The 71,668-nt window shown below is 35.4% G+C and overlaps 5 protein-coding genes and 1 long non-coding RNA gene across 6 annotated transcripts; all 6 read left to right on the forward strand.

Annotated features, from left to right (window-relative positions):
- The first annotated feature begins 32,488 nt into the window (after window positions 1-32,488).
- Window positions 32,489-33,446, forward strand: LOC136829538 (cuticle protein CP14.6-like). The gene is made up of 3 exons (XM_067088377.1): window positions 32,489-32,515; window positions 32,819-33,048; window positions 33,183-33,446. Exons 1-3 carry the CDS (start codon window positions 32,507-32,509, stop codon window positions 33,406-33,408), a joined length of 465 nt encoding a protein of 154 aa, XP_066944478.1. The 5' UTR covers window positions 32,489-32,506; the 3' UTR covers window positions 33,409-33,446.
- Window positions 33,447-37,564: 4,118 nt separating this feature from the next.
- LOC136829164 (cuticle protein CP14.6-like) lies at window positions 37,565-38,889 on the forward strand. The gene is made up of 3 exons (XM_067087483.1): window positions 37,565-37,594; window positions 38,192-38,421; window positions 38,587-38,889. Exons 1-3 carry the CDS (start codon window positions 37,586-37,588, stop codon window positions 38,807-38,809), a joined length of 462 nt encoding a protein of 153 aa, XP_066943584.1. The 5' UTR covers window positions 37,565-37,585; the 3' UTR covers window positions 38,810-38,889.
- A 5,177-nt stretch (window positions 38,890-44,066) lies between these two features.
- On the forward strand, window positions 44,067-45,227 carry LOC136829165 (cuticle protein CP14.6-like). The gene is made up of 3 exons (XM_067087484.1): window positions 44,067-44,083; window positions 44,558-44,787; window positions 44,931-45,227. Exons 1-3 carry the CDS (start codon window positions 44,075-44,077, stop codon window positions 45,202-45,204), a joined length of 513 nt encoding a protein of 170 aa, XP_066943585.1. The 5' UTR covers window positions 44,067-44,074; the 3' UTR covers window positions 45,205-45,227.
- Window positions 45,228-50,883: 5,656 nt separating this feature from the next.
- Window positions 50,884-52,408, forward strand: LOC136829166 (cuticle protein CP14.6-like). Its single transcript, XM_067087485.1, has 3 exons — window positions 50,884-50,985; window positions 51,456-51,685; window positions 51,851-52,408. The coding sequence occupies exons 1-3, from the start codon at window positions 50,977-50,979 to the stop codon at window positions 52,071-52,073; spliced, it is 462 nt and encodes a 153-aa protein (XP_066943586.1). The 5' UTR covers window positions 50,884-50,976; the 3' UTR covers window positions 52,074-52,408.
- Window positions 52,409-57,858: 5,450 nt separating this feature from the next.
- LOC136829168 (uncharacterized) lies at window positions 57,859-58,363 on the forward strand. The gene is made up of 2 exons (XR_010850325.1): window positions 57,859-57,903; window positions 58,061-58,363. It is a non-coding gene; the product is annotated as an uncharacterized lncRNA (long non-coding RNA).
- Window positions 58,364-67,132: 8,769 nt separating this feature from the next.
- LOC136829169 (cuticle protein AMP1A-like) lies at window positions 67,133-69,016 on the forward strand. Its single transcript, XM_067087486.1, has 3 exons — window positions 67,133-67,210; window positions 68,221-68,444; window positions 68,737-69,016. Exons 1-3 carry the CDS (start codon window positions 67,202-67,204, stop codon window positions 68,936-68,938), a joined length of 435 nt encoding a protein of 144 aa, XP_066943587.1. The 5' UTR covers window positions 67,133-67,201; the 3' UTR covers window positions 68,939-69,016.
- The last annotated feature ends 2,652 nt before the right edge of the window (window positions 69,017-71,668 follow it).

Here is a 71,668-nt window from a genome sequence, read left to right on the forward strand (position 1 = left end):
TTTTGTTTAAAGAACATGCTGCCCAGATTAACCCTGGGATCCCTTCTGTTTTTGTATATAAATCTCTGTCAACTTCTTTTGTATTCAGTGTGAACTTGAAAATGTAGAATAAACTACGAAAGTTCTTGTTCAAAGTCTCGATTTTCACTCACCTTCTTACATGGACTTTTTGATATATGTATATATATGTATATGTATGTACAGTATATATAGTATATATATATATATATATATATATATATATATATATATATATATATATATATATGTGTGTGTGTGTGTGTGTGTGTGTGTGTGTGTGTGTGTGTGTGAAGCTAATGCATATGGCCCTAAGGTATCGCATCATAAGGTAGAAGAATGCATAATGGGGTATTGTTGGCTCGGGGGAACAAATGGTGGATGAACATCCTTCCTGTTAAGGTTAACTGTAGCTACATGTCAGGGCAGTCTGTTTTGCCATAGTGTTACTGAATTAGTAGTAATAAGCTGTACAAGCTGTACAAGCTGGACACTATTATAATGCATTCTGTGGGAGAGGAATAACAAATGAAGACTTATGGACAATTTGGTAGTAGGAAATGCCATTGACTGTATATGAGACTTTTCCTGAGACCAATGGTAACAAAGATTTTACTTTGGAATGTCTGAAACCACAAAGAATAGAATCCTCATTACTCTGCATGGTGGGTAAGCCACCAAATAGTTGGAGGCATGCAACTTATAACCTGTACTGATACGAGAGAGTCCTCAAAAAAAAAAAAAAGGCAATTAGATACTAAGTATCAGGGGTTTGAAAATCAAAGGTAAGTGACTAACAAAGAAATGCCATTTTTGGAGTTGTGGAGTTCCTGGGGTAAATGGGAATAGAGTGATTCCTGTAGAAATTCATTTGAAAAACACAGTTTCTAAAAAAAAGATTCATAAGTACACATGAGAATGAGAAAATGGGCAGTAGTTTGTTAGATTATGCGTTTGAGAGTAACTGAAAGTGTTCGTTGATGTATGTAAAAATTGAGAAGAGAGTGACTAGATGCATATCAGATTCTCATTTGGTTGCAGCAGTAGGTAAGATAAATAGAACTTTAATCTTGAGAAGAATTGGTGACATTTTGGCTGTAAATGTAATGAAAAAGCTGAGTTTGAAATGAAGGCAGTGAGGTGAGCGTGTAAGGAACAGTGGATGAAAAAATGTGTGAGGGTTAAAGAGACAGAGGTAGAAGGAGTAAATGAGGAGTGTGTGCATTTCAAGTCTATGGTCGTACAATCAGCAGTGTTTGTGATTACAGAATGGTAGGGAGAGGGTATCAATTGGTGGAACAAGATGATGGATAGTATGGTCAAGAAAAAGTGAGAATGACATAGAGGAAAGGAATTGATATAGAGCAAGAGATTTAGGAACAAAAAGAAGTTACTCTCCTGCGATGCAAGCTCGGCGAGGGGGTTAATTAGCAAATACTTCTCAGAATAATAGATGCTAATAGACAAACGGTGTCTGAACTGGTGCAATTAGGGGTTGATGGTTGATTCTATTTATGAAAGCTCGGCTATAAAGCCAAGCACTGGGGTCACATTCAGTCACTGAGCACTTAAGACTGAAAAGAGGGAGTGGACTGGTTGGACAGTGAGATGGAAGCAAGCAGGCAGGAATGGATGATGATTTATGGGGTGAGTATTTTGAAGATTTGTTTAATGCGGAGACTAGAGGATAGGTAAAGGTGACTTGTGCAGGAATGGATGGAATATTATAATTTGAGAAAGGTTGTGGTTACGACTGCTGAGGATCTAATGAATGCATTTGAAAGGTTGAAGAACGATAAATGGTTGATGGCATTACACGTGAGATACTGCCTTATTGTTGTGGTAGCGTGATTTAATGACTGACCATGGTGTATGAGGTATGACTGGATGAAGGAAATAATCCAAAGGAATGTTTGAGAGAATTAGATGTTCCTTTTAATGAATAAAATTTATAGAGGCATAACATAACTTAGTGTGCCAGGGAAGGGTTGTATTCGGATTCTGACTGAGAAAGCAAGAGAGATGACAAGGAGAATGCTCAGGAAAGAGTAAGGATTTAGACTAGGAAGAGAGTTTGTGTTTATATAAGGATGCTGAGAGTAAGAGGAAAGAGCTGTAGGCTATATGGCAAACATGGAACAAGAAAAAGCTTATGAGAGTATTAAAAGAGGGGCAATGCAGAGAAAATCGATGAGATTTGATTTAGAAGACAGTTTGAAAGAGATTTAAAGTTTTACACTGGAAGTGAAGCGACAGTTATATCATGTAGATGGGAAAGTGACTAGTTTAGTATAGAAAGTTTTCTAAACTATGGTGTTGAATATCTTTAATGATGAATTAATGCGAAAAGTTAGGGAAGGATGTTTGATGTGGGTGCAAATCTGTAAGATAAGAATATGAACCATAAACTGGAATGTGGGATGACTGACGTGCACAGACACTAAAACAAATGTACAATGCGGAAGAGTTAGGAGGAATGTCGGACAGACAGAGCAGAAGGGGTATTGAATAGAAAGCGTCTTAACATGCAATGGGCACACGGATACACTCGATATGGAGTGAACAAGAGACAAGCTATGGCATAGCATGATAATGATTTGCTCTAAGCTTATTTTTCCACACTTTTAAGTGCTATGTTAATGAATCATCGACCTAATTTGAAATGATATAAAAAAGTTTGATTTTAGGCAGCTCTAGAGAACTGATGAAGATCAGGAAATCAGAGATATAGATACAGTAAAGAAGGAAATTATATTGTCCGTTCTCTGTCATTACTGATCTTATTCTCCCTCTGACATCTTTCTTTTAGTTATATCTAAACGAAAAAAGCCTCTTTATGTTTTTGGTTTGTAAACAATGCAATGGTAATGGTAACTACCTAGCCACAAAATGAACTTTTCATATTTTGTTTAACTAAGGAATAAGATATTTATAATATGGAGTTATAGAATTAATATGTGATGCATGGAGAGACCTGCGATCAGCAGTGGGATAAACGTTGAGCTGCTCGTCACCGAATGCAAATTCAGAAACATTCATATCTTCCCGTTGCGTGGCATGCATATTCGATTCATATCCTGAGCCTATAATGAAGAAGCCCGATGTTTAAATTAAATTCAACAAAACAAGTTGCGAATTATTTATAAAAAGCATGTTATGAAATAAGTTTAACTGGCATAAGAGTAGAACTTAGTTCCCATTTACTGTAAAAAAACGGGAGTTAAAACAAAGAAGAACCAACTCTTATCTTCTGAAGTAATATGTAGCATCAACAAAGGCCCAACCAGCAGAATCCGGTAATCAGCTTCTTAAAGTTAGATTTACAGTGGATAAACAAATACTGATTTTAAATGGAAACGAGTGTGAGAAAATGATCGTTTTCTTTGGCCACGGGAAAGTATAAATTCTTTAAAAAAAAAAAATACTGAGAATTCTTTTCATACAATATCAACGAAGAGAGATGCAATCATTGCAGATCTGTTTCCCCTAATTTTGAATGACTTATAATTGATGAAGTTAGCCATTGCTACGGTAAGAGTTGCAGACGCGAACAAAATTGCAACGAAAAGTAGGTGGCAAAGACCCTTAGCGTTAAGCTCAGTATTTCATACCGAGCCTAATTTTTACTCAAAATCTTCGTCTGCCTTCAGGACAGGGCAAAGATGACACATGATAAAATTAAAGTATGGTATGCTTAGTCTCTCCGCAATTGCACCAAACACATCAATATTGTAATATCTTTGATTTTCGTACCACCTCGTTTTATAGACATCTTTAATCTAGTGAAAATATTGTAAATATTTACTATACCGGTTTACAGAACACAAAAAATAGTACAGTGTAGGAATATTAAGTGACGTGATATAAGTTTGCAACCAATTAATGTGTCACTTACTACACAAGCGTTTTTGTAAGTAGTCAAAATACTTAATGAAATCTTGTTGGACCGGAGTGCATAGGTCACGTGGAACAAAATTAAACGTAAACAACAATCAAAACACTAAGAGCTGTCATCAATCCATGTGCTGTTTAGATACAAGGACAATTTCCTAAGCTATCATCAAGTGATAATGGGGGAAGCTGGGATATAGGGAAGGGGATATGAAAAGAAGGATTTTTCGCAACTGTGACAACATTCACGCACTTGTTCATTCATTCTTGGGATTACTTTTAAACATAGTAAAGGTAAAGTTATGACAATAAGTAAATGTATTTTCCAGGCAGCCTGTTGGACGGTTTCTCGAATGCTTGTCATGTAATATATATATATTACATTACAAAAATATCTGACGATAATTAAATTTTTAGACCTCTCGCTTGAAGAATATATTACAATATATACACACACACACACACACATATATACATATATATATATATATATATATATATATATATATATATATATATATATATATATATATATATATATATATATATATATATATATATACAGTATATATTGTATATATATTTTTCGAGCGAGAGGCTAAAAAAATTTAATTATCGTCAGATTTTTTCGTTATTTATCTAACCTTGAACTGAAAATATGAATTACTAAAAAAAAGAAAATCAAAGTTACCGTATTAAGACTGTCAAATGAAAGAAATGCTTCAGTACAAAACCTTCGAAATAGGCATTGTCCACTCAACCGTTAAATGAAGGGCAACGCACTAAGTGGAAAGTTATTTGACAATAAATCCATGTAAAATTACAGACAGTTTGTTGGGCGTGTCCTGAATATTTGTAAAGCAAGGAACTATATATATATATATATATATATATATATATATATATATATATATATATATATACATACACATACATATATATATATATATATATATATATATATATATATATATATATATATATATATATATATTTGCATATGTATACATATATATACATATACTGTATGTATGTACATATGTATATATACATATATACGTAAATAAACAACACACATATACATATATATATATATATATGTATATATATATATATATATATATATATATATATATATATATATATATATATATATATATATATATATACATATATATATATATATATTCTTCGAGGGCAAGACAATAAAAGTCATTGAAAGATCTTTCTTCTATCTCTAAATCCTAACTGGAATTGTGGGTGATGAAAAAGGGTTAGGTGTTACTATATTTGAGATATGTTATCAATGCATATTCAGTACAACAAAGCGGGCTGTCTCAGTACTAAGCATATAACTTGTTCTGACAGTTACGCATTAAAGGACTTAATGGTTAGGTCTTAAATATTCTAAACTAGCACAGACGTTCGAAACTTCATCAAAGTTAAAGCCTTATCTCAAAAGTAAAGTACTGCAATTCACTTTCAATAGGAACAAATCAACAAGAGAAATTCAATCAATAATACAGATACCTCTCAGGTGAATATTCTAATGTACCCTCTCCTTTACTATCAAATGAGCCTTATGGAAGGTTAAAATTTGTATAAAGTTACCTTCTTTACTTGGGAAGGCAAATATATATCGATGGAGTCATGCATAACAAATTTCTTATTTCATTAACTTTATGTTTACTCTTCTGAAAGTATAATTGGAAATCGACTTAGGGAAAGGTGGGAAGATGTAGACTGAACAAAAATAAATACACTTAAATTAACTATATACAAACAAAGTAAAGGAGGGCACTCGCAGAGTCGAAGTTGATCTGCAAGCCCTAGCATTTTTGAACTCGATTCGCAGCTGCTGAGCGCTGCTAAACTTGAGGTAGCCAACTCGCTGAAATTATTTAATAGCGCAATAGGCTATTCAAAAGTCTCAACCAGTCAGGCCTTCCAATACTGGATCAAATACAAGGTTTTTACATGTAGTTTATAAAAAATTTAAAAGATGCATCGATGATAAACGTCAGTATCTTAATGTTAATCATTTGTTATAATGTGAGTTTTAGTTAGGGCTATAGGGTTGGCTGCCGCTTTGATTCATTTCAGTTTAAGGACAGGTTGTTTAAGGGTGCCAGACTTGGAACAACATTCATCTCATCTGAAGGTGAATCTACTAAAGGGTCATTTCTTACTTTTCTAATGAAGACAACTGGCATTGTCACCCAACCAAACCAGCTAGTGAAAACATGAGAGTCTTGATGTTCCCTAGGCTGAAAGTCCACACATGTTGAGATTAGTGATGTTATCTTTGGTGGGGAAACATTAAAGTTCTATCACATGCCTCTTCATGTACTTGTCGACCTCGATGGGATGATTGATTACAAAAGTATTTTCATTATGCTGGGAAAAAACCCAGTGGGGTACCCCCTGGGAACCAAATCAATAGTCATGGTGGTCAACTATCAACAGGGCACTCTGAAGATGGGGTCAGGTGCCACTTAGGAATTAATCACGGGTAATTGTCCCTTATTACCTGGGCAAGCCAAGTATGAACATACTCCATGAGTTTGGAAGTACAGAAGTGCAGGAAGGCTATATCCTCCAGCTGCAGAGTCTTTTGGAGGACTGCTTATTTATATATAATCTCGTCTACAAATAGTCTTCCATAGCCAGATGGGATTAAAATAGTGGTTGCAATAATGTCACTTTTTGATTTTAGTTGTGGGTCAATTGCCCTTTGTTTAGTTGAGGTCTAGATAGCTGGTTACCTGCTGTGGGAGCTGGACTCTCAAAGTATTCTTCTCATCTTCATTTGATACCCTTATCAGTTTTACATTACACAGGAGATAATCTGATGTTGCTCATTGAGCAAGCAACATTGCTTCTTATTACCTAAGGGCATATCAGTATCATTCAAGATAGCTTCAACTCTAGAACTTCTTTGGAGTTATAGACATTTGGGATGTGGTCCCTATAAAAATAATTCTTGGTGATCCTGCAAATGGGTCTGGGGGCTGATCTAGGTATCACATCAAGAGCCAAAAGAACTGGGAAAATTTTCCAGAAATATTACTGATTTGAAACTCATTGTGAATGACATTTTATTATAGGATACATACTGGATTGTTTGGCTGAGCAGATATGGGGAGCAGGTGGCTAAAAATAGGGCAACCTTAGGTCAGAAAGACTTCATTCCCTACAGTTGTAGGGAGGAAACTGCAAAAAAAAAAAAGGTTGATACATTATGTTTCTCATGAATACCAGTCAGTAGAGAGGCATTGTGCAGAATTTTAAGCCATATGACACAGCTTAGACGTGAGAATTGACTCTAAGAAACTTACTGTCCTAGCACTCATGGCTGTTGGTATTGAAAACTATTTACTGATGTTGTCAGTGAATCCTTAATCACAGTGTGATAAGCCAGGTGGGGATGTAGACTCAGTGAAGCCAAGGGTGATACAGAAGTAGCCCCAGATACCACATTCCTATAACTTAATACCAATTTAATCACTGAAACCAATAATAGCAAGTCAGTAATTAAGAAAAGCAATTCAGGAGACAAGCCAATTCAGGAAAGTTAAGACAATTACAATATACAAGTGGGTAAGTGAATTTCTTCAGTATAGACTATTTGAAGATGAAAAGCTTGGCTACTGCCATACAGTAGCCAGCAGAAGAGTATTTCAATGTTCTGAAAAAGGAGGGTACTGAATTTAACCCTTCGCTAATTATTGAGTTGTTAAAATGTTCTAGATTGCTCATCGATTACCTCTCCAGCCTGATGATGATGGGATGTAAGGGCTATAATCATATGGCATTGGTCACCTTTAAGGGGTTTTGGGAAGGGGAGAATTGATACCTTTGCTCTAATACGTATGATGGAATGCGTGTGGCTCGTATCCGGAACATTCGCCGTAAACATTTTTGCCGTAGGAAAACTCGCCTCAGGAGTTTTCGCCGTAGGAAACTTTGTCGTATAGGATTTTTTGCCGTAAGACAATTTCGCCGCATTTGTTATCAAGTATATATGGCTCACATGTTGTTACTTCGATTTAAACATTTTAATAAGCGAAGTGCCTTGTTATCTGGAACCTATTACCGTTACATTTTGATTGACGAAGTACCTTGTTATTTAATCAAAATACGAAATTGAATACCTAATTTGAACACTCAAAGAAGGAGTAAGAGTTAAACTCTAAATTTTCTTTATTCATTCGACAATATTTTTTTGTGCAGCCAACCCATAACAATGGTCTATCAAGTGGAAAGTACCGGGGCGGTGTGAAATTAGTTGACGATCTTAACTTTGTTTACAAAATAGATAGGAAAATACGGTGAAAAAACATATTGGAAATGTGAAAATAAAGAATGTAAAGCTAGAATGCATACCGTGCTGGAAAATTATAATTTATCTGTATGTAAAACATTTGGCGAGCATTGCCATCCATCTCATCCATCAAAACCAAAAATGTATGAAGTAAAAACAAAATTGAAATCACTAGCCACTAATTCACAAACTTCTGCACCGTCGTTAATTGCAGAAATTTCATCTAGCTTAGATGATAATGCATTGTCTTTGCTACCGACTTCATCGCATGTCTCGCAGTATTAGAGGTTGGAGGCAGGAGAAAAGGCAAGCTCCCCCGATCCCAGCCGGAAAAAGTGGATATACAATACCTGCAGAATATACTGTAGGTTTATTGAAAATGGTGAGAACTTTTTATTGTACGATAGTGGTGAAGATGGATGATCCGGATAGAATTTTAGTGTTTGGCATTCAAACTGGGTTAGAGGACCTTGCTAATAATAAAGATTGGGCTTGTGATGGCACTTTTAAATGAAGCCCAGATATATATTATCAGTTATTCACGTTACATATTATCAGAGGACATATTAGCGTATCACGTCTTTTTGTTTTGCTACCTAGTAAATCACAAGTAACCTACAGCAGACTTTTTAGCGCCTTGAACGACTTAACACCCATCGTTAGAGCCCGAAACCTTAATGGTTGATTTCGAGAAAACAACTAACAATACTTTCTGTGATATATTTCCAACAACAAATATAACAGGTTGTTTATATCATATGGCTAAGAACATCTATCGCCACATTGTGGATACAGGTTTAAAGTCACGCTATCTTACGGACGCAGAATTTAACAACAAAATCAAATGCTTCACTGCATTAACATTTCTGCCAATGTGTGATATTATTGATGGTTTTCTTGAATTGACTGACGATTATGATTTGCCCCAAGAATTTGTATTATATTTTGAAACTCACTATATCGGAGGAGAACGGGGTCGAGGTGAACGAAGACGAAGAATGCTGACAACTTTTCCTATTGAATTGCGGAATGTCTTCGAACGAACCCAGAATGGTATGAACAGAACCAACAACAGCGTAGAAGGCTTCCACAATGCAGTACAGAGCTCCATGACTAACATCCACCCAAATTTGTGGAAACTAATTGCGTATTTGAAAAAGGAAGAGACATTAGCAAAATAAGAAAAAGTGTGATTTAGATCGAGGAGATGCAGTACAAATGAAGAAAATATAATTGATATCAATGCAAGACTTCAGCGGAAAACGCTTCACTACAGTCCAACACATTATTTACGAAGCATTGCTTGGAATTTGCACACATTTTAAATTGTTTCTTTGTTAATTTGATATATTTTTAGTCTTTTATTTTTTAAATAAATGTTTACTTTTTCATTTCTTTTCTGATGTTTGACCCTGTAAAAAAAGACATGTTAAGTAGGCTAATACATATAAAAATAAAGTCCTGTATATACAAAGTTTTTTTCTTTCTGTCCTTACCAAAATAAATCAATGTTTGGAACACAATCAAATAATTCACAAATTATAACAAATTATGATAACATTTACAAGACAAAAAAAAAAAAAAAAATGGTACTTCGTTAATCAAAATGTAAAAATCAGATATACTTGATAACAAGGTCCTTCGCTTATTAAAATGTTAAAATCGAAGGAACAACAGTGAGTCATATATACTTGATAACAAGGTGCTTCGCATATTAAATTGGACATTACTCCAAAGGGGACAGAAAAAAAAAATACGACGAAATTGTCTTACGGCAAAAATCCTATACGACAAAGTTTCCTACGGCGAAAATTCCTGAGGCGAGCTTTCCTACGGCAAAAATGTTTACGGCGAACGTTCCTAGAACCGCGTGTGGCTATGGAACCTCTCATGGTTGGCTTGGCTGATGTGGCACTGGGCCAACTGGGGAATGGGTCCAGCATCATCCTGCTGTAGGGTTATACCCTCACACAATTCCTAGAAGTATATGAATACATTAAAATAACTGGCCCAATTAAGTTCCCAACATTACTCTTAGTTTCTCGTGAGACATTCTATTCTGCCAGAGGAATCCCTTCCTCCTTCAGACAAGCATACTGGTTAAGCACACGAAGAGTGTAAGTCACCTTCTCAGTGTGAATTACACTTATTTCGGTGTGAAATGCTGGCAACTTCTTGTACCCAGAACTTACCAGATTGTAGCTCTTTGGTGCATTATTAGAATTGAAGGTGACGAGTACTATATGTACGTGCTACAAAAGGGCATAATCACAGTAGTTGTATTGATCGAAGGTGTACAAACATCTCTTGGAATCTGTTGTCAAGGGTGACATGAGTCTCTATTTGTTTTTTGTTCTTCTCAGCTAGAATGTCACTGTGGAAAGGGCAGCGGAGTTAAACTGGCTGTAAGGGAAGTCACGAGCTAACTGTTAAAAACTAGTCTGCCTGTGGCATCCCTCTGCCTCTATGGTCTGATAGTGGTTCTCAGAGGCACAATGATCTTGTTAATACTAGATTCTTGATACGAAAAATAGTGTTTTCTGTTGCAGTTGTAACCTGGATATTTTCAGGACTTTCTGAAAAGGGAGGCAGACTGCAGACAGTCTTTATCTACATGACAGCTGACAGCTGCTGAGGGCTACTTAAGCTGTTATCCAGTACTTTAAAATATTTCAATGCCCTAATTAACTATCTGCAAATCTTTCTAGAAATATTTTTCAATAGGTGAACTAACATTAAATTTTTACCTGGGGGTTGCCAAAACTTGACATGGCGCATAGATGATAAACTTCAATATACTGACATTCTTGCAGTAAACTGATTAGCCGACAATACAACGGCAGTTATTGGCCCAGTTGTGGGTGGGCCCTATTTTGTAGTTGACAATGGACATAGAGGAATACAGTGTTACAGGGCCACCTACCAGAATTAGTAACAGTGATGCCTGATCCAAGGTGTCTATATCTGCTATGTCTGTAGAATGAGACACGCTGTTAATCCTCGGAGAGAAAGGCCAACTTCTCCGGCCCAAATGAACAGTATGAAAATTCCACAGACTTACAGACGAACTGGTAAGGACAAATATACGTTCCAAATATTTTATCATTGTAGAATATAAGGGGAAAATCTTTTGTTTGCCTCGTTGATAAATCATTAACCAACGACTGCATAATTTTTATTACTAATAATAAACAAAAAACTATCAAAACTGTCACATTTAATAGAGTTGCAAATACATATCCATATATATATATATGTATATACATATATATATATATACATATATATATATATATATATATATATATATATATATATATATATGTATATATATGTATATATATGTATATATATACATACACACACACACACACACACATATATATATATATATTATATATATATATAGATACATATATATATATATATAGTTATGAGGAGATCTTGAGAGTTAGCCCAGAACAGAATGTGATTAATTGAGTTCATATATATATATATATGCATATATATATATACCACAGGGAATGATTGATTAATTATATATATATATATATATATATATATATATATATATATATATATATATATATATATATATATATATATATATATATACATATAGCTGTTGTTCACAAACATTTATACGGTATATGACTTTATTAACGTATAGTCAAATGTGTACCAGCACGCTTTGCAATAAACAACTAATTAAGCAGATAGAATTGCCTATGCAGAACTTGCTAAAGTGTGGGCTTTCCGTCTTTCAAAAATAACTATAGTTCTGAAAGAAAAACTTATTTCACGAAGGTAGGATCATACCATAAAAAGTTTATTAAAAGGTTTTGTGATATTCTTCTGCATATTTGCTTCTAAAATTAATTTCACATGAAATATTATATATCGTTGCAATTGTCATTCTGTTTATTAGTATAAAATGCGATAACATGTTGTTATTTGGCAAATATTCTATTAACGAGGTGATCTTAATGTGTTCCGCTTTAAATAATATTCAAGACTTGACATCCCGAGAGGAAAATCTTGTGAATATTTGCTTTCATTGTCGGTGATACTAAACATGCTCTTAATAGTCATACCAAGACGATTATGCCATTCCTTTAGGGTCTTAAATGTTCAAAAATGGCAATAAACTTGTGTCAATAAAACGATGCCTTCGTGCCGTTTTGTGGCCACTTTGATCATGTCGTAAACTTGACCTCCTCTCTTGATAGTGATGTCGAATGATGAAATTTTTACTAGATTTATAAGATTTGTCTATCTTATAACTTTAAAAAGAAACAAAATAGAGGAAAAAATCTAGGTCAGCTTTACTAGGCTAACAGTTACTTCTCGGAGAAATATATTGTACGATGTCTTTCTCCTCAGCAGTCTAAGAGAAATATACTATCATAAAGAGAAACATACTGCATAATACAATGTTTTTTAAATATTTGCTAGAATTTCCAATCGAAATTGTTGATGATTAACGAGGGAAAACTTTATAAAGAGACGATACTCGAAAACTCCACAGTAGAAATCCATTGAAGTTACGAAATCAAGTACCACAAAGTTTGGAACTCCTGAAGGAGAGGCAATAATGGCTTCGGCTCAGAAATAACAAAAAACTCTCACGCCAACTTTACGATCATTTGGCTGTTTTATTTTATACAGTAATCCAGATACTCTTTTTCCTTGTGCGGAGACAATTCATTTCACATTGTAGATTCAAGAGTTTTATCCTCCAGATATTAGTTCATTTGAACAAGCGGTACTTTACAAGTTTTGTCAGTGTCACATATATGTATCTGTTACTGATTAACTCGTTCTTCTTTGCCATGGTTATTGCTTGCTGGCTCTTTGTCTAAATTCTTACCGATATATACAATCAAGGTCTGCTAGAGACACACAAGACCTGTTCCCATTCAATGCTCCAAGACTCGGATGTAACTCTTTCTTTGGTATTTATATAACGTCAGCAGAATACGCCAAACATTCTTCTACTAATGCGTCAGGACCTCGCTCTTATTTCGCTAAATACGTTTAACCGGAAAACTGAATAATCATTAAAGAACAGTCATTGATTCTGAGCACAGATTAACTAAAAATCATATAGCATACCACAAGACAGCCATCACAAAAAAAACTGAAACGTTTGCACCCAGTAATATTACCTTTTCATTCACTATTTAGCAGGAATGATTAAGACGAGAGATCTTAGAGTGATGATTTACTTAGAAACGACAGTGGTATTTATATGAATTGCTGATCAATCAATGGCCAGGAAAATTTACATAGTAACTAGTAGACCAATAATGCACATGCATTTGATTTTAGACTTTATATCTTCTGAATATATGAAAACCAGGCGTGTCGGGGAAATGTTGCTATCCTACTGGATTGATTTGTTGCTAAGGAGCAAGGCATGGGAAATCGCGGTCGGCGACCCAGGTGCGATGCAGGTGGTGACCGACTGTCAGCGAAGCCTGGGAAACTTCCATGACATAATTACCCCCTCCCCCCACCGTTAAAGTTGACCAGGGCGATGCAGAGGGCGTCCCGCCCTTGAAAACTGGACTGGAGGATTAATGTCGTCAGGCAAGTACGTTGGTTTCAGGCAGTCAATGGCCACCCAATCTGTAGTACCATGGAAGTCGATGAGGAAGGTTTTCTGCTTGCAGTCGATGACCCGGTAGTGGCCCGTGTAGGGCTGGGTTAAAGGCGGTCGAACGGCATCGGTTTTGATGAACACATGTGTTGCAGTATGCAGATCCTTGGGAATAGAGGTCTTGTTGGTTGGCTTATAGGATGGGCTGTCAGGGGCGAATTTCCGACGATGGTCCTGAGTCAGATGATGTCGGGTGAGGGGTTATTGTCAGGGAAAAACTCACCAGGTGTCATGAGCGGATCGCCATACACCATCTCAGCTGCTGACAGGTCAAGGCCCTCTTTGAGTGTGGTCCGAAGGCCGAGTAGGACCCATGGAAGCTGCGAGTACCAGGTTGAGGAGTTGCAGCGAGATGTCAAGGCTGCTTTCAAGGTGCAGTGGAACCTCTTGGCCATGCCATTGGATTCGGGGTGATAGGTGGCTGTGTGATGTAACTGGGTGACAAGGAGGCAGTTTAGGGACGTCCAGAGCTCTGTCGGAGGTGATGTGATTGGGTACACCGAATCTGGACACCAGTAAATAGAGGAAAGTACTGGCACATGCTGCTGCTGATGCCTCTATCATAGGGGCGGCTTCACCATCTTGTCAAGGGGTCGACCATTGTGAGGAGGTACCGAAGTCCTTTGGAACTCGGGAGGAGTCCTACAATGTAGATGTGGACATGGACGAAATGGCGTTGCGGTTGATGAAAGGAGCCCACACCTGAATTTGTGTGATGCTGGATTTTGGAGAGCTGGCAGGAAGAACATTCATGGGCCCACGACTTTGCATCTTTCGATATGCTTTGCCAGATGTACTTCTTCAGGAGGGTAGCTGTGGATTGTCCTGAAAGATGTGCCAGACCATGGACGATGTCAAAGACGTGATGTCTGAGTGTCTGTGGGATCCATGGGCATGGGCGGCTGGTGCTGATATCACAGAGGATGGAGGTAGGGCTATCGTCGTTGAGGGGGACGCCGTGCCATTGCAAAGATGTTAAGGAGGCCTTGCAGGCATTGAGCTCTGGGACCTGCTGTGCTTAACTGCCAGCTGCTTGTAATCGAGGCAGAGGTGTACTGCATTAATGGAGATTCTGGAGAGGGTGTTGGCGATGGGGTTGTGTTTCCCAGGAACATGGCAAAGGGTGCAGTTGAATTCAGTGATGTCTGGCAAGTGATGGCACTGACGGGGTGACCAGGCATCGGGTGTGTCTTTGATGTCGGTCAGTGCTGCCCTTACTGACATTGGCAGGCGCTGCAGTCAGAGTGCCTTGAGTGTGTCAATGGATCTGGGAGAACTGTCTGCTGCAAGAAGAAGCTGGGCCAGGGCTCTCATCTCGAAAAGGGCGGCAGATGAGTGTTGATCACCCAAGGTTACTGTGCCGTGTCGAAGATCTGTTGCACATGAATGGCTGGGGACGGCATGAATCTGTCCAGTAGGACCTTCTTCAAATCTTCATAGCGCATGACGTCGGTGCCCCTAGTGTCCAGCCACTCCGTCAGCTGGGGAAAGAGATGGTCCGGCAGGGCAGAGAAGATGTAATCTGCCTTGGACGATGAGGACCATACGCCCTCAATTTGAAGCATGACTTCGGCCCGACGGAACCAAGTGTAGGTGCTAGTTGATGGGAAAGTTGGAAGCTTGACTTGATGGTGTCAGAAGGAGCGGCAGAAAGGGAGGGTGATGTGTCTTCGTCAGACATCTATGCTGGGTGTTGGTGCAGAAGGGTCACCACTTTAGCAGGAATGATTAAGACAAGAGATCTTAGAGTAATGATTTATTAACAAACGACATTGGTATTTATATGAACTGTTGACCAATCAGATATAAATACAACTGGACTATGCATCTGGTCAGTGTACGGATACTTGATAATGTGGACTGTTTGTCCAAGAAAGCTTGTAACTTTTTCTGAATAAATACTCCATTAGATGCCATGCACTTTGAATGAGGTCCTTTTAGTAATATATATATATATATATATATATATATATATATATATATATATATATATATATATATATATATATGTATATAAATTATACACACACACACATATATATATATATATGAAATTTTTTATCACACCGTGATTTATATACAATCATGAAGCTAAAAATGTTGCTTAATCTCAAATTCACGCTACCTCGGGAATATCTCCAATGGAGAATTGTTGCCGAAGGGGAATTTATATAAGTGATAAATGAATTGGTATCGTCGGGACACGAACCCTTGACACGAAACCTATTCAGCGACTCCAGTAGACGCTACCCACTGAAAGACAATTCTCCATCGGAGACATTCGAGGTAGCGTGAATTTTATATTAAGCGACATTTGTAGCTTCATGATTATATATATATATATATATATATATATATATATATATATATATATACATATATATATATATATATATATATATATATATATATACTATATATATATATATATATATATATATATATATATATATATATATATATATATATATATATATATATATATATATATATATATATATATATATATATATATATATATATATATATATATATATATATATATATATATATATATATATATATATATATATATATATATATATATATATATATATATATATATTTTTATATATATATATATATATATATATATATATATACATATATGTAATTCTAATACACAATGCCCTCTTAACTTCTCAATTCTTCTCATGCTTTTTGGATAGTGTAACTCCAAAAATCCAAACGAAAGAAATTGAAGAGCCGTAGCCAGGTCGGCAAGGTGACCTCCCTGTGAATATGGAATTCGGGTTCGCTTCCCGCGACCGGCGTTCACTGGCTCTTCAATTTCTTTCGTTTGGATACACTCGGCTTTGTAGTTACAAGCATATCCAAAAAGCGAAGAATCGAGAAGTTAAGAGGGCATTGTGGCTATTAGAATTACATATGTGTCTGGTAAAAGTGACCAGTAGATTCTACATATATATATATATATATATATATATATATATATATATATATATATATATATATATATATATATATATATATATTTATTTATTGTGAGTTTAGCTAATCACAGTTCAAAGTACAGAACCTGCATTTGACAGGAATGGGAATCTATAAACTAGAACAGTTCTTCTCTTGCTTAGTAGCTGAGTGGATTAGTTGCTGGCACCACATATATCTGCCCAAAAAGGCGTATGTTCAAATCTGATTCAGGGCAGATGTGCATATGACTTAATTTGGGTATAAATCTTTCTCAACTTTAAGTGAACTTCATATTGACAGGCTTTTATGGTGTATATACTAGCTGACAACCAAGCGCTGCTCGTGAAAACTCTGAATGACAACCGATAAGCTCTCTCTCTCTCTCTGTCTGTCTCTCTGTCTCTCTCTCTCTCTCTCTCTCTCTCTCTCTCTCTCTCTCCCTAGCACCCCCTCTACTCTCTCTCTCACTTCCTCTCCCTCTAACTCTCTCTCTCTCTCTCTCTCTCTCTCTCTCTCTCTCTCTCTCTCTCTCTCTCCCTTTCCTGTAAAGATAGTTGCCTCTGTTACATTTTTGACATTTTATATTTCACCCCTTCTCACACCCAATTCCTATCATGGCTGAACTTGGACTAAAAGGGCATCGGGAGTATTACTAATCATCTTAGCGACCCGGAAAACTATGGATTAGACACTAATATCTGTCATTTTTGACATTTTATTTTTTACCCCTTCCTAACCCGGCCCCCTTGCTGTCGGGGCTGACCTTGGACTCAAAGGGCATCGGGGGTGTCACCATTCATCTGAGCAACCCCCAAAACTATGGATTAGATACTAATATCTGTCGTTTTCAGTTATTTTTACATACAACCCCATTTCCACCCCCAACCCCTTTAGTGCTAATGATGTCCTCCCCCCCACAGTATTCTTTCCCAGATAGTAAGTCATATGTATACCGAAATGAGGTGTGATAAATTCGTAGAGTTTATTTAGTTACTAAGTTTACCGGCAGAATCAGCCTCGTTTCAGGGAAGCCTTTCCCACCTCTATCCCCTTTGGTGCCCTTTGGCGCAAGTGCTGTCTTACCCCCACAGTATTCTTTTCTAGATAGTAAGTCATATGTATACTAAGTTTGGCTAAAATTGCTCAATGTGTTTCAGAGTTACGCTGGAACATACATACACACACATACATACATTCATTTATATGTATATATATATATATATATATATATATATATATATATATATATATATATATATATATATATATATATATATATACATATATATATATATATATATATATATATATATATATACTGTATATATATATATATGTATATATATATATATATATATATATATATATATATATATATATATATATATATACACACATATATATATATATATATATATATATATATATATATATATATATATATATATATATATATATATATATATATATATATATATATATATATATATATATATATATATATATATATATATATATATATACATATACTGTATATATATATATATGGCCATGACCATAAACGATGCTAGAAGAATTATTATAAAGCACAGATTGTGCATAGAGAAGCCTGGGTCCACAGATTGCAAATAGCAGAAGCTGCGAGTATAAATCAACAACGGCCTGCATTGAATATGCAGAGGAACACGGACCTCATCCTCCCTTCTTCAGGGAAACCACAGGACATCTGTGAGAATCCGAAGGGAGACATGAGCGACAGAACACCTCTGGACACGACTACCGACAACAAAGTAAATAAAAACTATTGGCCAGTTACAGGAATCACGCCCTTGCCCACGCCCTTGCCTGCAAGCCGTGGCATAAGACGCATCTTACCGAGCACCAGGAATGTCCATGCAGCTGCCCAGAGCACCAGTGAGAAAGTGAGACCCGCCGACCAGTAGAAATTCAGCACCTCTACGATGTCATGTTTGAAATTTAAAGGTTTGCATGCAGTAATAAAAACATTTTATATCAGTTTGTAATCCATTCCTGATGATGCCGCCGAGAGGTGGGGAAATGGTCCATCAACTAGAAAAAGAAAAGGAAAATGGAAACAATCGTGAAAAATTTTCCCTTATTCCTGAGAAGCTTGCCAGAAGAAAAAAGAATTATAGACTGATTCACAGTCTTGATAAGAAGATAGTGTCTGCGGATAATGCCATTGACTTCAACAGAAATTGCCAAAGAGAGAAAATATGTTAAGTAGCATATATATATATATATATATATATATATATATATATATATATATATATATATATATATACATATAAAATCACGGGTACAGTTGCAAGACAGGGGGTATAATCGTGTACAGAAACAGAGAACAATGAAAAAAATATTAAAAGGAAGATGAGGGAGGGTAGGCAAAAACTTTTTTTGAATATAAGCTGTTCCATAAAGACTTCCATACACAATAAAAATTAGTGAGCAGATGAATCTAAGAAAAATAGATATAGATGGAGAAATGCAGTTCTAGTTAACAGAGTGATTATTTTGAGGGCTAGTGGGAGGCATTAGTGTACACCAAGGAATACTTGTGGAAGTAACTGGGGAAGATGTTAAGAAAACAAATAAGATGTTGAAGAATGGAAAGTCACAAGGAAGTGAAGGGATTAAAACTGAAATGCTGGTTTGTATGTGCTTGGAAGCTGACCAGAAAAGGATTCTAAAATAATGGGTGAGTGTATTACTTTTTCCTTTGTATAGGGGTAAAGATGACAGAGAAGAGTAAGAATTACACGGGACATCATAACAGTATGCCTGGAAGTTTTATGGTAGGACTGACTGAAAGAGCATTCCATGATAGAAGGACTGATAAGGGAAGGACAGTTATCAGGGGTAGGCATGTGGATCGAGTGAGTATTATGAAACAGTTATGTGCGAAGTTTGAAAGAAAAAGGACATTGCTGTGTGCAGAATATATAGACCCAGAGCAAGATTATGTCAGAATCAGTAGTGATATTATGTGAAGAGTGCTTGCGATGTATGGTAAAAAAAGACAAGATGTTGCAGGTAATAAAAAAATTTTTGATGGACACAAAGTTTGTATTAGATTTTGTAGATGGGAGAATGATGGTTTGGCGTAAAAACTTTGCTAAGACAGGGTGCGTTCTGCCTATCTGGTTCCTTAACGTCTTGTGGATGTAGTGATTCAAGAAACCAGAAAATATGCAGTAGATTTAGGTGCATAAGACAATGAGACTTAAATGGAGTGTGTAATACCTGGTGTTTGCTGAAGACACATTGCTGTTTTGGGATAGTGAAGAGAAATTGCAAAGGAGAGAAAGTTCAGATCAAACAGGAAAGAGTAAAGTTGAGGCTAAATGGAAACCAGAAAGACAGAGCAATGATGGTTGGTATTGACGAATGAAGCAGCAGACTCCACAATCTCTTGGAGTAAAAGTATTGGATGATAGTAGGATGAGTTACAGAACAGTTGAACCAGGGAAAACAGCAGGATGTGTGGAAATGATTGGGCGAATATTGGAGTTTCTGAGGAAGCCAAGGTGAAGATGTATGAAGGGATTGTTGAGCCAACTCTCCCTCATGCAAGTGAAGTGTCAATGTTGAATGCAAATGAAAGTAGCTTTAGATATGAATTATTTCCTTGCGGTATGTGTGGCATAAAATCTATTCAGAGGGTGACAAAATGTGAAGGCATGCAGAGGAGTTATGCCGAAAAAATTGTAAAATGGTTAGCATAAGGTCAAAAGATGGGTCAAAGTGTTTTGAGATGGTTTGGTCATATAGAAATAATGATGGAGGATAAGCTGGTGAAAGATCGTACTTTTCGGAGGTTTTGGGAGAGAGGGGAAGAGGAGATTTGGGAAAGGGTTTTCCATGGTGTGAAAATGGTACTGAAAAGGAAGAACCTCGAAATTATCGTAAAAGTGAATAATCCAGTGTGTGATGCACTGCTGCTTTGTACGTGTATGACGGCCTTATTAACAGGGCAGTTTATCATACCGTAAATTTATCCATAATTCAGCAGTCACAGTATGAATATGGTAGTGATCGTTGTCTTGTCTCTTGTCCGACAACCTACTGCTGTTAAAGAAAAAGTAGCATTGTTTAAGAAAGCTCATTTATGTATATATATATATATATATATATATATTATATATATATATATATATATATATATATATATATATATATATATATATATATATATGTATGTATGTATGTATATAAATACACACACACATATATATATACACATATATATATATATATATATATATATATATATATATATATATATATATATATATATATATATATATATATAAACACACCCATGCACACACATCTATATATATATATATTTTCACGCATTTTCATTCATCCCTCTTAGTCCGCCAGATAAGGAATCCAAATTTCCAAACAAAAGTGCTTCTCAGTTAACTCCAAGGCTAGCTTTAGTGGGGAAGGAAGATGTTTGCCCAGAATTTGAACTCATGTAGGCCTGAGAAACCCCCACGTGACCTGACCTGGGGTACCACAGTGACACACCTTAGCTTTCCCCCTTTGCCCCCCATCACGTGATTTGTAGCTGCAGTTAGTCCTTTAGCGCCAAGGGACGAAAACAGGCTGTAGGTAGACTAGGAGCTTAACCCTTAAGTCTCTAACCATAAGACCTATTTTCCATATCCCCTTTTTGCTGGCTGTGTGACTTTTTGTAGATGACTGATGCCAGCAAAACAAGGGAGCGCTTTCGACTCGAAAACAACACTCTGTACCTAGCTAGCAACGTGTGCAGTCACACCTTTCTTCTTTCACTGGTGGTGGCTAATGAATCCTGATGGCCAAGCCCCACATGTTCAGAGCTCAAAACATCAAAAAGGTACGTCAGAAGCAATTAGTCTCAAGCCAGTTCTGTTTCTCCCCATGAAATTTTCTCTTAACTTTTCTTTCTCCTAAACAGAGACCCTTTTGTTAAGCCAAACTCTACCAACAAAAGCAGCCCGTAACTAGCCCCATGACTTGTCCTAAATGCAATTTAATTCAATTCAGTGATCAGCATTAGATTATTCCCACCATAGTGTTAACCAAGGGTAAATAACTTAATCTGATCCATTGCCTCCATAGTGCATAATATTTTCATGTGAGAGAAATTCTTTGTACTAGAACGCTAATCCTGGATTCATTTTCCAGGAGTCCTGCTACTCTCCCGCTCAGTCGACCCCACCTTGTGCATCAAATCATCTTAGGAGTACTGCCATTTTGATAATCAAGAAAGTCTGGATAGCATTTCCCCCATTGTGCACAAGAGCCAGGTAACCGAGATTAATTCAAGCCTTATTAGGCTTTCTAATTAGAGACGCGCTGCTCACGTCCTCGTCATTTCCATTTTTAATTTTGATTGCCTGCTGGATCCTCAGTTCCAGATTCATTTTTGATTGCTTCATGTGTAAATAAGTTCATTGTAACGTAACCAGTGGCTCATTTCCCATGGTGACCTTCCATTCTCTAATTCAAGCGTTGAAAATAAGGTTAAGTCAACACCCATCCCTTCATTTTTTGTTACATTTTGCTGTCCTCTGTTGGCCCCTTTGGCAGCGCGTGGATTAAAAAAAACCCTTGCATTCCTCCAACGAGACCCAATCTGTAAGAATATATATATATCTATATCAGCACAGGATTTCGTAATATTTCCTTATTACATCTTCAGGGAATCTGATAAATAAATAATAAAAAACTCTAAAACATACTCTAAAATAATTTTAAAAATTACGAAATGATATAAATCATAAAACACATACAGAAAAAACAATACAACTAAAGACTGATAACCAACCTTATATGACGAAAGCGAAACACTGAGCGTCCAAAGAAAAAGTTAACTAAAATAAAGTTGTATGGAGTTAGTTTGGGCATTGATCTAGGCGACTAGGTGTTTAATAAATAGCGACTCAAGGAAATCATCCCTTTCATTATAAGTTTTAAAATTTTTGGAATGGTTCCTAATGTTAGAATGTTCGGGACTGGAGAGCCTACACCCAGTACGAAAACTTAAAAGTGGGCTTAATCAATCCTTTTATTTGAAAAAGGAACCTTTTGTTCGTGGATTTTTAGGAATTACTTTTAGACTGATAGCACCGTAATGATTGTAGACAATTCGTATAAACCGTTTTCTACCGGAATCATCTTGTAAGAGAGTAAATTTGGTATATTAAGATAATATCGGTACTGTGGAAGGTTTGCTGATGCCAGTGAATTGTTTATTAAGAAAAATACGAATTTTTCTAAAAAATAAAACCTGCGGGAAACAGTTGTTCATAAAATATTCTGAAAGAAAATGAATTTCTTGATGGAATTTCTTGATGTAATCTAAAAATACCTTGTGGAGGATAGTAAGTATGGAGTTATGTTTAAAACTAAAAGAAAGGACTACAGCAACTGGATCCTAAAACTAGAACCATTTTGTCTAGTGACAAGAACGTCTATAAAAAGAAACTGATTGTTCACCGCTTTTTTCCACAGTAAATTTAATGTCATCATGGTTAGCATTAGCATATGGTAAAAAGAGTATATAAAATAATTTCTAAACAAGCTCTCTTCCAGCGAGCACATAAAGATATTGGCAAAGGTTGAACCCAGTAGAGAGCCCATGGCTACACCGTCAGTTTGTTTAAAAAGTTTGCCATAAAAAATGAAGGTAGTGCCTCGCACTGCCAGTTCTGAAAATGTTTTAAAAAACGTGCGATTAAAATAGTTAAGAGTATATATAATCTGGGGGGGAAAAAGTTTATTTAAGATAATCTCGATAGTTTCTTACACAGGGACATTAGTACATCTCAAGTGGCCATTTTAAGAGCAGCATCGTGTAATAAAATTTTATCTTGAAAATTGTAAGAATTGGTAAGAGGAAAATTGTTTTCAGTCAACGGTTCTAAAAGGGGTAGAGGATATTTAGCTTACTTGCAATCAGGCATATTATAGGGTGCCAAAATTATGCTCATAGGTGTATTGTATATATTTTTGGGAGACAAATAAAACTCTAAAAGGTGATCAGATGAATCTTGATATGTATTATCCCCAATATTTTTTCCTTTTTAATTGCGTAAAAATCTGAATAATTTCCATAAATTCCCTTTGGCCTCTTAAGGTCAGTTTTATCTAATGAAGCAGTTTCTTCCCTTTGCTGGGTCTAGTAATGACAGTCTTCTTGCCACCTGCTTAAAGTTGTTATGAACTTTTTTTAAAAACGAGTTCAGCGTGCTTTGAGTTTTGCACCCTTGGACCGCTAAAAGAATTTTTTTTTTCTGAAGATTGCTTTTCTTTACCTTAAACGGTAATGCAGTTAACCTGTCCAAAATCCACTCTATGGGGAAGAAAACTCGATATAATTTAGTTTAAAATTAGGTAGGAAGGAATCCAACCCAAGAGATAATAAGAACTCATCGAGTCTCGGTAACACATGTTGTGAGAAACTGAATACAGTCACTTTCTTTGGCAAATTTTGGAATAACAATATCTAAACCTTTCAACATCCTGCAATGCCTTTCTTGTATGAGTGGAGTAAAATCATTTAGAGTTTTGTTAAAAAGCTTCTTGAAAATAACACTCTCTATAAAAGTAAGAGAATTGAACAATTATCAGTTTTTTTTTATATTTATTGCCTATTTCCATATTAAGCAGAGAGATGGTAGGTTCTTTGTAAAAATGTGATTAGTATAAATATGATTTATACAATTTAAATTTGAGAAATCCATTCATTAACATTACGGTAACACATCTACATCAAGTTTCGCTTTGTCTGATTTCTTTTAGTGTTTCTCGAGGATCTGACATTTGACTAGTAGTAGATCTGCTCTGTATCTATCTATCTATCTATCTCTGTATGTATCTATATATATATGTATATATAAATATATAAATATATACATATGTATATATATATATATATATATATATATATATATATATATATATATATATATATATATATATATATATATATATATATATATATATATATATATGGATGCATGTATGTATGTGTGTGTGTTTATGTTCTAGCATTACTCTGAAATGCACTGAGCAATTTCATCCTAACTAGGTATACATACGACTTACTATCCGGAAAAGAATATTGTGTGGGTAAGGCATCACTAGCGCCATAGAGCACTAATAAGGGGGATTGGGGTGGGAAGGGCTTCGCTGAAACGAGGCTGGTTCTGCCCGTAGACTTAGTAACTACATAAATTTTACAGGTTTATAGTACCTCATTTCGGTATACACTTGACTTACTATCTGGAAAAGAATACTGTTGGGGTAAGACATCACTAGCACCAAAAGGGGGCGGGGGGAAGGGGGTGACATTTAAAAATAACCGAAAACGACAGATATTAGTGTCTAATCCATAGATTTTGAGGTCGCTGAGATAAACAGTTACACTCTTGATGCTCGTTTTCAGCCACGATAGGAATGAGGGGTGAGAAGGGGTGAAATATAAAATGTCAAAAATGCTACATAGGTCTGGGTTCCTCAACTCTTCTTGTGCCCATAGGAGCCCATCATATGCAGAGAAGGAAAGAAAATGCGTCACAGACTTCCATTAAATGGTATTCTCATCAGAAGAATCAAGACATTATGAAAGAGACAAGCGCAATATTTTCGCTACCACAAAGATGTCTCCACTGTGGGCCTTGTCTTTCCTTAACGTTTATCTCGTGGACCACTCTGATCATGATGGTCATTATTTGTTATCAAGGGAATCGACTATTATTTCCATCCATTCTGACGTCAGGTGCCCCTAATTATCAAATAGCAAAGCTAATTCTCTATGCCAAAAAAGTATCAAAATCATTCTTTGTCTCAAAGATATTATCAGCAATTATTCTTCAGATAACTCAGACTATCCGTTTCGATATCTCATAATGGATTTCTATCAAACACTTTATTTGGATATGATAATGTGATGTAAATCACCGAACATTCATGATTTTCATCAATTAACAATTGACCCATCCAGGTATTTTGTCAGACATAATTAGCTCAAAGATTGCTTCCAATTACATTGGACAAAAAAACTGAAGTGGCATATTTTCACTAGGATTCTATTTTGGCAATACATAAGTACACACACATATATGTATATGTATAAATATATCTATCTATCTATCTATATATATATATATATATATATATATATATATATATATATATATATATACATACACATATATATATATATATACATAATATATATATATATATATATATATATATATATATAATATATATATATAGATAGATAGATAGATAGATAGATTATTTCTTTTCAGCCAACAAAAGCTGGACATTTTAGTTTTTTAGATCATGCTTAAAGCCGACTATATCGGGAAGAGAGAGAGAGAGAGAGAGAGAGAGAGAGAGAGAGAGAGAGAGAGAGAGGGAAGAGAGAGAGAGAGAGACCCAAAACCTATGAAAAACAAGTACTTGTAAAAAAGGGCCTAAAATTTTTTGTGGTGACTAAGACGTCTTTGACAGGATAATTTACTAGAAGCGTTGCAGGGCATTTTTACAATCCAAATTCGGGGATAATAATGAGGGTAGAGCAGTCTTGCAAAAGGCCCCAGTAAGCTAGATCGAGAGAGAGAGAGAGAGAGAGAGAGAGAGAGAGAATGTGTGGAAGAAAGACGCCCTTGCAACGATTGCATGCAGAACCGGTTCCGGAGGCACACGCCCTAAGAAATGCTTCAAGGGGTTACTAGAAGAATGACCGAGAGAGAGAGAGAGAGAGAGAGAGAGAGAGAGAGAGAGAGAGAGAGAGAGAGGGCGCCCCCACTTCTGGATTTACGATGGCTGCAGCTGCCCTCAGAATTGCTTCACCGCAGGCGTCCTATAATTCCTGATTTTAATGTGTAGATAATTGATGCTCTCAACTTCGTGGGAGCTGACACGTGGCCTTGACTTACTGCTCGAGGCTGACTGTTGTACTCAATCAGATGGAATGCTTGATTAATCTCTCACTCCTGCTTTATTTCGCCTCAATAGACAGCTGTTCATCCGGCTGATTCCGTTTTTCGTTTTCTTCTAGAAAACTAGTTTTTCCATGTTCTTCATTATTAGAGAACATTATTTATCAACTTTTGTAGACAATTTGTGTTTCAAGATACAGTAATATACTTTGCTCAGTATTGCAGCACCTTGTTAAACATGGTTTCCTCTCATATCCCAAGTAAGAGAATTAATGCATTACCAGTCTGTCGCTTTTTATCGTTTTCACAGATGGATTTTCCATTTTCTTGAAGCTTGGTTAACAAATTAATGTGCTATTTTGACTTGTGCCTTATAAATATTTGTCCTTGTTTAAACATAATAGCTGATAATGATAATGATTATGATATCAGTGTCATCTCAAGAGAGTCTAACAAGATGAAGTTAAAAAATCCATAGCTTTGGACTCCTGTCAAAAACTATTTTCGTGGTGGATTGTTGACCTTTAGTATGTAGGAGGAGCACACACACCACCATTGTCAGAGTCATCCTAACAGTGTACATCATGAACAGCTCGGGCAAAAACTGGAGATCCCGAGTGCCGCAATGCTGAATGGGGGCGGGAAATTAACGTTCAAATGAATTCGCTGCTGGCAACTCCGACAATGGGTGTGTTTTGAAAGCATTGTGTTCATGTATACATTAGTGGCACAACTTTGAATTAGACATTCAGAATTCTATTATGATCTCCAGTATGAAGTCTGTAAGTATACAGTTCTTAGATATTGTGAGGCACAACGAACTGGAACAAGTGATTACTATTCTCATTAAATTTCTGAAAAGTGTTAAGAAAAAACAACTAGTAAGCTCATACAGTTTCCCCTGTAAATGGTGGATTCATGAAACAGCACGGTTTTCACTGACATTCTCAGATTGTTAGGCTTAAAGGAATGGTTTTAAAAGACAGAATAAGAAATATATATGAAAAAAAACGATAAAAAAAAATATGAATTAAATGAAGACATTTCAACTCCGCATTAAAGAAATATACAAATATGTTTTTTTTTATTCTTACAGCAGCAGAAGAGACCATAGCAACAATTACTGTAAACTCATCCCCTAAAAAAGTGCCCAATCATCTTACTCAGTCCAAGCCTAAATAAGGAGACACAAGTGAATCTTCTTCACTACTTTCATACACAATGTCAAACATGTTTTTAAAAAGCCGATTCTCGTGGCTGACGTCACTGTCTTGACTTTGATGAGGTACTTCTCATTAGCTGCTTGGCTGCAATGGCTTTCGCCTCCCAACAGTACGGCTAAGGAAGAGGCGGCGGAGGCTCCAGCGAGGAGATCGCCATCATCAGGGACGATCGCGACCGCGATGACTTCGGGAGGTACAGCGTCAACGTCGAAACCGCCAACGGCATCGAACTGGCCGATGCAGGATCTCCCGACGGACCCAAGGCCGCCATTGTGGTGTCTGGATTTTTCTCGGAAGTGATTCGTTTTTGTCGTTTTCTCATGCTAAAGTAGTTTTTGTCATATGAGCAACATACCTATCTTAAAACCTTTTCTTTAATATCTTGTGAATATTCTTTACAGTTACACAACCCGGGAGGGCATTCCAGTCCACGTGAAATATGTTGCCAATGAGAACGGCCTCCAGCCATAGTCCGATCTTCTTCCGGTGGCTCCTGAGTTCCCCTCCCCCTCCCCCCTACAAATTCCTCATTTTGTTCTCGACCAAATTACCTTGGCCGCTGAAGAAGACAGACATAGAAGTTCCTCAAGAGCTTCCTCAGGTTCCTATGGTCCTCCTCCTCCTCGTTACAATTAGAGTGAAAACTTCAAGAATGGAGCACTTGACGAGCGACTGAATATATATGTTATATCCATTAAAATATGACTATTGAATTATGATTTTTTATTTCCCCGGTTATTTGAAGGTGGTCGTATTTAAAAATACTCGAACGTGTTGGTATAAGGCCAGCGTAATCAACAACATAGGAATAATTTGAGTATCATTGCCAATGAAAAACAAGTGTCGTTAGAGTCTCGCTGGAGCTTTGTGTTAGATGGCGATACAAAACTCAAGTTATCTGTGCATTCTCTAAATCCTCATTCAACTTGTATGCTCTCCAAAAAATGAAAAGGCTGGCAATATAAGAATTATCGTAGATCTTCCTTTGCGTTTTATTTTCTGTTTTTGCAAAGATTCATCATGAAAATATGGATTTGCAACCACTACTGCTTTTAATTATGGTATATCGTGTTTAGTAGTATTAATCTTGCCGATGAGATCGGCACATTAGAAAAAAAACCCTGCTTTATTCACCCACATTGTATTATGGATGGTTAGTATAGTTTATAAGACAAAATTATAAATCCAGATGCCCAACATGGTAAATTTAAATATCTGAGTATTAGAACTTGCACTACCTTAAATTTATCTATAATTCTTTCAGTATCCTATAATCTAAGTCTTTTGCAAAGATTCTCATAATTACTTGGGAAACGTTACGAAGATTAAGTTGGCTATTACCTGTGGAAAAATTTTCACACAACAAAAAAGGGGAAATGGAATCAAAGAGTGATTATAGTAAGTGACTGCGTTACAATTAGATACAAAGATCTAAAGAGAGACTACCTGCGTCAAGACCTGGTTTGTTTGAAATATTTTCCTCTGATTATGTCTTGCCGAGAGAAACTTAAAAAACGCCCAACGATGAGTTCCTAGATAAGCAACCTCATTATAAAAGGCTAACTTAAACTTCACTCAGTTACTCAACAACATCCTTAGTTCATTTAAAAAGATGCACTGATTTCGAAACAGAGATATTTTCAGATGGAAAAAATTATGAATCTTCTTTGTCAATCGAAATGTGACGCTTGGTTAATGCCATTTTGCAGTTTGAATATTCGTTCTCATGTGTTTCATCGTATTACATTGGGACACTTCTATACGCACAAGCACGTTTATGTTAGATATGACTCAATTTAATCAAGCATCTGAAATCTAACCAAGGTAAAAAGGGTTTCATTTTGAAGATCTTAGGTTATAAGCGACACATTTTCAAATAAGAATTAACTAGCCTTTTTTATTTTAAGTAAAACCACTTTACATACAAAAGGTTACTTCCTTTGCGTTTTTAAGAATCAATTTTTTATTGCAATTAAACCCAAAGTTGAATTTTTTATACCAACAAATCCAAAAATCTCTTGTTTAGACTGGATTTTGATCTAGGTTCCAGCATCTCTTAATTTATGGAGGAATACCACATTGCCTCACAATCGTCTCGAAAAGAGCTGGTCTTTCAAAATTTAAAAATGTCAAATAATAAATGTCATCCATTCAACTAAAATTTCACACAATATTTACCCATAAGCACACATGCAAATATACATGTAAAAGCGCGGACGTGTGCATACATACGCACACACACACAAACATATATATATATATATATATATATATATATATATATATATATATATATATATATATATATATAGATATATATATATATATATATATATATATATATATATATATATATATATATATATATATATATATATATATATATATATATATATATATATATATATATATATATATATATATATGCATTGTGTATGATAGTACATATACCCACACATTCATACATTCACACACACACACACACACACACACACATATATATATATATATATATATATATATATATATATATATATATATATATACATATACATATATATATATATAATTATTTATGATGGTAAGTAAATCTGTGATCAGAAATCGTTACGTCAGTTACATACTCGTATGTTCTAGTTTTCGAATTATGTTGTTGTACAATTTTTTTTTTTTTATAGGAAATTCTGATTTGGTAACTCCATTCGCAAATAATGGAGACGGGTTGATCAAATAGTGAAAGCACCAATGAAACCTGAAATTCACAAAAGCGGTTTGGTGAAGGAAGAAACGGGCCCTAATGATTTTCCAAAGGCCAATAAGTAAAAATGCGTAGCTCCGCTTACGCATTACACATTCGTTGGGAACTAAGGAATGTGATTTTTTAATGAAATTTTTTACATCAGCTAACTCCTCGGCAAAATGTCATATTTAAATCTTGTCTACCAACAAGACCCAAAAATCATCAGGAGTGAAATATTTCTCCCTTCTTCCATGACTTCGAAGGAGAGTGATCGTCTGGAAACCTTCGATGCGATTTATATAAAACTTGATAAACTATGTAATACAGCCCACGTGCGGTGAATCATCTCTCCTCATTGTTAATGCAAAGAGGTGTTTTTATCCTCAAGAAGCGAAAGATTTTGGCTGAATAAATAAAATATGGGTCAAATTCCTATTTTTAAACATGAGCCTTACTTTAGAAATTTAGCTTCACTTTTACATCGTGCTGCGTTATCCTTGATATCTTAACAACTTGGCAAAGTGGTCGCACATGGACGCAGGAATATAAATGGTAAACATATGAAATACTTTTTTAATGGTTAATGATTATAGGAAAGTACGTGCGTCTGTGCAAACAATTAACCATTCATAACTTTTGTGGAAAACTGAAACCAATATACAGTAGTCGGGAAAGTTTGCGAAGATCTGCTGCACAGCAAAATAATACATGGCCAAAGACATCCAACGACCGCTTTATTGCTGCTGAATAGGAACGCTGTTCCTTTTCTTAACGATCTAACTGACCGCTAACCAAGGCAACCGGTAAAAGACAGGCAAACAAATACTGAAGCAAGGATAACAAAGACACTAGCATTGATATTTGGGGTGCAGTTTCTAGACCATGCTCATCCACTCAGGGAGGAAAAAAAGAAAGAAGCAGAAGTTCAGACAAACAGATGCCTTTGAATCACCACAAAACCAAAACGTTTCATTATAAACGTTTTCCTCACTGGTCCTGAAGAGTAAAACGTTTAGTCATGTCGTGACAGATATTTCCGTCCATTAGCTGCATGTCAAACAGCAATGATTCCAGATGTGTGAAGATTCATATTATGAGGTATTGTGTGAGGTGCCATGTATAACTTGACATACATAAACAGATCTTTAAACTTCAAGAGCAAAACAGTGGGAGAGAGTTTATCTATTTAAAATCATATATGTATATATATATATGAATATATATATATAATATATATATATATATATATATATATATATATATATATATATATATATATATATATATATATATATATATATATATATATTTATGAATATATTTATATATATATATATATATATATATATATATATATATATATATATACATATTTATATACATATATATATATATATATATACATATACATATATACATTTATATATATGTGTGTGTGTGAGAGAGAGAGAGAGAAAGAGACTCCTAACACCTGTCTACTGTCATCAGCTACAGGATATTGTCATCCAATTACTCGAACACGAAAAAAAAAGAAAACAAGTTCAAGATGCAATGTGAAATGCGAGTTGGGTGGAGCAATGAACGCTCCTTTTCAGGTCACTTAATCCGAACTGGCAACTCTAAACGCTGCATGATTTTCAGATATATATACAGGCGTAGCATCCACCACTGAAGCATAGAATCCTTAGCGAAGACTCCAACATGAAGCTTGTAAGTGTCCCTTTGTGAGCGAGTGTATGAGAGTTAAAGTTCATTACACATAGAAAATATAAAATCGGGTCAAACTATATATCATTAATAACTGGGGATAAAGCTTTTTCTGAATCTGTAAACAATATTTTGGTTTAGCGTTATAACAATAGCCCTACTTGATTATACATGTAATTGAAAGTTAATGTTTATGAAAATAAAATAAAATATACTTCAAACAATAAAGGAAATTTAGGAAGGATGTCAAAGTCCGCTTGTACAAATGCAAACATAATTTTATTCATTGTTTCCCTTTGAACTCAGGTTATCATCTTATCCTTCCTGGCAACTGTGGCTTTCGCCGCCCCCCAGTACGGCTACGGAAGAGGCGGCGGAGGCTCCAGCGAGGAGATCCCCATCCTGAGGGACGATCGCGACCGCGATGACTTCGGGAGGTACAGCGTCAACGTCGAAACCGCCAACGGCATCGAACTGGCCGATGCAGGAGCCCCTGACGGACCCAAGGGCGCCGTTGTGGCCTCTGGATTTTTCTCGTAAGCGCTGTTTAAGTCGTTTTCTAATGTTACAAGAAATTTTTTATCGTTATACATAAGGTAAGTCACTTTTGAAATGTCTGCTTTGACAAACGACATCGATTCTAATAGAACCGTTTCTACTTCCTGCACAGATACACCTCCCCAGAAGGCATTCCAGTCCACGTGAAATACGTTGCCAACGAGAACGGCTTCCAGCCCCAGTCCGATCTCCTCCCAGTGGCCCCCGAATTCCCCCACCCAATTCCCCAGTTCGTCCTCGACCAGATCGCCAAGGCTGCTGAAGAAGACAGACGAAGCAGCTCCTCGAGATCTTCCTCAGGATCGTACGCTCCTCCTCCTCCTCCTCGTTATAATTAGGCCAGTGCACTTCGACGTTGGAATGTGGAACGAACGAATCTATTTATTGTAAAATGCAGATTAAACAATAATATAAAGCAATATTATTTCATTTACATCGCAATTATACACTGCCTCTTGTGCATCACTTATAAGAGTTCAATTACCTTAGAATGCTCTGGTCACAGATTTGATCATTAATCAAAAAATGTTTATTATGTAATTTTCTTTTTTCATAAAACAAGCACAAGCTGACATAGATGTGGCTCCGCTTCGACAGCCATGGTCAGCCCTATATGAAGGACTCAGAATATACTGTACACGTATCTGGCAGCTTAAATCGTAAATCTGGATTATCTCAGTTAGCTCTAGCTGACGAAGATTAATGTCAAACGTAGCAAAGTTAACAGCTATTTCACATGTTACTTTCAAGGTAAGTCTTAAAGGTTTGAGGGGAACTCTTCACATAGTTTAATTTATCAGTTTTAATTTTCTAAAATCTTTTTGAATAACGATAATGAACTTGTTATTTTCCTGTAGTTTCAGTAAAATCATCCACATCTGCTTACCCAAGCTCACTGTTGGAGCCATCTGTCTGCAAGAAAAAGTGAGTTTTCTGGCAACAGAATGTGTAAGTGTAAACATTATCCTATCCATTGTTCATGAACCGACCCTTGAACCCAGAAACTTAAAAACGTAGCGCTTTACAAACGTAGGCCAAGTAAAGGATTCTTATATAGATCTTTTTATAATAAAGATAAACAAATAGTGAAATAAAACAAGAACTAGCATAGAAGAATAAAGTTAGTAATATATAAAATACAGTAGATAGAGCAGCTGGAATCTCACGATACCCCAGCAATTTCTGTGATTCCACAGGCTGCTATGTGCAACGGAATGTTCGAAAGATGGTTAATCATACAATGTTGGAACAAAATGTCTAGTCATCATGTTATAATTATTTGGAATTTCATGTGGGATTATGAAATCAAAACGGAAATGGATAAAACGGGAAATTACATTAATAAAATCCATCTTCTCACTCTGTGTGAACCCACTACCACTCACACAAGAACACATGACCTCTGAGGTCCATTGCAATTACAAGAACGTTTTATTCTTATATAAGTTTCATTGACCTTATTCTCGTTTAGTGTAAAACAAAAAAGCGTTTTAAAACTTCAGAAAAACCAGCTTGAAAGAAATACACTTCTCGTCATCCAGTGTAAGAAACAGGAATTCTAAAAAGAAGAAATTACGCTTGTCATTTATGAAAACGACTTGGCTCATTATTTGTTTTTCAGCCAGTGGCCAAGTTCTTTGGAAATATTGTCTTCGATGGTCTACACTCGTGAACTCTCTCTCTATCTTGCTGTCTGCTTATCTGCCTGCTTGCTCTTCTTAAAGCGTATCAGTCGATTAAATAGTACCCCACTCTAATAGTCATTATCAGAGTTACAGATCTCGCTAACATTCAGTTAATTCAATTACTTCATATCGTAAAGACAATAAAAAGTTTTATTGCCAATCTGAAAAAAGACCGAAACACACTTTCCTTTGACCGTTCGCACTCGTAGCGATTATACACCCTCTTTAAAATAACCATCACCAGAGAGAGAGAGAGAGAGAGAGAGAGAGAGAGAGAGAGAGAGAGAGAGAGAGAGAGATTTGTCTCAGAAAAAGTATTTTTTTTCCTTAAGAGCATCTACGAGTTCAAGTTTTTCTGACCCCATGCCCGCAATAAAAGAATAAGTAAATAGACTGATCGCAGACCGAGAAATACAGATTACACGAATGAAAAACAGATAAAAGAATCATGCAAAAGTGAATGCAAGCATTGAGATGTGAGTAGCGTTAAGAAAGGATTTTTAAATTTGATAACTTGCTTTTCATGTACGAATTGGATGATTCAGTAAGGTAAAGCTGATAGCAATGAGAACAGCCAGTTATTGTTCTTGTTATGATCGATGCCAGTATGGTGCTTGCATTCATATAAACAAAACGAAATCGATGAACTTATGCAGAATTGCATGTCAATATACGATAAAAAGGAAATTGTATTGAAGGGAGGAAGCGTGTTCCCAAAATGAAATTGAAAATAACAAATAAAAAAGCAGACAAGTAAATCTTACTACAACTATTAAAAAACAAGCCACAAAAAGAAGGCAAAGTTGCTTCGAGCTATCATACAAGGCACTTGGTGTGATCAGTTACGCTCTTCTCAGTTCAAAGTTTCGACATTCATGATATTGGCAGGAAGACTGTAATACGAATTTATAGGAAGGGTAATGTTAATTGCGATATCGTGTCTCCTAGAGTAATGGATGCTAGCATTCTCCGAAACGAGTAGCGTGCATGAACTCTGCAGGCATAGTCACTAATGATAGTGGAATTTCATAGTTTGCATCTAAGCGTTCAGGAGATGACTAAACAGGACATCCTCTGGCGATGGGTTCAGTCCTAATTGCCACCTTCTGGGAAATGGAGCTGACCATCTCCATCAATTTTATTAGAAATATGAAGATGCTGGAATGCTGGTTGCATCCGGACAGAAGAATCCTCCAGCGATGGCAGGCGTAAGATGGAAGGCATGCTGGGTTAATGCTATTCCCAGAGATTTGAGAACCTTACGAACAATACGGCATGTGGTTTTCTGGCGGCATAAGAAGAAATGCACGATGTGCTCTGAAGATGAAGGCGCTGGGTCGAAGGTAACAAGAATCGTCAAGTATCCAGAACCATAAGCTCAAGATTATAAAGAGTCTTCTGAATAACGTCCAATCTAACAATTCTTTACCTGCATTTGGTTCCATTCAGTCACATTTTCCTGCACTTTTCAACAGGAGTTCTTTCACCTTTATTGAGCGCCTCCCTATTCTTTTTTCTTCACCTCTCTCCCCTTTTCCTTCAGACTCGGCCAAGATAAGGGCATGAGGGTACACGTCCCATTGGCCTTTCGCATAAAAGACTGTAACCTTTACTAATAAGAGCTCGTGCATTTAAATATAACCGAAGGCTTGCCCGAAGCAAACCAGGTCAGTTATAATTGGAAAATATTGAGTTTTTGAATTAGCAAACTGCGTAGTCTCGGAGGATTTATTGCCTCTCAATATAGTATAACGGCAGCCATTTTAAAGACTGGTGCCTTAGGGTTTACACATAATAAAGTAATTAGTTAGTTAGAGAGAGAGAGAGAGAGAGAGAGAGAGAGAGAGAGAGAGAGAGAGAGAGAGAGAGAGAGAGAGAGAAATGAAACACTGTATTTTTATATCTGTCGCGCCGCAGCTGTGAAACTTTTACCTCATTTAGAACCATTAATCTTGAAGATTGTCAATACGTGTGATTACCCTGAAGAAATTTAAATTTCTGTAATGCTTAACTATTAATTTTTCGGTCTCAATCGCAGTTTATTATTTCTTTTACATAGGAAGTTCTACTATGGCCATTTGATTGTTTGGGGAAAAATATTTAACATCTTTTTTTATCTCTTTATTACTTTCTTACCAAAAAACAAATGAAATGATTAAATGTTAATCAGCATTTTTTATTTTTTTATTTCAGGCATTATTATGCTCCATCTTACCAATGAAACCATCGCGTCTGTCGGCTGTGAACTCCGCACCGTTGCTATTTTTACCATTTTGTTGTGATTTCATTAACACACCAATCCCTTGGTCCCTGATTCTCAGATGCTTCAGTCGGTCTCTTCAGCTCACACTCAGAGAGAGAGAGAGAGAGAGAGAGAGAGAGAGAGAGAGAGAGAGAGAGAGAGAGAGAGAGAGAGATACTACAATTTGCAGAGAGATGTAGATAAAAAGAAAGAGAGGGGAGAGCGAGAAGGATAAAGATAAAGAAAAGGAACGAAAAATTAATCCGGAAGGAAAATAGTCCCAAGCATATACATATAGTCCCAGAGTTTCTACCAAAGAGAAACATAATATACACTTAAGCCCATACACTAGAGAAACTGAAAGTCGCTGTATGCTGCTCCGTTTGATGTGCACACGAAATAGTTCTCTGGCAAAAACCAAAGTTCACGATGCGCTGTAAAGGTGGCGAAATGAATGCCGTCTAGACGCTGTCACAAAATGTTGTTGTTGGCAACTCGGGTCCAGAGAGGCCGTTCCAGTTTGGTTCTATATAAGAGGTGAAAAGCGGATACGGGCTATCACACAACGCCCCTTGCAAGCACGGTACCATGAAGCTCGTAAGTGATGCGGTTGTATCTAGTGTAGCTGTCGATTGGTTAAGGAAATTAGAACATAAGGAAGATTTGGATATAATTGTAGAAAATAAGAGTAAGATTTCTTTCACAACGTTAGAGAGGCTAGCAGGACTGGTCCTCAGGGTTGGAAAAGTTTTCAATATTTGTGGAAAATAAAAGCTAAATATTTTTTGCCTTTTAGTTTGTAATTTCTTAAAAGTTACCTTTGCCTACATCTCTGGAATTGATTTTCATTCTACTGCATTTAATAATAGATATTCGTATGAAAAACAACTACTTCTATTTTCTTCGATATTCATCTTATGAATAAATCGGTAATAACTCTATATCTGAAAAATAAATAAATTCCTGTTAAACCAATTCATAAAACTTCAGTTCATTTTCTTATTAGTAAGGGCACTAGATATACAAAGCATTCGGGACAAGAATATGCAGTTCGGCAGCTGGAGCTACATACTAACCATGAACTGTTGTCATGGACCAGCCCATAAAGTATGAAACAGACGATAAGACGAAATCAAGGTAGCACCCAGCCTACAAGTGACGTATTAAGCATTGATTATTTTTCCCACATTTCAGATCTTTGCCATCACTACTTTGGTCGCAGTGGCCTTTGCCGCCCCCCAGTACGGCTACGGAAGAGGCGGCGGAGGCTCGAGCGAGGAGATCGCCATCATCAGGGACGATCGCGACCGTGATGACTTCGGGAGGTACAGCGTCAACGTCGAAACCGCCAACGGCATCGAACTGGCCGATGCAGGAGCCCCTGAAGGACCCAAGGGCGCCGTTGTGGCCTCTGGATTTTTCTCGTAAGTTTATATGACTGGAGTTCTCATGTCTTTTTTTTTACGATTGATTGGGCGATGTCTTTTGACATCACTGCCTACTGTCGTAATGATTTACAATATGACCCAGTAAAATAAAAATTTCACCTCCATATTAGCAAAAAAAAAAATGATTTTTTTACCTTCCAGATACACCTCTCCAGAAGGTATCCCTGTGCACGTGAAATACGTTGCCAACGAAAATGGCTTCCAGCCCCAGTCTGACCTCCTGCCAGTGGCTCCCGAATTCCCCCACCCGATTCCCCAGTTCGTCCTGGACCAGATCGCCTTCGCTGCTGAGGAAGACAGGCGTGGCAGTTCATCAAGATCGCCCTCAGGATCTTATGGTCCTCCCCCACCTCGTTACAATTAGATTATCTCGGTGCTGGAAAGTCGAACGAGCGAATGTATTTATTATGAAATAACGAATAAACGATGATCTAACATATTTGACACTTTAAGTTTTATTCTTGTACCAAAGAATAATTCATTTTCTGGTAACAATTGTTAAGTGCATTGTACTCAGAGCTTTTCATGTGTATACGTAAAAGCAATGTTTTGTGTTTACGTACTTATTTCATTTTAGTAAAATTACATTGGCCGATGGCCGATGCAGGATCCCCCGACTGGCCCAAAGGCGCCGTTGTGGCCTCTGGATTTTTCTCGTAAGTTGAAAAGCCCCAGAATGTATAGTGTTTTTTAGGAGCAATTTATCTTCAACGTGACCAGTCATGAAACTGCACAAGACTAACATGTAGCAATAAATCTTCTATTTATTGCTCATGCATGGGGTTTCTAATCCATGGAAACTGATACAATAAGCTGCGTCTTTTTTCGCAGGTTCCACAAGAAATGTGTGTATAATAATAATGATAACAATAGTTAGGGGTACGCTTGTTGAGTTGGTTATTGTTTTTGTTTTTAGCTACACCTCTCCCGAAAGGGTTCCAGTCCTGGTAAAATACGTTGCCAACGAAAATGGGTTCCAGCCCCAGTCCGACCTCCTGTCAGTGGCTCCCGAATTCCCCCACCCAATTCCCCAGTTCGTCCTCGACCAAATCGCCTTTGTGGCTGAAGATGACAGACGCAGCAGGTCCTCAAGGTCTTCCTCGGGATCTTATGCTCCTCCCCCACCACGCTACAATTAGGGCACTATTTTTCCATGCTGGAATGTGCAACGAACGAATGTATTTATTGTTATGTTGAAGTGTCCAATAAATGCTTACTAATAGCTATAGCATTTTCTCTTCCATGTCAAGAGGAGCGCATCATACATGACATTTGCAAAAATACTGTGAATTGCTGATTAGCTTTGAACTGACATTTCAGAGTGAGGATGTCACTTGGGAATTATTGTGGAATCTAGTTTAAAAATTTATGTAAGTTATTACTTCATTTTACTGAAAATTTAAGTTTAACGATGCCCCGTAGGGGGTAGCGCCCTCAGTGTGGTGTACTGTAGGTATTACTAAAGTCTGTTTGCAGCGACCCTTCAGCCAGTAGCTGCACTCAGCTTTTAGCCTTGCACCTTCTGTTCCTTCAGCCCCGCTTCCGTTCTTCAGTTTTGTTCCTCTCAGTTCCACTCGTAGATCCTTGAATTTTATTTGTTTTATTTCATGAATTTCTTTATCGTGCTGTCCAACCACTCCAGCTCCTTTTCAAAGTCGTCATCGTTGAATGGCCGAAAGTTCCCCAGTGCTTGGCTTGGAAAACCTATAATTCATAAATTAATTTAATTTTACCAAAGACTCGTCAGACCATTGATAACAGCTTTATACATTCAGCTCTGGCTAACATAATTTTAGTCAGAACAGGTTTCTGGCGGGCACTGTTAAACTCACCTTCGATAAAAACAAGAGTAAAAGATTAATATTCAAATATAGCACAAATTTAACGCAAAATTTTAGCAATATAAGTGGCCAGTAGAACAACTTATTACTAAGATAAAAGTCGGCGTTGTTTGAAAAGCAGCAATGATAAAATAACTTTTGTATGAGATTTTGAAGATGATTTCTCTTGAGTGTGACAAGAATCATAGCCACTCTGTCTCAAAAAATGATTTGCATTGTGGCTCGTGTTAAGAAGAAAAGGTACCTTAGAAACATTACATTAATTCCTGAAAAGAACTTTCCTTTCTGAATACTGCATAATTATATCACTGGAGGAAAGGAAAAGTAAAACTAGACAATGACTGTTCTTGATTTGACTCCATTGACTTTCGTGACCTCATTGTGACCCATGCTCCCTTTAACCTTGTCTGCCAAGGCTGGCTGTAAATATTTCGTTATATATTGTTTTCCAGCTGAACTGATGCAGTTTGGATTCGGAATCCACCTGATTACCAAGCAAGGAATGGGAATTATAAAATGAAGTTTAATTTTTAGAACTATTCCCTCCAAATATAGAACTGACCTAACATACCGTCAGTAACGGAAAATTATAACACAAAATATAAATATGAAAGGCGTTTAGCAAACTTTTGTGCTATTAGTGGTTATTCTGTGAACAATTCTGTGCACTGCCGAGCTTCTGCTATGGAATATCCTCCGCCCCACCCCAAAAAAAAAATAAATAAAAGAACAATTTAATGGTACTCCAGGAGGTGAGATTCAGCAGTTTTTTTTTATTGCAATGATTCTGTTTTATTTATTTACATTTTCTTTACTCTTTTTATACAAAATGACAAGATTGAGAAGTTAGCACTGGAATACCGTCGGGGTTGCGTTATATTATAACGAAATGTAAAAACAAAAATTTCTGCTACAACAGCGTTTTTCATTTTTCTAACTTTTTTTATACTTATCTTTTGTACTATTACTGTAAAACAAGTTATCCTTACAAATTGCTCAGAATACAATAAAAACTTTGCAGGAACTAAAATGCAAGTTAATTTTCCGGTGGAAAGTGGTGTCATATTATTGCTGTTAGAGTAAATATAAAGAAAGAGAAGGTAGGAAGGATACTCATCCCAACGGGAAAAGCCTCAGTCTCATCAAAGTCGTTGACCTGGAAGAGATGGCATTAAAAACCGTTCGCTCCTGCTGAGGTGACCAAGTTGCTAGCACCTCATGACTGGTGGTGTTTGATAACCCCGTCATATATAGTCTGACCAAACATTGATTTTAATAACAGAAAAAAGAACTTTTTTTTAGTAGGGTTGTCAATGCTTATAAGAATATTTAAATGAACCAAGTTCAATTTGAAAAATAAGTATCACATTCAAGGATGGTAACATAATGTCGGTAGCACTCTGTTGTAAGGAATTTCGAATAAAAGCATAGCCTATATTTTTGCAGTGTTACTAGGACTCATAAGCATAGTTTTTTGTATTAAAATGTCAGGACATTTTGAGATCAAGAATTTTAGAATATGAATGTGAAATGTGTAAGGGCATCATAAGTAGTTGAGTACAATTGACAATATAATTTTGGAAAACACAGAGATTTTAATAGAACAATACAATGTTTTATTGCGATAGTAATATAATTTGCACTTGATCATAAGGTCATGGAATGTGATGAATGTAATTAATACACACACACACACACACACACACACACACACATATATATATATATATATATATATATATGTATATATATATGTATATAAATATATATATATATATATATATATATATATATATATATATATATATATATATATATATATATATATATATATATATATATATATATATATATATGCAACTATAAAAGCCACAATGCCTTCTTAACTTCTCGGATTCTTAGCGCTTTTTGGATATGCTTGTCACTACAAATACTTGGATACATGTGCAAAAAATATGAGGCATTTATGATGTCCGGTAGCAGGATACGAACCCGCATCCCACAATCACAACGACGTCACGTTGTCGACCTGACCACGGGCTACCGGACATCATAATTACTTCTCATATCTTGCACTTGGATCCAAGGCTTTGCAGTGACAAGCGTATCCAAAAAGTGCGAAGAATTCGAGAAGTTAAGAGGGCATTGTGGCTATTACAATTATATACGTATTTGGTAAAAGTGACCAGTAGATTCTATATATATATATATATACACATACATATATATATATATATATATATATATATATATATATATATATATATATATATATATATATATATATATATATATATATATAATAGTTTCCTTAGTGACCAGTAGATGCTGTATATATATATATATATATATATATATATATATATATATATATATATATATATATATATATATATATATATATATATATATATATATATATATATATATATATATATATATATGAAATGGTCTACTTAGTATAAGTAGCGTAAAAAAGAAGTGGAAGGGGAAAACTGTAAAGATACGTCAAAGAAGTGATAGATAAGTCAGTGTTTTGTGATGGTTTGGTCATGTGGAAAAAATGGAGGACAATATGATGGTGAAAAGAGCGTAATTTAAGAGAATTAGGAAACAGGGGCTGGGAAGATGGAACGCGTTTCAAGGGGTTCGATGCGATGCTGATGAACTTTCTGTGCAGGAGCAGGAAGAAGCTAATATTGGGAAAGTTTTCCGCACTCGTGGTTTATCCATGATTCAGTGGTTAAAGTGTGGATAAGGTAGTTACCATTGCCTTTTCTTTTATTTGCAGCCAGAATCCGTTAAGAGGAACATCTAAATTTTGATAAAATGTATTTACTCGTGTATGTGTAAAAACTGATATGTATACAGTGTATACAGTATATATATATATATATATATATATATATATATATATATATATATATATATATATATATATATATACATATATATACATGTATATATATATGTATGTACATGTATATACACATATATATAAATATATACATATATATGTATGTACATATATAGAAATATACATATATATAATATATATATATATATATATATATATATATATATATTTATATATATATTTATAAATATATATATATATATATAATATATATATATATATATATATATATATATATATATATATATATATATATATATATATATATATATATATATAGAGAGAGAGAGAGAGAGAGAGAGAGAGAGAGAGAGAGAGAGAGAGAGAGAGAAAGATCCAAAAATTTTTAAAATGTACATGATGAAAAAATGTTTTTTATGTGTAAACATCTACATGATGAAAAAATGTATTTACTATAGGTATGTGTAAAAATTAATATATACTGTATATACATATATATATATTATATATATATATATATATATATATATATATATATATATATATATATATATATATATATATATATATAGTTGCTACACTAAACCTGATACAATTTTATTGATTACAGGATGAACAGCTTCACAATACGAAATAAGGTGACTGATACAAATGAAAGGATGAGATCAGAGAGAGAAAGAAGAGAGTGAGAAGAGATAAAGTTGGGAAATAGAGGCATATCAACATTGCATAAGTATAAAATCAAAGTTCATGAACGGGAGAATTCTCCAAATAGGATCATGGTTTGAATGAATGTATGGTCCAGTTCACAGATAAATGGCAACGTGGCAACTAGCTGTGGGAGGGGTCCGTTAGCATATAAAGATGTATCGCGACTGCAGACCATCACAGTTCTTCGACAGACACCGACATGAAGTTTGTAAGTTCCCGCAAAGAAACTCACGTTCATCCAGCTTGGGTTAATATGAATTACAATTATAAAGGGGGCACTCAAGGGACAATTTTAAGTTTCAGGGAGAATGGGAAGACCGCAGCTATACTAATAATTTTAGAGAAAATTTTATGTCTGAAGTGCATTAAGAAATCTACGTGATCATATTCCCAAAGCATCATTATTCTTTTTCGAGTCTGCAGTCACGCAGGATTGGATAAATGAAGTGGTTTCATTTTGACAAACACACATTGAAAGATAATAGCCTACTCAGAAACTGAAAATCAGATTATAAACCAATAACAAAGACTTAGATGATTATATTTTGACAAGTTCACTTAAAAATATATAGATAATATTGTAAGCTTACTTTGCAGTGGACACTGTCCAACATGGTGAAAACGGTAACTACAAATGCTACGGATCTCTCCCAGGCAACTGAACGCTTGCTTCCATTTCCAGGTAATTGTAATTGCTTCCTTGGTCGCAGTGGCCGTTGCCGCCCCCCAGTACGGCTACGGAAGAGGCGGCGGAGGCTCCAGCGAGGAGATCGCCATCATCAGGGACGATCGCGACCGCGATGACTTCGGGAGGTACAGCGTCAACGTCGAAACCGCCAACGGCATCGAACTGGCCGATGCAGGAGCCCCTGAAGGACCCAAGGGCGCCGTTGTGGCCTCTGGATTTTTCTCGTAAGTTTATATGTCTTTTTTTACGATTGATCGGGCGATGTCTTTTGACATCACTGCATACTGTCGTAATGATTTACAATATGACTCAGTAAAATAAAAATTTCAGCTCCATATTAAAAAGAAATGATTTTTTTACCTTCCAGATACACCTCTCCAGAAGGTATCCCTGTGCACGTGAAATACGTTGCCAACGAAAATGGCTTCCAGCCCCAGTCTGACCTCCTGCCAGTGGCTCCCGAATTCCCCCACCCGATTCCCCAGTTCGTCCTGGACCAGATCGCCTTCGCTGCTGAGGAAGACAGGCGTGGCAGTTCATCAAGATCGCCCTCAGGATCTTATGGTCCTCCCCACCTCGTTACAATTAGATTATCTCGGTGCTGGAAAGTCGAACGAGCGAATGTATTTATTATCAAATGACGAATAAACGATACTCTAACATATTTGACACTTTAAGTTTTATTCTTGTACCAAAGAATAATTCATTTTCTGGTAACAATTGTTATGTGCATTGTACTCAGAGTTTTTCATGTTTATACGTAAAAGCATTGTTTTGTGTTTACGTACTTATTTCATTTTAGTAAAATTACACTGGCCGATGCAGGATCCCCTGACGGACCCAAAGGCGCCGTTGTAGCCTCTGGATTTTTCTCGTAAGTTGAAAAGTTCCAGAATGTATAGTGTTTTTTAGGAGCAATTTATCTTCAACGTGACCAGTCATGAAACTGCACAAGACTAACATGTAGCAATAATTCTTTTATTTATTGCTCATGCATGGGGTTTCTAATCCATGGAAACTGATACAATAAGCTGCGTCTTTTTTCGCAAGTTCCACAAGAAATGTGTGCATAATAATAATAATAATAATAATAATAATAATAATAATAATAATAATAATAATAATAATAATAATAATAATAATACTTAAAGGTGCGCTTGTTGATTTGGTTATTGTTTTTGTTTTTAGTTACACCTCTCCCGAAAGGGTTCCAGTCCTGGTAAAATACGTTGCCAACGAAAATGGGTTCCAGCCCAAGTCCGACCTCTGCCAGTGGCTCCCAAATTCTCCCACCCAATTCCCCAGTTCGTCCTCGACCAAATCGCCTTTGCCGCTGAAGAGGACAGACAGCAGTTCCTGAAGGTCTTCCTCGGGATCTTATGCTCCTCCCCCACCACGCTACAAGTTAGGGCACTACTTTTCCATGCTGGAATGTGCAACGAACGAATGTATTTATTGTTATGTTGAAGTGTCTAGTAAATGATAACTAATAGCTCTTGCATTTTCTCTTCCATGTCAAGAAGAGCGCATCATATATGACATTTGCAAAAATACTGTGAATTGCTGATCAGCTTTGAACTGACATTTCAGAGTGAGGATGTCACTCGGGAATTATTGTGGAATCAAGTTTAAAAATTAAAAGATTGTTTAAAATGCACGTAATTTATTACTTCATTTTACTGAAAATTTAAGTTTAACGATGCCCCGTAGTGGGTAGCGCCCTTAGTGCACCTCATGTGGTGCACTGTAGGCATTATTAAAGTCTGTTTGCAGCGACCCTTCAGCCCGTAGCTGCACCCAGTTTTTGGTCTTGTACTTTCTGTTCCTTCAGCCCCGCTTCCGTTCTTCAGTTTTGTTCCTCTCAGTTCCACTCGTAGATCCTTGAATTTTATTTTCTTTACTTCATGGATTTCTTTATTGTGCTGTCCAACCACTCCAGCTACTTCTTTTCAAAGTCGTTATCGCTGAATGGCCAAAAGTTCCCCCGTGCTTGGCTTGGAAAACCTATAATTCATAAATCAATTTAATTTTACTAAAGACCCGTCAAACCATTGATAACAGTTTTATACATTCAATTCTGGCTAACATTGTTAAAATCACCTTCGATAAAAACAAGAGTGGAAGAGTGATATGCAAATATAGCACAAATTTAACGCAAAATTTTAGCAATATAAGCGGCCAATAGAACGCATATTACTAGGATAAAAGTCGGGGTTGTTTGAAAAGTAGCAATGATAAAATAAATTTTGTGTGATTTTTTGAAAATGATTTCTCTTGAGTGTGACAAGAATCTTAACCACTCTGTCTCAAAAAATTATTTGCATTGTGGCTCGTGTTAAGAAGAAAAGGTACCTTAGAAACATTTACATTAATTTCTGCAAAGAACTTTCCTTTCTGAATACTGCTTAATTATATCATTGGAGGAAAGAAAAGTAAAACTAGACAATGACTGTTCCTGATTTGACCCCATTGACTTTCGTGGCCTCATTGTGACCCATGCCCCCTTTAATCTTCCCTGCCAAGGTTGGCTGTGAATATTTCGTTATATATTGTTTTCCAGCTGAACTGCTGCAGTTTGGATTCGGAGTCCACCTGATTACCAAGCAAGGAAGGGGACTTATAGAGTGAAGTTTAATTTTTAGAACTATTCCTCCAAATATAGAACTGACCTAACATACCGTCGGTAACGGAAAATTATAACAGAATATAAATACGAAAAGCGTTTAGCAAACTTTTGTGCTATTAGTGGTTATTCTGTGAACAATTCTGTGTGCTGCCGAGCTTCTGCTATGGAATCTCCCCCCCCCCCACCGCTCAAAAAAAAAAAAAAAAAATTAAAAAACCAATTTATTGGTACTCCAGGAGGTGAGATTCAGCAGTTTTTTTATTGCAATGATTCTGTTTTATTTATTTATATTTTCTTTACTCTTTTTATACAAAATGACAAGATTGAGAAGTTAGCACTGGAATACCGTCGGGGTTGCGTTATATTATAACGAAATGTAAAGACAAAAATTTCTGCTCCAACAGCGCTTTTTCATCGTTTTTTTTTTTTTTTTAACTTATCTTGCATTACTGCAGAATTATCCTTTTGCTCAGAATACAATAAAAACTTTGCAGGAACTAAAATGCAAGTTAATTTTCCGGTGGAAAGTGTTGTCATATTATTGCTGTTAGAGTAAATTTAAAGAAAGAGAAGGTAGGAAGGATAGTCATCCAAATAGGAAAAGCCTCAGTCTCATCAAAGTCGTTGACCTGGAAGAGATGGCAGTAAAAACCCTTCGCTCCTGCTGAGGTGACCAAGTTGCTGGCACTTCATGACTGGTGGTGTTCGATAAATCCGTCATAGATAGTTTGACCAAGTATCATTTTAATAACAGACAAAATACCTTTTTTCTTCTAGTACTTGTCAACATTTATAAACATATTTAAACGAGCCAAGTTCAATTTGAAAAGTAAGTATCACATTGAAGGATGGTAACATAATGTCGGTAGCACTCTGTTGTAAGGAATTTCGAATAAAAGCATAGCCTATATTTTTGCAGCGTTACTAGGACTCATAAGCATAGTTTTTTGTATTAAAATGTCAGGATATCGATAAGTTTATGTCTCCCGACTAAAGTGTATTTTGAGATCAAGAATTTTAGAATACGAATGTGAAATGTGTAAGGGCATCATAAGTAGTTCATTATAATTGACAATATAAGTTAGGAAAACGCAGAGATTTTAATAGAGCAATACAATGTTTTATTGCGATAGTAATATAATTTGCACTTGATCATAAGGTCATGGAATGTGATGAATGTAATTAATACACACACACACACACATATATATATATATGTATGTATATATATATATGTTTGCAACTATAACAGCCACAATGCCCTCTTAACTCCTCGGATTCTTAGCGCTTTTTGGATATGCTTGTCACTACAAATGCTTGGATCCAAGTGCAAAAAATATGAGGCATTTATGATGTCCGGTAGCGGGATACGAACCCGCATCCCACAATCACAACGACGTCACGTTGTCGACCTGACCAAGAGCTACCGGACATCATCATTACTTCTTATATCTTGCACTTGGATCCAAGGCTTTGCAGTGACAAGCGTATCCAAAAAGCGCGAAGAATTCGAGAAGTTAAGAGGGCATTGTGGCTATTACAATTATATACGTATTTGGTAAAAGTGACCAGTAGATTCTATATATATATATATATATATATATATATATATATATATATATATATATATATATATATATATATATATATATATATATATATATATATAATATATATATATAAATAATAGTTTCCTTAGTATAAGTAGCGTAAAAAGAAGTGGAGGGGAAAAACTGTAAAGATACGTCAAAGAAGTGATAGATAAGTCAGTGTTTTGTGATGGTTGGGTCATGTGGAAAAAATGAAGGACGATATGATGGTGAAAAGAGAGTAATTTAGGAGAATTAGGAAACAGGGGCTGGGAAGATGGAATGCATTTCAAGGGGTTCGATGCGATGCTGATGGACTTTCTATGCAGGAGCAGGAAGAAGCTAATATTGGGAAAGTTTTCCGCACTCATGATTTATCCAAGATTCAGTGGTTAAAGTGTGGAGAAGGTAGTTACCATTGCCTTTTCTTTTATTTGGAGCCAGAATCCGTTAAGAGGAACATCTAAATTTTGATAAAATATATTTACTCGTGTATGTGTAGAAACTGATACGTATACAGTATATACAGTATATATATATATATATATATATATATATATATATATATATATATATATATATATATATATATACGCATATATATACATATATATGTACATGTATATATACATATATATATAAATATATACAAGACAGAATACGTTGGCGCAAGCGGGCCACAGCACATAGAAGGACAGGGTGACAAGGAGATAGCCGGTCATCAAAAGGTGATACATTTATTGCCGACGCGTTTCGTAACAACATAGTTACATCATCAAGGCTAAAAGAGAAAACAACACAAATTAAAAACACATGGAATATAACTTTGACTTTAAGAGTCTCAACAAATTATACCAAACTTACATTAAAACAAAACAAGATTTAAAAAAGCACCTGCTAGACTAAAGGCTGAAGCCTTGAATGATTCGGAAAGGAGGGAGAGGCAGCGAAGAAAAACGGCTCAAGCCAGAAACAACTGTATAGAGGTGGTGTGATTGTTCAACTTGGGCACTAACTGCTTGATAAATAATGACTCTAAAATAAGCAGTTCGTGTAAACGGCTTGTTTGGCCCAAGACAGAGAAGTCAGAATAGTTAATGCTGGTGTTAGAAATTTTTGTGTGATTTCTGAGCCGTTTTTCTTCGCTGCTTCTCCCTCCTTTCCGAATCATAAAGCCTTCAGCCTTTAGTCTAGCAGGTGCTTTTTAAGTCTTGTTTTGTTTTAATGTAAGTTTGGTATAATTTGTTGAGACTCTTAAAGTCAAAGTTATATTCCATGTGTTTTTAATTTGTGTTGTTTTCTCTTTTAGCCTTGACGATGTAACTAGTTGTTACGAAACGCGTCGGCAATAAATATATCACCTTTTGATGACCGGCTATCTCCTTGTCACCCTGTCCTTCTAAATATATACATATATATGTATATATTTATATATATATATATATATATATATATATATATATATATATATATATATATATATATATATAAATATATATATATATATATATATATATATATATATATAGAGAGAGAGAGAGAGAGAGAGAGAGCAAAAATTTTTATGGGACATCTAAATGTTAAAAATATATTTAGAGTATGTGTAAAAGATATATACTGTATATAGAGAGCAAAAATTTTTAATTGGGACATCTAAATGTTGAAATAGATATATATTACTGTATATGGTATGTGTATATAAATTTATATATACTGTATATACACACATATATATATATATATATATATATATATATATATATATATATATATATATATATATATATATATATATATATGTATATATTCATATATATATATATATATATATATATATATATATATATATATATATATAGTTGTCACACTAGGCCTTATACAATTTTATTGATTACAGGATGAACAGCTTCACAATACCAAATAAGGAGACTGATACAAGCGAAAGGATAAAATCAGAGAGAGAAAGAAGAGAGTGAGAAGAGATAATATTGGGAATAAGAGGCATATCAACATTGCATAAGTATAAAATCAAAGTTCATGAACGGGAGAATTCTCCAAATAGGATCATGGTTTGAATGAATGTATGGTCCAGTTCACAGATAAATGGCAACGTGGCAACCTAGTCGTGGGTGGGGTCCGTTAGCATATAAAGATGTATCGCGTCTGCAGACCATCACAGTTCTTCGACAGACACCGACATGAAGTTTGTAAGTTCCCGCAAAGAAACTCACTTTCATCCAGATGGGTTAATATGAATTACAACTATAAAGATGGTACTCAAGGGGCAATTTTCAGTTTCAGGAAGAATGGGAAGACCGCAGCTATACTGATAATCTTAGGGAAAATTTTATGTCTGAAGTGCGTTAAGAAATCTACGTGATCATATTCCCAAAGCATCATTATTCTTTTTCGAGTCTGCAGTCACGCAGGATTGGATGAATGAAGTGGTTTCATTCTGACATACACACATTAAAAGATAATAGCCAACTCAGAGACGGAAAATCTGATTATAAACCACTAACAAAGACTTGGATGATTGTACTTTGACAAGTTCACTTAAAAATATAGATAATATTTAAGCTTACTTTGCAGTGGCCACTGTCCAACATGGTGAAAACGGTAACTACAAATGCTACGGATCTCTTCCAGGCAATTGAACGCTTGCTTCCATTTCCAGGTAATTGTAATTGCTTCTTTGGTCGCTGTGGCATTCGCCGCCCCCCAATACGGCTACGGAAGAGGCGGCGGAGGCTCCAGCGAGGAGATCGCCATCATCAGGGACGATCGCGACCGTGATGACTTCGGGAGGTACAGCGTCAACGTCGAAACCGCCAACGGCATCGAACTGGCCGATGCAGGAGCCCCTGAAGGACCCAAGGGCGCCGTTGTGGCCTCTGGATTTTTCTCGTAAGTTTATATGACTGGAGTTCTCATGTCTTTTTTTTTTTTACGATTGATTGGGCGATGTCTTTTGACATTACTGCATACTGTCGTGATGATTTACAATATGACCCAGTAAAATAAAAATTTCAGCTCCATATTATAAAAAGAAATGATTTTTTCACCTTCCAGATACACCTCTCCAGAAGGTATCCCTGTGCACGTGAAATACGTTGCCAACGAAAATGGCTTCCAGCCCCAGTCTGACCTCCTGCCAGTGGCTCCCGAATTCCCCCACCCGATTCCCCAGTTCGTCCTGGACCAGATCGCCTTCGCTGCTGAGGAAGACAGGCGTGGCAGTTCATCAAGATCGCCCTCAGGATCTTATGGTCCTCCCCCACCTCGTTACAATTAGATTATCTCGGTGCTGGAAAGTCGAACGAGCGAATGTATTTATTATCAAATGACGAATAAATGATACTCTCACATATTTGACACTTTAAGTTTTATTCTTGTACCAAAGAATAATTCATTTTCTGGTAACAATTGTTATGTGTATTGCACTCAGAGCTTTTCGTGTTTATACGTAAAAGCAATGTTTTGCGTTTACGTACTTATTTCATTTTAGTAAAATTACACTGGCCGATGCAGGATCCCCTGACGGACCCAAAGGCGCCGTTGTGGCCCCTGGATTTTTTCCTAAGTTGAAAAGCTCCTGAATGTATAGTCTTATTTAGGAGCAATTTGTCTTCAACGTGACCAGTCATGAAACTGCACAAGACTAACATGTAGCAATAATTCTTCTATTTATTGCTCATGCATGGGGTTTCCAATCTATGGAAACTGATACAATAAGCTGCGTCTTTTTTCGCAGGTTCCACAAGAAATGTCAGCATAATAATAATAATAATAATACTTAAAGGTGCGCTTGTTGATTTGGTTACTATTTTTGTTTTTAGCTACACCTCTCCCGAAAGGGTTCCAGTCCTGGTAAAATACGTTGTCAACGAAAATGGGTTCCAGCCTCAGTCCGACCTCTGCCAGTGGCTCCCAAATTCCCCCACCCAATTCCCCAGTTCTTCCTCGACCAGATCACCTTTGTGGCTGAAGACGACAGACGCAGCAGTTCCTGAAGGCCATCCTCGGGATCTTATGCTCCTCCCCAACCACGCTACAATTAGGGCACTACTTTTCCATGCTGGAATGTGAAACGAACGAATGTATTTATCGTTATGTTGGAGTGTCTAATAAAGATTACTATTAGCTCTTGCATTTTCTCTTCCATGTCAAGAAGAGCGCATCATACATGACATTTGCAAAAATACTGTGAATTGCTGATCAGCTTTGAACTGACATTTCAAAGTGAGGATGTCACTTGGGAATTATTCTGGAATCAAGTTTAAAAATTAAAAGATTGTCTAAAATGCACATAATTTATTACTTCATTTTACTGAAAATTTAAGTTTAACGATGCTCCGTAGGGGGTAGCGCCCTCAGTGCACTTCATGTGGTGCACTGTAGGCATTACTAAAGTCTGTTTGCAGCGACCCTTCAGCCCGTAGCTGCATTCAGTTTTTAGCCTTGCACCTTTTGTTCCTTTAGTCCCGCTTCCGTTCTTCAGTTTTGTTCCTCTCAGTTCCAGGCGTAGATCCTTGAATTTCATTTGTTTTATTTCATGAATTTCTTTATCGTGCTTTCCAACGACTCCAGCTCCTTCTTTTCAAAGTCGTCATCGCTGAATGGCCGAGAGTTCCCCCGTGCTTGGCTTGGAAAACCTATAATTCATAAATTAATTTAATTTTACCAAAGACTCGTCAGACCATTGATAACAGCTTTATACATTCAGCTCTGGCTAACATCATTTTAGTTAGAACAGGTTTCTGGCGGGCACTGTCAAACTCACCTTCAATAAAAATAAGAGGAGGAGACTAATATTCAAATATAGCACAAATTTAACGCAAAATTTTAGGAATATAAGTGGCCAATAGAACTCACATTACTATGATAAAAGTCGGGGTTGTTTGAAAAGTAGCAATGATAAAATAACTTTTGTGCAAGATTTTGAAGATGATTTCACTTGAGTGTGACAAGAATCTTAACCACTCTGTCTCAAAAAATGATTTGCATTGTGGCTCGTGTTAAAAAGAAAAGATACCTTAGAAACATTTACATTAATTTCTGCAAAGAACTTTCCTTGCTGAATACTGCTTAATTATATCACTGGAGGAAAGGAAAAGTAAAACTAGACAATGACTGTTCTTGATTTGACCCCATTGACCTTCGTGGCCCCATTGTGACCCATGCCCCATTTAATCTTGTCTGCCAAAGTTTGCTGTGAATATTTCTTTATATATTGTTTTCCAGCTGAACTGATGCAGTTTGGATTCGGAGTCCACCTGATTACCAAGCAAGGAAGGGCAATTATAAAGTGAAGTTTAATTTTTAGAACTATTCCCTCCAAATATAGAACTGACCTAACATACCGTCGGTAACGGAAAATTATAACACAAAATATAAATATGAAAAGCGTTTAGCAAACTTTTGTGCTGTTAGTGGTTATTCTGTGAACAATTCTGTGCACTGCTGAGCTTCTGCGATGGAATATTCCCCCCCCCCAAAAAAAAGATAAATAAAAAAAAGAACAACTTAATGGTACTCCAGGAGGTGAGATTCAGCAGTTTTTTTTATTGCAATGATTCTGTTTTATTCATTTATATTTTCTTTACTCTTTTTATACAAAATGACAAGATTGAGAAGTCAGCACTGGAATACCGTCGGGGTTGCGTTATATTATAACGAAATGTAAAGACAAAAATTTCTGCTCCAACAGCGCTTTTTCAGCGTTTTTTTTCTAACTTATCTTGCATACTGCAGAATTATCTTTTGTACTACGGTACCGTAAAAAAAAGTTGCCTTACAAATGAATGTTGCTCAGAATACAATAAAAACTTTGCAGTAACTAAAATGCAAGTTAATCTTCCGGTGGAAAGTGGTGGCATATTATTGCTGTTAGAATAAATTTAAAGAAAGAGAAGGTAGGAAGGATACTCATCCAAATAGGAAAAGCCTCAGTCTCATCAAAGTCGTTGACCTGGAAGAGATGGCAGTAAAAACCGTTCGCTCCTGCTGAGGTGACCAAGTTGCTGGCACTTCATGACTGCTGGCGTTTGATAACCCCGTCATAGATAGTCTGACCAAACATTGATTTTAATAACAGACAAAATAACTTTTTTTTTAGTAGGGTTGTCAACGCTTATATGTATATTTAAATAAGCCAAGTTCAATTTGAAAAGTAAGTATCAAATTCAAGGATGATGACATAATGTCGGTAGCACTCTGTTGTAAGGAATTTCGAAGAAAAGCATAGCCTATATTTTTGCAGGGTGACTAGGACTCATAAGCATTGTTTTTTATATTAAAATGTCAAGACATCGATAAGTTTATGTCTCCCGACTAAAGTGCATTCTGAGATCAAGAATTTTAGAATATGAATGTGAAATGTGTAAGGGCATCATAAGTAGTTCATTATAATTGACAATATAAGTTTGGAAAAAACAGAGATTTTAATAGAATAAGACAATGTTTTATTGCGATAGTAACATAATTTGCACTTGATCATAAGGTCATGGAATGTGATGACTGTAGTTAATACACACACACACACACACACACACACATATATATATATATATATATATATATATATATATATATATATATATATATATATATATATATATATATATATATATATGCAACTATATAGCCACAATGCCCACTTAAATTCTCGAATGCTTAGCGCTTTTTTTGGATATGCTTGTCACTACAAATACTTTGATCCAAGTGCAAAAAAATATGAAGCAATTATGATGTCTGGTAGCGGGATACGAACCGCATCTCATAATCACAACGGGTCACATTGTCGACCTGACCACGGGCTACCGGCTTATATCTTGCACTTGGAATTGTAGTGACAAGTGTATCCAAAAAGCGCGAGGAATGAGAAGTTTTTGTGGCTATTGCAATTTTATACGTATTTGGAAAAAAGTGCAAAAATTCTATATATGATATATATATATATATATATATATATATATAAATATATATATATATATATATATATATATATATATATATATATATATATATATATATATATATATAATATATGAAATGTCTAGTATAAGTAGCGTAAAAAGAAGTGGAAGGGGAAAACTGTAAACATTCAAAGAAGTGATAGATAAGTCAGTGTTTTGTGATGGTTTGGTCATGTGGAAAAAAATGGAGTACAATATGATGGTGAAAAGAGTGTAATTTAGGAGCATTAGGAAACAGGAGCTAGGAAGCTGGAACGCGTTTTCAGGAGGTTCGATGCGATGCTGATGAACTTTCTGTGCAGGCGCAGGAAGAAGCTGATATTGGGAAAGTTTTCCGCACTCGTGGTTTATCCATGATTCAGTGGTTAAAGTGTGGATAAGGTCGTTACTATTGACCTCTCTTTTATTTGGAGCCAGAATCCGTTAAGAGGAACATCTAAATTTTGATAAAATATATTTACTCGTGTATGTGTAAAAACTGATATGTATACAGTATATATATATATATATATATATATATATATATATATATATATATATGTATATATGTATATATGTGTGTATATATATATACACATATATGTGTATACATATGTGTGTGTGTGTGTATATATATGTGTATATATACATATATATATATATATATATATATACATATATATAAACATATATGTATATATATATACTGTATATACATACATATATATATATATATATATATATATATATATATATATATATATATATATATATACATAAGAGATAGAGAGAGAGAGAGAGAGAGAGAGAGAGAGAGAGAGAGAGACAAAATTTTTGAGTGGGATATCTAAATGTTGAAAAAATACATTTTTGTGTGTAAAAATTTATATATACTTTATAATATAAATATATATACAGTATATATATATATATATTATATTTATAATATATATACATATATATATATATACATTTATTATATTTATGTATATATATATATATATATATATATACATATATATATATATATATATATATATATATATATATATGTATATATATATATATATATATATATATATATATATATATATATATATATATATATATATATATATATATATATATATATATATATACATATATTTTATTGATTACAGGATGAACAGCTTCACAATACCAAACAAGGTGACTGATACAAATGAAAGGATGAGATCAGAGAGAGAAAGAAGAGAGTGAGAAGAGATAAAGTTGGGAAACAGAGGCATATCAACATTGCATAAGTATAAAACCAAAGTTCATGAACGGGCGAATTCTGCAAATAGGATCATTGTTTGAATGAATGTATGGTCCAGTTCACAGATAAATGGCAACGTGGCAACCTAGTCGTGGGTGGGGTCCGTTAGCATATAAAGATGTATCGCGTCTGCAGACCATCACAGTTCTTCGACAGACACCGACATGAAGTTTGTAAGTTTCCGCAAAGAAACTCACGTTCATCCAACTTGGTTAATATGAATAACAACTATAAAGATGGCACTCAAGGGACAATTTTAAATTTAAGGAAGAATGGGAATACCGCAGCTATACTAATAATTTTAGAGAAAATTTTGTCTGAAGTGCATTAAGAAATCTACGTGATCATATTCCTAAAGCATCATTATTCTTTTTCGATTCTGCAGTCACGCAGGATTGGATGAATGAAGTGGTTTCATTCTGACATACACACATTAAAAGATAATAGCCTACTCAGAAACTGAAAATCTGATTATAAACCACTAACAAAGACTTAGATGATTATATTTTGACAAGTTCACTTAAAAATATAGATAATATTGTAAGCTTACTTTGCAGTTGCCACTGTCCAACATGGCAAAAACGGTAACTACAAATGCTACGGATCTCTCCCAGGCAACTGAACGCTTGCTTCCATTTCCAGGTAATTGTAATTGCTTCCTTGGTCGCAGTGGCCTTTGCCGCCCCCAGTACGGCTACGGAAGAGGCGGCGGAGGCTCCAGCGAGGAGATCGCCATCATCAGGGACGATCGCGACCGCGATGACTTCGGGGGAGGTACAGCGTCAACGTCGAAACCGCCAACGGCATCGAACTGGCCGATGCAGGAGCCCTGAAGGACCCAAGGGCGCCGTTGTGGCCTCTGGATTTTTCTCGTAAGTTTATATGACTGTTCTCGTTTTTTTTTTAACAATTGATTGGGCGATGTATTTTGACATCACTGCATACTGTCGTAATGATTTACAATATGACCCAGTAAAATAAAAATTTCAGCTCCATATTAAAAAGAAAATGATTTTTTTTACCTTCCAGATACACCTCTCCAGAAGGTATCCCTGTGCACGTGAAATACGTTGCCAACGAAAATGGCTTCCAGCCCCAGTCTGACCTCCTGCCAGTGGCTCCCGAATTCCCCCACCCGATTCCCCAGTTCGTCCTGGACCAAATCGCCTTCGCTGCTGAGGAAGACAGGCGTGGCAGTTCATCAAGATCGCCTTCAGGATCTTATGGTCCTCCCCCACCTCGTTACAATTAGATTATCTCGGTGCTGGAAAGTCGAACGAGCGAATGTATTTATTATGAAATAACGAATAAACGATGATCTAACATATTTTACACTTTAAGTTTTATTCTTGTACCAAAGAATAATTCATTTTCTGGTAACAATTGTTATGTGCATTGTACTCTGAGCTTTTCATGTTTATACGTAAAAGCAATGTTTTGTGTTTACGTACTTATTTTATTTTAGTAAAATTATACTCTATGGAGTCAGTTGGCTGCATGAAACTTTTTTATTCTGTTTATAGCAGAAGTGATATAATGAAAATGATTGCTTTATCTAGGCAGAATAATTCCATGAGTGAATAATAGTCAAATGCCGCCAGTGGCAGATGTACAGTATTTCAGCTTGGTCAGAAAAATAGCGAAAGCCCTTCAATATTGTCAATTTTAAAAATGGAAAACTATTTGTGAGCAATGAAGAAATTTCAGGAATTTTAAACCTCTTTGACACTTGTACTTCTGTATGTTCTGATTATTTATATTTTGTCAGGATCATCTTATCCATAACTAATGAAATGATGTAATTTCAGCCAGCATATCCATCTGACTGTTTAAAAACAGGTTGAAAACAAGATCGTTTAGAGTCGGGAAACCTCTGCTATGGAAGAGGCCTCGACAATAAAAAAGCAATGATTAAATTTGGTTTCTAAAATCTACTGTAATAGTGCTTAGGGTTGCTTTTATTTAAACCTGGCTGAGGTATTCAAGGTTAAGCAGTCCACCCCATTAAAGGGCCTTTCTCCACAAAAATGGAATTTTTGTATCCCCCGAAACAAAACCACTTATTTACCAGCAACGATTCCCACCTTTGGGCCAAATTTTCCTGAAAATCGACACGTCAGAGTAATCTTACTGTGAAACAATCAACCAAATAAACAAACCGAAACAAACACAAGTTTCTGGTCAGATGCCATAGCTAGATTTTTTACTGATGGCTGAATTTTTATATTTGGGAATTCAGTTCATCTTGAAGTTTCATAAATACATGTAAACTAATTTGTTGCAACCCGTGGGCAGTGTAACTTGAATCTTGAACAAATTAAAATTTTATAAAGGTGTATAAATTACAGTAGCGTATCAAGGTTTTGGGTGGCTTCCTGGTCCCTAGTAAGCAGTGGCAAAGTCTGTTTTGTTTATAAATTCCTGACGGCTATGAACTGGTGAGGATATGTTCACTTTTTCCTCAAGAACAAATTCCAAATAATTTGCAAAAGATTGATTATTTGTTAGTATTTTTTCCATTAAATGAGCCCGTCATGATTTTATTCTGAATTTATTCCACAGATAAATTTTTCAATATTTTTTCATTTATTGGATGGTTAACTTTGAACCATAAATTATAACTATAACTGGTTGGTTATAGTTAATATAAGAAGTAAAAGCTGGAGCAAGAGGGCAGTATTTTTTGAGACATTTCGATAGTTAACGTAACTGTAAGATTTGATATCAAAAACTTTTTTCATAAAGAAGCATTAAACAACAAATACAGCTGGTGAAAGTGTACATACAACGAGAAAAATAACTTTTAGAATTTAGAGAAAATAAAGACACTGGCACAGGTAAAACATAATTTGTAAAGAAGGCACCAACATTTGTTGCTCTAACCTTTTGCTATACAAAGTTTTGTAAGTAATTACTAATGAAAAGTAATTATTAATAAGCTTAGGTAAATGCGGATTTCAATCCATCTTATCAAAATTGCATCCTCCGGAATGATATGTAAAGACGAAATTTTTTTTCATCTTGACCAAGTACTCAAGCCACGTCTATTGTATAAGACAGCGACCAGCTGCTTACACTTTCATGGTACGTGAATTTTTCTTAATACTTATAAATAAAATTTATTTAACAAATACAAATAAAAAATCATTGGTATAACAGAAAATATATGAATAAAGAGACTGGGTTTGTGTTCATCTGAAATTTTACTTACCTTAAAAAAAATCAAAGTCTTAATATCAGTTTAATTTCCGTGTGTTCCTAACGCTTCTATTCTAAGTAGATGCTGTGAAATCTGTTGACTATTGAGAACATACTTCGACAAATCTGTAAAGAAAAAGCCGGCATACAGTCCTTCAATGGGCCTAGTGTAATGAAGGGTGTGATGAAAGAGTCTGAAGAACATTATGACTCTTCTGTAATAAAGTATTTTTTGCTGGGAGGTTTTATTATAAAGCAGAAGGAGAGAAAATAAATTTCTAGTCCAAACGTGATATCATTCATAGAGGAAAATGAATTAATAGTTTAGGATATGAACAAGGGCGTATGTATAATTTTCTGTCATATCACCACAAAAGAAGCAGTGTGAAGAGGTCGGAGGTTATGTCACATTCTCTTTGTAGCCGATGATGATCAAATGAAATTTGAGATGCTCTATGATTACCCGTGTTAAGCTCAGTTTGCCAGCAGAGTTACCAGGCCTTCAGCTTGTCCATTATTACTGAAGAAACTGCTTTTAACATCATTAACAATGAAGGCTATTTTGATGTCAAAAGATGAAAGAAAACACATTTTATCATCATCTGAAAATGATCGATAAAAGAAAAGTGAAGTTTCGCAAATAGTTTCCGATCCTGCACAAAGTAATGACATCGAATAATCCAGAACTTAAAACCACAAAGTTAGAACTTCAGACACCTTGATCTCAATAAAGGCATCATTTGTTATTAAGTTAAATGTGAAAATCAGCGGAAGTTTGATAATAACTGTCTATTCCAGGTTTTCTTTTTTATCATTGTATGCCAAAAAGTCCTCTTGTCTGTTTCTTGTGCTGCAGAAGCTGGTAATAAGAAAAATATTAAAAGTGCAGCATTGAATTAAAAAGGTAACACACCCACACACACACACATATATACATATTTATATATATATTTATATATATATATATATATATATATATATATATGTATATATGTACATATATATATGGATATATACATATATATATATATATATATATATATATATATATATATATATATATATATATATATATATATACACATATATATAGAGAGAGAGAGAGAGATAGAGAGAGAGAGAGAGAGAGAGAGAGAGAGAGAGAGAGAGAGAGAGATTTCCAAATACCCGAAGCATAAATAGCTGTGATACCTACCAGACGACTTCTCGATTGCGTAAAACTAAAAATAAAGTTCAGGCAAGGAAATATTCCAAAGAAGCCATGCAATGAACGAACGCCCTGTTACCAGACAAGTGCAAGTATGGCAACCCAAATAATGGATGTGACCCTTTGTATATTAGGATACTCCGCAGATTAAAGAATCTCACAATAACCATGTCATCCTTACAAAAAAAAAAAAAAGATACAAGAAACTTAGAAAAAAGAAAGGCTATATGTGAAAGGGGCTTTTATAATTTACACAGAAAGTAACTAATAAGATTTTACGATTTTTATATATTCGCTATTTAGCTTATTATTTCTCACAGTTAGTTCTCAGTGTTAGTCATAAAATGTTGTTTCGTTCAATCACGAAAGATACTTGCTTTGCAGTAGATAGTGTAGGAAAAGTTATATCTCTTTCCTGACTTTAATTAGTAGTAATTAAATATGCCTTATAAACAAGGGACCAACAAGTGTATTTGGGTCTTCACTGTTCGGATGTGATATTCGTTTCTTCTTTGTTTGTAGTAGTATTTGCGTGCCCCAGTATAGCTATGGAAGGCCGGGGGCCGGGGGGGCGGGTGCGAGGGCAGAGACTCGAGCCAGGAGATCGCCATCATCAGAGACGATCGCTATCGGGATGACTTCGGAAGGTACAGCATCAATTTGAAACTATCAAAAGCATTGAACTGACCGATGCAAGATCTCCTGACGGACCCAAAGACACCGTTAAATCTTATGGATTTCTTTTTCGTGTGTTTTCAAAACTAATATTCGGCTCATTGTCTGCCAGATGTGCAATGGAGCCGTTATTCTCTGTTTATACTCTTAATTATTTTTAAAATGTTTAGCGGCCGTCTATCGAAAAATAAAAAGTTATTCATCACCGGAAGGCACTTCAGTCCACGTGAAACAAGCAGCTAACGAAAACGGATTCCAGCCTCAATCCGACTTCGCCCAGTGGCTCCCGAATTTCCCCATCCAATTCCCAGTTCGTCCTCGACCAAATTGCACTTGCTGCTGAGGAAGACAGACGTCGCAGGTCGTCGAGGTCTCCACCTGGCTCTTATGATCCTCCTCCCCTCGATATAACAATATTCAGTTACGATGACTTTAGAACATGTAAATAATGGATATATTTATAATCATGTTTAATAAACGATCATCTTTGAATTTTTTTTAATTCATTCCCATTATCAACGGATTATTTACAATGAACATACAGTTCATTATACGACGTAATCTGTTTACTTATCACACTACGTCAAGCATAAACTATAGGTACGGTAATATACGAGGTGATTTTCCTCAGTAAAACATTCATATTAAGTGAAGGGACTGATGGAATGTTAATATCTGCGTAGTTTCTAAGAGCTAATAGAGAAATATATAATGAATAAGGGACGGTATCCCATGCCGTAAAATTACAGGTTCATAAACAACCGATATGTGGAAGAAATAAGTTCAATAAGGGGATGAAGACTTATTACCAATTACTTCACTTACTGATTATGGAGGATAATAAAGAAAATGTGCTTGGCATACGACACCATGCCGAAATTAATTGCTACCATTTTTACAGACCATAAATCGAGCTCACACGTACAGATCTTCAGCTAATTATAGTTTTATAATGGAGTAATAAAAAAAGATAACTCTGATGAATCAAAATTAAAAATCTGAAAATACGAAACTAAGGTTACTGATGAACTAAAGTAACGTTACATCTCTGTTACTAAACTAACCTGCGATTTCCAACTAAAGAAGAAACTTCTGAAAATTAATAATTGACATCAAACCACGTTATAGTTTATAAAGTTGGTATTATGTATCTGCTAGCCATAAGAAAATCGTACTTTATGCCTTGATGATATCAGTTTGGTAATGGGGTTAAAGGATACGACTAATTACACTCACTAATGATTCTAAGCGCTTTAACTAATTGGACTTCTAAAAAATTCCATCCTTATATTTTGGTATAATCGCCTAAAGGTATTTATGCCACAGCTTAGTATGTACTTTTAATGCATGTAATTTATAAACGAGAAAATTTAAAATTCACTGTAATTACAGTTAATGTATTTTCACTAAATCCAGACAGTCAAAAGTATGCATATATATATATATATATATATGTATATATGTTTATATATATATATGTTTATATATATATATATATATATATATATATATATATATATATATATATATATATATATATATATATATATTTTTATCTATATATATATTACATATATATGTTATCTATTTATTTACATATATACATACACACACATATATATATATATATATATATATATATATATATATATATATATACATACATACATACATATATATATATATATATATATATATACATATATATATATATATATATATATATATATATATATATATATATATATATATATATATATATATATATATAATATATCATAAAAGGTCTAATTCGTCTATGTCATAATAATTTTGGTCACTTATTCCACTAAATGTGCCAAATTAAAATAATTTTTATCGTTACTTTATGTGTTTCTGTTCAGACCCATTTTTCGAAAACATCATTTAAATTCTAAAGCTAATATTAAGTATTTGTAAATAACTGGTAAAATGCGGATTTTTATCATATCTGTTTTACTATTACGTATATAAACAAACGCTGTTTGACAGTGGATCTAAGTCCATATTTATAAGAGGGACGAAATGAATCTAACCTATTCAAGAGTTGGTGAAGCTGAAAAAATGCTTTACCTACAGGATTTGCAATGTTAAGTGTAAGATACAAGAGAACAATTTGTAAGACAAATTAGCTTATTATGACATGGTGACCCCAGTGTAGTAAGAGGAAGAAATCGTCTCCATAATTGAATATTTGGAAAACAAGCCACAATTGAATTTATGGGCAATTAAAGGGGTTTTACTGTGGAAATCTGAAAGGAAAAAACCTTTTGGATATTTACTTTTAATGACACATTGCTTTTAGAATTTCTGATAGCCTTAGAAAGCTTTATGGATTGTGTGTTCTTTTGTAAAAATTGTTCATTCTAATTTATTTTAATTATTCTGGTATATGTAGAAAGGCAGTCACTTTGTTTATGATGCTTAGATTATTCTTTATGATACTGCTCATATGAAATAGTTGGTAAAGAAAAAAATATCCATTTCTTGTCTTTGTAAAGAAATATCGAAGGACATTACTATGACAGTTTTATCCTGATGAATGCTTAAGACGTAGTTATTTCAATAATAATAATAATAATAATAATAATAATAATAATAATAATAATAATAATAATAATAATAATAATAACAGAAAAAATCAGATTATTATAGTCGGGACTAAATGCCGAACATACATGATGAAGGTTCTAAATCAGTTCTATGGTGAAAGCACTTGCGGTTATCTTCCCATCAGGTAAGAACTATAGACTACAATTCACTACATCAAGATATAATGACGTGCAGCTCTGAATACCAAAGGTGAGAGAGCTCATCTCATTAAGCAACGAGGTGAAAGACCATCAGTGTAGAAGAAGATTTTTTTCCCTCGCAGGACGCCGGTTCTTTTGAAATCTTTGGCAAAAACTTGTACGACAAGACATGATCGGAGAGACTCACTTTTCGTGCACTTGACCCACAACAATAAATTTTTTCTTTTCAAAAATATGGAAATAGGGACACATGTTTACATACACACCATCTGTAACATATGATTCTTCTCAAGGGGAAACGATAAAAGGAACTCGCACTTCAAATAGAATGGTCGAATATTGTGTCACTTTCTGCGATGGATGAAAATTTGTTCTCGTGTTTTTGTTCTAAATAAAATATTTTGCGATTTTTCCGTTGAAGGATGAAAAACAGGAGTGCGTGTTGCCGTATAGATCCATTGCTGATCGTCCTTCTTCTCTTGGTAAGTTTTACATAGCTCAACTACAAACTGCGATTCTTCAGTTGACAAATGAAAATGGATTCAAAAACTTTTTGTGATCCATCTATTAATAACATAGTCTTTCATCAACGATTATATCGCTGATGAACAGGACGCTTCCAGATTACGTATCTTTCCTTGACAAATTGATGTAGGAAATCGTGACTTATATATAACTACTAAATACTACAATACATGTATAATTTTGCAGATTGAGTACAGATTGCTTTGAACCTTTGACGAATTGCAATACAACACCTGGACACTGTCATCCGCATTGACAGAATACTTTGAGTGAGAAGAGAGAAACAAGTACCAACTGCCAATATTCTAACGAAGGACAGGGACATGCTTGTTTTCATGTAACAGTTGCAGACAGCGTTGCTTCCTTAGACTTGAGCAGTGGGGACATTTATTTTAGGCAAAGCACTGTTTCGATGGCACTAGAGATTACAGCTCTCTCACTGTCTAATAGAAATGATAAAGTGTTGTATATAGTGTAGCAATGGCCCGGAAATGACCGAAAACGGAAATTCTTACTCTTCCAAAGAAAATTTAGATTTATTTATACAAATATTTTTATGCAATTAAAACTGCAACTTACCCTAAAGTTTAGTTTCATTTATTTTTGAAAAAAATTTTCTCTTTCCACAAAGAGTATCAGGTTTCAGTTAAAATGCCGTATAATCAACTTAATTTTTCCTATCAAAAATAATATTTTGATTAAGTGGGTTATCATCCAGTGAATATATATGTCCTAAATAGCTCTCAGATATAATATCTAGCAACAGGGTTTTACTAAAATAAAGTTACATGAGTTTGGTATTAGTTCTGTGCAATTAAGAAAATTTATATTAGAACATTTCAAAATGTAGAGGTTTTTGTAACAGACATCTCTTTTATTGCCTAATTCGGGCTACCAAAGGAATGAAAATAAAGGATTAAGGTTCACTTGGAATAAAAACTAGGTCATTCAAAACGGTCATGGTGTTGGAAACATCTTTTTCCTTCCATTTGTTTGGACGAATGGATAGATTTCGGAAAACAGATCTTTACACTGAAACTCATCGGATAAAAACGACAACTCACCTCATAAATTCCGGCAGCACTGACGCTGAATAAACCAGCTATAATACCTGTTTTTATGAATGTGCATTTCTGTACATCTGTCGGTTTATTTCAATAAAAACTACCCACAAAAAGAGCAGAACTTTTTCCTTGTTATAATGAGATTTCATATTGGGGTTCTCATAAGTCCCTCTGGACGTAAATGCTAAGAAAAGTGGAGTAATTGGGAAAAAAAGAGAATTATGAAAGTGGATTTTGAAATTCATGCACCACATTTCAGAAATTTACCTAACCATATATAACCTAATCAAAGCTTAAATTCAAGTTCACACGGGAAAATTAAATTATTAAATATTGTAATTTCGCAAAAAGAACAAAAATTCTTGCCTATGTTGTTAGGTTTACTGTTCCTTAAAACTTAAGACTCGATATCCGTGAAATTGGGACAACTTTATATGGAAATAGAGAGAGAGAGAGAGAGAGAGAGAGAGAGAGAGAGAGAGAGAGAGAGAGAGAGAGAGAGAGAGAGAGAATATTCAAAGTGATTATGAAATTCGGGGGATCTTGCTTTCCAGGGCATCTAATGGTTGCATCAATGCAGGCCAAAGTTCAGCAATTGGTCAACCTTCGGTTGGGATTATAAGCTGTCCAAATATTCTAAGTCGGCAACTCTTAGGATGGGAGTGGCTCTTGCTATATAAATGAATGGAACTGGTAAAGGATCATCACATTTTCTCCCCAACATTCGACAATGAAGTTCGTAAGTAGAGACAAGGACGCTTGTGAAAAAATGTTTGAAGTTAGTCAGATCATGTATATATCAGTGGAGACAGACAATTAGATATCGAACTTGTAAAGCCAAACTTCTGAAGACATTGCCTACATTTGCATACAGTTTCGTGATATGTCGTCTTCTCTTTCGTTCGGATGTTATCCACACTGAAGAGAAGACGAGATGTCTTGATTATTTAAGTGTACAAGCTAGAGCCCTCAAACTTGTGTCTTTTATGACGGTGGTTTTACTGACAAATAACAACACAGCCGTAATATCTCATCTTTTTAAGTTGGTTGTTTATTGCTGAGAAATGATAAAACACTTGCTGAAAAATTCTTGCAAATATGCATCACGAAAGGTAACTTTAATCATTATAGCTTGAGTAAAATTTTATTTGATTTATAAAACTGAGGCTGTCAGTCAAGTACTGAGACACTTTTGGCCATTCACCCTAAAGACAGAGAAAAGAGGTAACCGGAATGGTTGGACAGCCAGGCAAAGAGATCCAGAAAGCAAAAGAGACGAAGTACAAGGATCTAAAGGCGGAACTGAGAGAAAACTCCACAGTTATAGATAAAGAGTTGGAGAACAAGACTAAAGAAAGGAAATGGGACTGGAGGTGAATTAAAAGGCTAAACATTAGATGAAGCTGGGACCGAAGGTTGCTGCAAACACCCTTTACTAATGCCTACAGTGCACTACGTGAGGTGCACTGATGGCACTACTCCCCTACAGGAGCTTGAATGACATAAATTACACAAAGAGGATCAACGTTACTTATCTGTTTATGATCTGTAGTTCCCGACAGCATTGCGAAATTATGAAGCAATGCTACCTTATTAGATGTCTCACCCGGATGAAAGTTCTTTACAGGTAGACAAGGGCCACGATAACTAGACTCGGAATTATTGAGTTTGGCCAACAAATACATGAAAAGAGAAAAAATCCCATGAAGTGTTAGAAATGCATAATCATATTTTCTTTCCACTCTGTAGGTCATCATCTCAGCCGCTTTGGCAGTTGTAGCCTTTGCTGCGCCCCAGTACGGAAGAGGCGGCGGAGACTCGAGCGAGGAGATCCCCATCCTGAGGGACGATCGCGACCGCGATGACTTCGGGAGGTACAGCGTCAACGTCGAAACCGCCAACGGCATCGAACTGTCCGATGCAGGATCTCCCGACGGACCCAAAGGCACCGTTGTGGCCTCTGGATTTTTCTCGTAAGTTATGAATTTTAGTGTTATTGATTTACTTGCATTGTATTTAAGATGCTTTAATTTAGCAAACAGTAAAAAATCGGCATCGTACTATTTTTTGTATTAGATGTAAGACGAATTAGCATAGCAATATTATAAAGAACTAATGATTTCAAAATGGATAAAATTCCTCTGCGACCCGTTAGTCTCGATTTAAATATCTCAACTTGTTATCTAATTACCCTCAACACAGGTTACAACACCTTTGCTTTTTGAAGAGATAAGTAAAACGCTTCCATTGCATTTTCTTTTACAGTTACACATCACCCGAGGGCGTTCCAGTCCAAGTGAAGTATGTTGCCAACGAGAACGGCTTCCAGCCCCAGTCTGACCTGCTCCCAGTGGCTCCCGAATTCCCCCACCCAATTCCCCAGTTCGTCCTCGACCAGATCGCCTTCGCTGCCGAGGAAGACAGGCGCGGAAGTTCTTCCAGATCTTCCTCAGGATCATACAACTAAACCACTTACCTTCGATGTTAGAATGTCAGCCGAACGAATCTATTTATTCCCTTGTCAAATAAATGTTTAATTCAGCGATCTCTTGTTTTCATTGGTTTTGCTTCTTCAGCCTCAAATGAGAAATGTCTTGGCCTCTATTTATCTTTATGCTTACGGATTAAGTCCAACACTCTTCCATAGGAGTTACCAGTGATTAAATATAACGAATCAGGTACTAACAGGTACTATTCTGAATCAGGATAAATATATTACTTATAAATACGTGGGGCGTATTAGGAACTACAAGCTACTTACTGATGGCGATGAGAAGACTAGAGTAGTCCAGGTGAAGTATGACGTTTCAGTATAACGTCAATATCGTTAAGCATAATTTTCATCACATGGTAACATAGAAAGTGTATGGCAATTACTAAAGGTTCGATTGTCAGGCTGTCTCTGGTCAGTTGCATGTAATCAGAATTGCTTTTGGGATTTCCGTTAAATCCAATTGTGCATCTGTGTACTAAAGCACCGAATAATGTACTATTTAAGGTTTCCTTAGAACCTGAAAATTTTCACCTTCTAGGCCCATCCTTTAAAGAGAGAAAAAAAATATATATATAAATATATATATATATATATATATATATATATATATATATATATATATATATATATATATATATATATATATATATATATATATATTTATATATATATATGTATATATATACATATATATATATATATATATACAACATATATATATATATATATATATATATATATATATATATATATATATATATATATATATATATATATATATGAATTTTTATCACAACACTGTGATTTATATACAATCATTAAGTTATAAATGTCGTTTAATATCCAGTTCACGCTACTTTGGTAATATCATCGAAGGGGAATTATAAGTGATAAATGGACTGGTACCGAAGTGTTTGAACACTCGACACAGTTACCCTCCAACGACTCCAGTCGAAGATCAAACCACTTAGCCATCAAGAAAGGTATAAGTTAATGTCGAATCTGCAGCACTTGTTTACCCATCGAAATAGGCATCAACCCACCTCCACCATGACACCTAATTGTACGTTTAGCGTCGGCATCACACCCATCCTCCACCTTGAACATAGAATTATAATTAGTAACGTTTAGACACATATATATGTGTCTTTTTATGAATATTTTTTATCACATCACCGTTTGATATCCAATTCACGCTACTTAGGGAATACCACCGATTGCCAGAGAGAAATTTAATATACGTTCAAAAAACACGATATCATCCTGAGTGTCAGGATGTGGATAGTAACTATCTTTTTAGGATGTAAAGAAAGAAAGAAAGTAAAGTGTTTCATTCAAGATCCTTTAATGAAGGATCGGGGTTAGATGTTAACAGTTTCCACCACGTACTAAAGTCTTGAATCCTATTTCATCTCAAGTATTGACCAGTATACCAATAAGTATAACACTATAACTAAATTTCTCTACTGCTCCCTAATTCAGCTATGGACTGAGTGATTGTCAGTAATGTTAGGTAACTTTCAAGTAATTAATTTATATCTAGATTATAGAGCAGGAGAGAAAATATCTACACACTTGACTTAGAAAACCTGTTTTATGTTTTGTTTGAGATGAACTGAAGATACTAGGAGCTACGTCACCTCATTCCTAATGCATTTGCGCTGTCCAGATAGTGAGTTGCTTGTAAGCAGATAAGTATGAACTCACTGTCGTCTCTGAACATATATATATATTATATATATATATATATATATATATATATATATATATATATATATATATATATATATATATCAAGTGTGTAGATATTTTCTCTCCTGTTCTATAATCTAGCTACAAATTATTTACTTGAAAGTTATCCAACGTTACTGACAATCACTCAGTCCATAGCTGAATTAGGGAGCAGTAGAAAAATTTAGTTATAGTGTTATACTTATTGGTATAATGGTCATTGTGGATTACTTGAGATGAAATAGGATTCAAGACTTTAGTATACGTGGTAGAAACTGTTAATATCTAACTCCGGTCTTTCATTAAAGATCTTGAATACAACACTTTACTGAAAACTATTCTTTCTTTAAACATCCTAAAAAGATAGTTACTATCTACATCCTGGCACTCAGGTTGTTATCGTATTTTATGAACGTATATTAAATTTCTCTGAAGCAACACAGCCTTTGTGATCGAGCAAAGATGCTTCGATACCAAAGAGGGAAATCCGCCATCTATTTCAGTTTTTAAATAATTTCAGTATTTCGCAATATGGATTTGTTCCAAGATAATACGACAGCGACCGTAGATTGCAAGCATCCGCAAATACCTACCTCTGCTCTTGTACGTTCCAGATGAAACTTTGTGGGTTCATAGAATACATGACCTTCAGTGGTTACCTTACACAATACCGCATTTTAGACAAACGGAAGTAGGAATAGGCACTATAATTTTATCAGGTTCAGTGAATTAAAACCCCAGATTCACCATTATACGTCTGAAATTGTTTTGTTAATTTACTAACGGGAAGAAATGAGTGGAATGAGCAATGTGATATTTTGATTGAATCTTTGGGAAAAAGGGCAAGTTGTTTTTCATTTATAAAAGGAAGAGTGGATGCAGTGACTTCCTTTTATCAAAGACTTCGGATTTAATCAGTTACTGGAAACTTACGCTCTCAAATTATCAAAACTGAAACAAATGAAGATGAAA

This window comes from Macrobrachium rosenbergii, chromosome 44 (genome assembly GCF_040412425.1).
Source record: "Macrobrachium rosenbergii isolate ZJJX-2024 chromosome 44, ASM4041242v1, whole genome shotgun sequence".
Lineage (NCBI taxonomy): Eukaryota > Metazoa > Arthropoda > Malacostraca > Decapoda > Palaemonidae > Macrobrachium > Macrobrachium rosenbergii.

Bases quoted from the DNA above. Each gene is read 5' to 3' on its own strand.
- LOC136829165 (XM_067087484.1), top strand. The intron at 44,788-44,930 runs GTAAGTTTATAT...TTTACCTTCCAG, and splicing joins GTGGCCTCTGGATTTTTCTC to ATACACCTCTCCAGAAGGTA.
- LOC136829164 (XM_067087483.1), top strand. The intron at 38,422-38,586 runs GTAAGTTTATAT...TTTACCTTCCAG, and splicing joins GTGGCCTCTGGATTTTTCTC to ATACACCTCTCCAGAAGGTA.
- LOC136829538 (XM_067088377.1), top strand. The intron at 33,049-33,182 runs GTAAGCGCTGTT...CTTCCTGCACAG, and splicing joins GTGGCCTCTGGATTTTTCTC to ATACACCTCCCCAGAAGGCA.
- LOC136829169 (XM_067087486.1), top strand. The intron at 68,445-68,736 runs GTAAGTTATGAA...TTTCTTTTACAG, and splicing joins GTGGCCTCTGGATTTTTCTC to TTACACATCACCCGAGGGCG.
- LOC136829166 (XM_067087485.1), top strand. The intron at 51,686-51,850 runs GTAAGTTTATAT...TTCACCTTCCAG, and splicing joins GTGGCCTCTGGATTTTTCTC to ATACACCTCTCCAGAAGGTA.